Source organism: Balaenoptera physalus, assembly GCF_965194825.1.
Source record: "Balaenoptera physalus genome assembly, chromosome: 9".
NCBI classification, from domain to species: Eukaryota; Metazoa; Chordata; class Mammalia; order Artiodactyla; family Balaenopteridae; genus Balaenoptera; species Balaenoptera physalus.
The window spans coordinates 4076423-4148511 of record NC_138888.1 but is presented as its reverse complement, the minus strand read 5'-3'; the positions used below and the strand labels follow the sequence as shown (position 1 = coordinate 4148511).

General features: G+C 35.9%; 1 long non-coding RNA gene across 1 annotated transcript; it reads right to left on the bottom strand.

Annotated features, from left to right (window-relative positions):
• Positions 1-33283: 33283 nt before the first annotated feature.
• On the bottom strand, positions 33284-53901 carry LOC309667323. The gene is made up of 2 exons (XR_014267706.1): positions 47244-53901; positions 33284-44677 (listed from the first exon to the last, which is right to left on the bottom strand). It is a non-coding gene; the product is annotated as an uncharacterized lncRNA (long non-coding RNA).
• Between the last annotated feature and the right edge of the window lie 18188 nt (positions 53902-72089).

The following is a 72089-nucleotide window of genomic DNA, read 5'->3' as shown; positions in this document are numbered from 1 at the left end:
CAACTATATCAGTTTTGCAAATATCTTTATTTAGTTGAAGAATTTTCCTCTTTTCTTATTTTTCTAAGGGCTTTTATCATGAGTGGGTGATTGCAGATTTGTCTTTTTTTTTTTTTGCAGTACAATCGATTTTTGCTTTACATATTTTGCAGCTACGTTGTCTGGTGCATACATGTTTAGGATTACTGTATATTCTTGGTTGATTGACTCTTTCAGCATTATATAACATGTATCCCCATATTTTGGGTTTAATGTGTTCTTTTTCCTTCATGATGTTCTAAGTATTTTTTAAATCATTTACCTATATTTAGGAATTTCTTTTAGCTATCCTTTTATGTCAGGTCTTCTGACAAAAAAAAAAATTCTCTTTATGTTCTTTCATCTGACAATGTCGTCATTTCCCCTTCATTCCTTAAGGACATTTTTACTAAGTGTAGAGTTCTGGATTAATAGTTCTTTTCTCTCAGCATTTGAAAAATATTATGCTGATTTCTTTTGGTCTTTATTGTTTCTGGTGAGAAGTCCACTGTCATTTGATTTGTTTCCCCTGTAGATAAAGTGTTGTTTCTCACTCATTGATTTCAAGATGTTTTCCTTTGTCTTCAGTTTCAGATATTTGACTATAATAAACATCAGTGTGGATTTCTTTGAGTTTGTCCTGTTTGGGTTTCACTTAGCTTCTTGAATCTGAATCTGAATCTGAATCTGTTTTATGTTTTTCACTATATTTGAGAAGTTTTCTGCCATTATTTTTTAAAGTATTTTTCAGCCCCTCCCACTTTCTCTTCTATTTCTGTAATTTTGATGACATGTATGTATGTTTTGTTATAGCCCTATGGGTCCTTGATGTGGTGTTCCTTTTTTTAGCTATTTTTCTCTCAGCTGCTCAGACTGGATAATTTCTAATGTTCTATCTTCAAGCTCATCAGTTCTTTCCTCTCTCCCCTTGTTGCAGTTTGTATGCCCCTGTGTGCCCCTTCAAAATTCTCATGTTAAAACCTTGACCTCCATGTGTTGTATTTGGAGATGGGGTCTTTAAGGAAGTAATTAAAGTTTCATGAGGTCATAAGGATGGGGTCCTGATCCAAAGGGATTGGGGTCCTTATAAGCAGTGACACCAAAGAGCACTCTCTCCCCCCCTTCTCTCTCACCTTCTCTCTTCTCCCTATCCTTATGCTTATGCACAGAGGACAGGCCATGTGAGAACTTGGCGAGAAGACAGCTTTCTGCAAGCTGAGGAGAAAGGCCTTACCAGATAGGAACTCAACCGAAATCTTGATCTTGGACTTCCAACCTCCAGAACTGTGAGAAATAAGTTTCTGTTGTCTAAACCACCCAGTATATTGTATTTTGTTTTGACAGCCTGAGCAGACTAAGATACCCCTTTATTCTGCTGTTGAAACTACTGTTGAGTGTTTTATTTCAGTTGGTGGCACTGGACATGGTTATTGATGAAGAATAAGCACTCACTGAAGTAGTGAGGAAAACAATTCACAAGTAATGCAGACTCATCATGTAAATATCAGCTATTATGCAACAGGCTTTATCTAAGACAAAAAAAAAAAAAAAAAAAAAAAATCCTGGGGCCTAAGACTTGAGTTTGAGGTCCCTGGAAATTATCTAAACTTTTTCAGTAAAAGGCATGACACAAATATGATTGATTAGCCAATTATTTGAGGGGCTATCATTGTTATTCAGTATTCTCTCTTAAATACCTATTATTTTAATAAGTTTCTGAACTGTCTGTATGTATTCAATAAATAAGTATATATCGAGGTCACCTTATTTCCCTGAAACCAAGGGGAGTATGGAAATTAGAGGAAAAAAACTATAACATACTTAATAGGCTTTTGGACTGTGTTACCTTAGTAATCTTATTATAATGATTTCTGAATTATGCCCAGAAACGGAAAGTCTTTTGTTTTTAGCATGGCTGCTGGCCCTGTGCCTAAGTTTGTTTAATATCTGTCTTCTCTACTTTTAGTAGGACCTGTTTCTTGCTCTTGTTTATGACTGTGAAGGAAATAAAGAGCATTAAATGCATGCAGTGTAAGTCTTCTCTTTGCCTCTGTCTTTGTGTAGAATTTATCCTGAAAACTAACAGAGTCTCAGAGGGTTTCCTGATCCCCATGGGTGGTCCGAGGCTTCGTTGTGGCAGCTGGTAAGCCTAGCACACTGCTGTGGGGCAGCAGGGGAACCACTAGAAAGAGCCAGTTACAAGGATTAATTTTCTGTTTATTTTTTACCCTAAATCAACTGAAAAAAAAAAACTGTATAATATTTAGTCTGATAAGCAGAAAAAGGAAAATGCAAGATTTAAATTATTGATTCATAAAATAAGGCAACAGACAATTCAGTTCATTATTTCATGGATTTGTCATAGTCAACTAGCAGGCAGAAGTGCTATGCATACAGATACTAAAATAACAGGAAAGAACAGCTGTCTGCGAAACCAGTTCCCCTGCCCCCATTATTTTCATAATAGTCTCTATCTACTACCTTCACAGATAATCCATAAACAGAGTGCACCACCAACTCCAGATTTTCATTGCATTTGTTTTTATTTTTGTGGTAGATAAAGTTTTCAACCATGTTGAGATGAAAGTTTAAAGTATTATATTGTCTCTGCATTTATAGGCTTGTCACAGTATCGGGTAATTAGGCATGTTGGCAGTCTAATATCCAAATTAGATGCATTATGCTTTGGTAAAGAACTGAACCAAGGAGTGGTAAAGATACAGTGAAATTCCTGAATCTCAAAAGCTTTTAAATATTTGAATATATATATGCATATATATGTGCAGTGTAATATAGGAAAAATAGCCAAAAGGGGCCAGTTCTCAAAATCCAGAGTCCTCGTGAGACACAGAAGCAGACTTCAGATTTTGAGGGCCTCACCCATCCAAAGATTTAGCTAGTACCGTGGGGTCATTTATTGATTCATTTAACAAATATCTATTTACAGCTTACAGCAAGCCGGGGCCTGTTTTGGTGTTAAGGGTCAATGAATTTCAGGCCTAAATCTGCAGGAATAACTTGTCCCTAAGGAGCAACTAAAATATGAGAAACCAGCGATCCTTAGGCACAGTCGTCTTGGCCCTGCTGACACACTGCCTTCCCTCTTCTAGACTTTCAAATCTTATTAAAGATAGGATTGCTTTTCCCTAGAGTTTTTGGTCACAGAAGCCATCTAAGACACACTTTCTTCCTTAGGTCAGGAAGAGGGCTTGAAAACGGCCATCAGTGGTCGTGTTTTAGGGACAGAGAAATGTAAAGTGTCCAAGAAAAGCATGAATAGGGAGACTAGCTGAGGAATCAACATATACATGTGAAAGCAGACAGCCATGGTGTACTGTTGCCTGCTGCTAAATGAGAAACCACCCTGAAACCTATTGCTCAAACAAGAATGAGCTTTCTGCTGGTCTTGCTGGGCTCACTTACAGGGCTGTATCCTCTGGTAGCTCAGCTGTGATTGCGGTACTATGGCAGCCTCACATGCCTGCTGTTGGAGCTGGCTGTTGCCTGGATCTCTCTTTCTCTCTCTCTGCTATTTTTCAGCAGTGAAGCCCGGGCTTCTCCACGTGGCAGCAGGAGCATTCTAAGAGATTGAAGACAGAAGCTGCGAGCGCTCTTGAGTCCTAGGCTCTGAAACTTCCAAAACTTAACTTCTGCCACATTCTGTTCATCAAAGTAAATCACAAGGCCCGGCCAGATCTAAAGGACAGTGACGGACCCTACTTCTTAAAGGGAGTGGCGCAAAACACTGTGGCCTTATTTGATCTACAATATCAATTAAGGACTACATATCCTATTATATCATGATATATTTTATATGTATTTATATATATATATATATAACTTTCAAAATAATCCCCGTTGCATAAGAGGTCCCTGGAAATGCATCATTTTTAAACAGATAAAGGAAGAAATGAAAAGCAGGAGGGTGAAGAAAAGGCTTTTTGTTGTGTTGAAATAATTTAAAACTTATAGAAAATTTGCAAGAATGGTTTAAAGAGCTTCCATATGCCGTTCATTTAAATTCTCCAATTGCAAATTTTTTCTATATTTGCTTCCTCACTGGGATAGCAGAAAAGTGATTAGTTGCTGCTTAGCCTGTCGAGGGAGAAAAGGGAATGGGGAATGACTGCTAATGAGTAAGGGTTTACTCGTGGGGGGGACAAAAATGTACTAGAACTAACATATTGTCATGGTTGCACAACTCTGCTAATACACTTTAAAAAAACAACAACAGAAACAAAAAAACCACTGAATTCTACAGTGAGTGAATTTTATGATATGTGAATTATGCCACAATAAAATTGTTAAATACGGGCTTCCCTGGTGGCGCAGTGGTTGAGAATCTGCCTGCCAATGCAGGGGACACGGGTTCGAGCCCTGGTCTGGGAGGATCCCACATGCCGCGGAGCAACTGGGCCCGTGAGCCACAACTACTGAGCCTGCGCGTCTGGAGCCTGTGCTCCGCAACAAGAGAGGCCACGATAGTGAGAGGCCCGCACACCGCGATGAAGAGTTGCCCCCGCTCGCTGCCACTAGAGAAAGCCCTCGCACAGAAATGAAGACCCAACACAGCCAAAAATAAATAATAAATAAATAAATAATTTTTTTTAAAACAAAATTGTTAAATACAATCTAAAAGCATTAAAAGAATGGATTTCATTTTTCATGGTATTGAATCAAAGGTTGTGGGCCTTTATTTGTGCTAGGACATTGCTGAAAACTTCTCTAAAAATAAATAGAGAATCTAAACAGTCAAATTAAATGGGGAATATCTGTGAATTCTATGATGTGATTTGGGAATTGACAACGTGATAGAGTCAGGTATTTCACAGGCCCAGAGTATTATGCAGGACTCAGTGGACTTAGAGAAATCAAATGACCCACCAGTGTCCACTGGCAGTGCTGGGTAGGAGGGTACATGGGCCTGACCCCAGCCTACCTCACTCAGAGTTAATTTAAGTGACCAGAGATCTGATAAGACAGCTTTGATTTGATGACTCACACAATAAAAATATGGCATAATTGCAGATTTATAAATATGTATAAAAAACAGAAATACTGAATATTGTTCAAAGAAGAAGAAAACTGAAACTATTTCATTTCATGTAAGCAATTGCTCCAAATTTGGTTCTTCAGAGCACTCTTTGTACCAGTAACTTTCAGAAGTATCTGGTTTTCCTTCATTTAAAATTTGCTCCCACTTTTTTGGTGTGTGTAGTTGGTATTAAATTTTACATTTTAACCCATGTTTATGTATCATCATATCCAGAAAATTATTAGTAAGAAATTACCTTAACAACTAAATAATAACAGATGCCTTTTGGAAAGCTTTAAATTATTTTTGGATAACGTCTCGATTGCCACTATAGCCAAAATTGTGTTTTGTGAAAAATACACATTATATTATTGTCAAGGTAAGACGCTGAGATAAGTTATAGTTAATTTCCATTCTTTACTACCATTTCTATGGTTATATAAAAAACATATATTACTTCAGAACATGTTACCATGGTTATTTCAGGTAATTCCAGGTTATTAATGCTTTTAAAATGAAAATAAATTTTTTGGCAGTGGTTGAATACAATTGTTCAAGTTGAATAGAAAGAAATACCCTTTCTTGTTAACGTAGAGTATTTCACTTAGTGCCGCTGATGGGAGGTGGGAGGGAGTCACGGCGGGGATGCCATTCTGTCCTCACTCCTCTCCCACCTTTACTAATATCAGGAGAACTGGGTAGAATCTCATGCATCTGCCGATAAGCTGTTGTACATGAGACAGAAGCAGCAACAGATGGAAAATAAGCTCTAAAACTTAGCAGTCCCTCGGCTTCTGGATATAAAAAGAGTGACAGAAAAAACGAATGACTGCAAAGCTCCGAAACAGGAAATGCTGACCAGATGCTTGTTTGTTCCATGTTGCTGCCTTTATTACTGTTTATTTGTTTATTTTTCTCACTTTCTCCACTGATGGACGCGCAGGCTGACATAAACTTGAAGAGCAGGTTAGTGTTTGGGAATAGACATCTGAAATAATATTTTAGGAGTTGATTCTGGGCCGGGACAATGTCTTTAGTGCACGCTGGATGTCCAAAGCCTGCCAGGGATAGGAGGCGGTGTGGACACCCAAAGTGCTGGCTGGATTCTGATCACTTCGAAACAGGATGGGCTTTCTGCTGACCACACGTGAGCGTTTAGCCAATGAGCCCAATTTATCAGGCATCTGATCTTCATATTACTTGGTGATAGTCCATAAATATCTGAAACCAAATTTCTGCCCCCCTCCCCCAAAAGCCTGGAGCAGGGCAGACAAAGGTCTTGAACAGCTTAAATTTTCTGTGACTTTGTCTTTCCTTTTTTTTTTTTTTTATTTTATTTTACATTGGACTATAGTTGATTTACAATGTTGTGTTAGTTTCTGGTGTACAGAGAAGTGATTCAGTTACACATATACATGTATCTATTCTTTTTCAAACTCTTTTCCTGTTCAGGTTATTACAGAGTATTGAGCAGAGTTCCCTGTGCTATACGGTAGGTCCTTGTTGATTATCTATTAATCTTCCTTCCACGGTTCCTTAGTCCTGCTTTCTTGCTCTCTCCATCCATGTGATTTAAATTTTATAACATTGTGTTGTGTCATATGTATTTACATAAGCAGAAGTGAACACCTTATGAAGCAGGTTGTGGTAAGGATTCATAAAAATAATAGAAATCAGGAAATATTATTGCAGTGACAGCACAAAAGTGAAATAAATACCACATGTACCACACAAATACACAAATGTACACAATTGCACAACACTACCTTAGTTATCTATCTGCATCTGTAAGTATTTACTATAGAGCAGGTGCATGTCATTTGAGGATTTGTAAATTAATGAAAAGAATATATATATATGTATAACTGAATCACTCTTCTGTACAGCAGAAATTAACACAACATTGTAAATCAACTATACAATGAAATAATTTTTTTTAAAAAGGAGAAAAAATTAATTATTGCTAAAAGCTTAAAACTATCATATCCACAAATATTTACATACATAAATTTTACTCAATTTATATAAGTACCAGGGTTTTCCAGGAAAACTTCACAATCTAACACAATATCTTGTTGAAGAACCCTAAAACTACTTCTACCTTTGTCGTAATGCTGACATTGTTGGAGTGTATATTTGAGCAGATATAAATAATGTGGTCTCTACCCTGTAGCAAGTGTGTCTTACTGAATGTCCAGGCAAGCTTATGGGTGGATAGTGCCTTGTTTCCTTTATTTTTTTCTCCCTATGGAGACAGAGAGGAATCCTAATAAAGAAAGAAACAATACTCCGAAAAAAAAGACCTGGTTCAATTCAACATGTGGACGAATTAGGGCAATTTAACAGAATTTTCTGCCTGTTTCCTCAAGTGCAAATAGTTCTTGTCCAAAGACCCTCCAAGGACTGCTGTGAAGTTCAAAGCAACAAAGTAGCTTGTCATAACCTGTAAGTGCTCTACTAACATAAACCACCAAATTAATAATGAAAAAGACAATTCAAAGTTCATCTTTTTCCTTACCAAATAAACTTAAAACACTCACAGAAAACCAATTTCCATTTCACAAAAGTATTTGGACAGACTATGTTTGAATTATTTATCAGGAAATCCTCTTCACAACTCTCTCTCTCTCTCTCTTTCTCTCTCTCTTCTTTTTTTTATTTTTCTTCTTCTTTTTTTTTGGTTTACCTTGGATACTTTTCTGTTTTAGACCTGTTATTTTTACAGGATGCTTACTGGACAAACTCTATCTTTGAACATGCTATTGAGTCAGCCTGTTTCAAAGAATGTTGCACAGAGTATATCAAGGGAAACACAATTTCAGCTCAATTTTAATAACGTTGTGTTTTATTTTAATTATAACATACATTCAATGGCAGTTTCAAAATTAAATGAAAAATTGAACAAGACATTTTAGCAGCCATTGGATAATTGAAAAGGAATGTTGGCTGAGTGGATTAGGTTATGAAAGCTAAGATGTCAAAAGAGTTTCGGTAAAAAAAAAAATCTATATTGATGTCTGGAAACAAAAGGCAGAAGAATCATAGATCTGGAAAACTAGGAATATTAAAGACTTACCTGGCACAGCCTTCCAGTATAGAAGAATTTTTTTTAAAAGAGGAGCCTTTTAAAAACGCTTCAAATTTTTAGAGACTATCACCAAGTAAAATGAAAATTAGATGCCTGATTAATTTCCTACTTGAACCTGAAGAGGATATTCTTGCATTTAGTCAGAATATTGAGTAAAGTTCTCTTCAAATCAAGGTAAAAACATGATACTCAGTTACATAATTATTGCTTTATTGCTCAAGGCATTTAAGTGTATTTGTTATATGACATTTTATATGAGAATCCTTTTGTCCTCCATAATACCTGCAGCATTTTGACTATGATATTTATATTAGTAACATGGTATTAGACATTGAATGTAGTCACTTGACCAGGAATTTTGGTTAAAGAAAAACTACATTGGATTTCCATATTACCAATAGAGTAAACCTACTGAGACTTCCTTCTACGGATACCAAAATGTTTTGATTAAGGCAATCAATTCAAATTGAAATAAAATAGCATATTCTTAGTGCTCATTTTAAGATTAGAAATCAAGAGTTTAACCTCTTCCTCTCTTTATCTTTCTTTCCCTCTCTTTCTCTCTCTCTCTGTATTTTCATGATTCTTATTTTAACAAATATTATTTCAGACATATAAAGTAAAATGAATTTTAAATATTTTCTAATCTTAAAACAATTAATTATTATTAAAGACACAAAATGAGGGCTTTTGATATGCCAAGGTCAAATATGTTTCTTCATCTCATCATCACGACAAACCAACAAAATAGATATGATTGCTTTTCACACATAAAAGGTAAGAAAACAGTTACAGAGAAGTTAACTTTCCCTGCTCACAACTATGGAAGTTGCAAAGCCCGGGCAGTTTACAGTTTGTTTGTGTTTTTACTAAATATCTTATGTTGTTACTACCTGTTTCATTAGTTCTCAATAATTCTGATCTCTGGAACAGTGTTATTAAAATGTATTGAGTCCACTAAGAACTTCCATTTATGTAAGAAATATCAATTGACTTTATCATTTCAAAATTTAAAACTGAAAAAAATTAAATATGTATTTAGTCTTTTAAAAATAACAATAGATCCATTGTACATTAACAAAAATAATGTTTTCTGACACCTAATTGTTTCCAAAAACAAAATATTACTGAGAAGGGGGCATTGTTTTACATTTTTGAAAATTTCTTTAATTTCTCTCTTAAAAGAAGACAGCTGGGTTCTCATAGCTGCTTCTGCATTCAGTATATTGTAATATACTGCTTGGGTTAACATACATATTAAATAAAATCTTGCCTCACACAGATATGTTTTGGGAAAAGGGAGGAATATTTTAGTTTCCTCCCCAAATAACTGTGATATGGATACATAACCTAAAGTCAATAGTAGTTTCAATAAACTTTGTACACTGTACACTAACAAGAAAATGAGAGAGAAAAGAAAAATATGTTAATATTATTATGAAAATAATTTGCCTGTCTTTCTATTGGATTGTTCATCTTGTCCTAATTTATTTGTAACAATTCTTTATGTATGCTAGTAATGAGTCCCTTGTTGCTTGTATATATTGAAAATATTTTCTCCCGCGTAATGGATGCCTTTTCAATATCTTAATCTCTTTTGATAATTTTTCAGTATATCTCAGTTTATTTTTTCCCTTTTATGGTAAGTGCTTTTCATATTCCTTTAAGAAATCTGCCTCAGTTCCAAGGTCATGATGATGTTCTCTTATGTTTTCTGCTAAAATATTATTTTATTTTAAATATCACATTTAAATTTGAATTAAATAATGTACTGTTTGAGATAGGATTCCAAATACTTTTTTTTCATAAAAGAGTACAGTTAAAAAGCAACACCCTTTACCCACTGTACGGTATTAATCATATAGCTTTATGATAGGTCTTGATTTTGGAGTGTTATGTTTTCCAGATTTATTCTTCAAGACCATCCTTGCTAATATATTGCTTTTCCATCTCTGTAGCAATTTTAGTATCATCATGTCAATTTCTTTAAAAAATTTTGCTTCAATTTTGGTTGAGACTAAAGGAACTTATAGATCAATTATGGTGATATATATTACTCCTGGTATCCAAAAAAAGCAAAAAACACTAATTCAAAAAGATAAGTGTACCCCAATGTTCATAGCAGCACTATTTACAATAGCCAAGACATGGAAGCAACCCAAGTGCCCATCAACAGACAAATGGGTAAAGAAGATGTGGTATACATATACACGTGTGCATATATATATAAAATGGACTATTACTCAGCCATAAAAAGAGAATGAAATTCTGCCATTTGAAGCAATGTGTATGGACATAGAGAGTATTATGCTTAGTGAAATAAGTCAGAAAGAGAAAGACAAATACTGTATGATACCACTTATATGTGGAATCTAAAAAAATAATGCAAATGAACATATATAGCAAAATGGAAACAGACTAACAGACATAGAAAACAAACTAGTGGTTACCAGTGAGAAGGGGGAAGGGGGGAGGAGCATGTTAGGAGTATGGGATTAAGAGATACAAAGTAATATGTATAAAATAGGTAAGGATCATACACCATGATCAAGTGGGTTTTACCCCAGGAATGCAAGGATTCTTCAATAAAGGCAAATCAATCAATGTGATAAACCATATTAACAAATTGAAGCAGAACAACCATATGATCATCTCAATAGATGCAGAAAAAGCTTTTGACAAAATTCAACACTCATTTATGATAAAAGCACTCCAGAAAGTAGGCATAGAGGGAACCTTCCTCAACATAATAAAGGCCATATATGGCAAACCCACAGCCAACATCATTCTCAATGATGAAACACTGAAAACATTTTCTCTAAGATCAGGAACACGACAAGGTTGCCCACTCTTACCACTATTATTCAACATAGTTTTGGAAGTTTTAGCCACAGCTATCAGAGAAGAAAAAGAAATAAAAGGAATCCAAATCAGAAAAGAAGAAGTAAAACTGTCACCGTTTGCAGATGACATGATACTATACAGGGAGAATTCTAAAGATGCTACCAGAAAACTACTAGAGCTAATCAATGAATTTGGTAAAGTAGCAGGATACAAAATTAATGCACGGAAATCTCTTGCATTCCTATACACTAATGATGAAAAATCTGAAAGAGAAATTAAGGAAACACTCCCATTTACCATTGCAACGAAAAGAATAAAATACCTAGGAATAAACCTACCTTAGGAGACAAAAGACCTGTATGCAGAAAACTACAAGATACTGATGAAAGAAATCAAAGATGATACAAACAGATGGAGAGATATACCATGTTCTTGGATTGGAAGAATCAACATTGTGCAAATGACTATACTATCCAAAGCAATCTACAGATTCAATGCAATCCCTATCAAATTACCACTGGCATTTTTCACAGAACTAGAACAAAAAATTTCACAATTTGTATGGAAACACAAAAGACCCTGAACAACCAAAGCAATCTTGAGAAAGAAAAATGGAGCTGTAGGAATCAGGCTCCCAGACTTCAGACTATACTACAAAGCTACAGTAATCAAGAGAGTATGGTACTTGCACAAAAACAGAAATGTAGATCAATGGAACAGGATAGAAAGCCCAGAGATAAACCCATGTTCCTATGGTCACCTTATCTTTGATAAAGGAGGCAAGAATATACTACGGAGAAAAGACAGCCTCTTCAATAAGTGGTGCTGAGAAAACTGGACAACTACATGTAAAAGAACGAAATTAGAACACTCCCTAACACCATACACAAAAATAAACTCAAAATGGATTAAAGACCTAAATGTAGGATCAGACACTATAAAATTCTTAGAGGAAAACATAGGCAGAACACTCCATGACATACATCACAGCAAGATCCTTTTTGACCACCTCCTAGAGAAATGTAATTAAAAACAAAAATAAACAAATGGGACCTAATGAAACTTAAAAGCTTTTGCACAGCAAAGGAAACCATAAACAAGACAAAAGACAACCCTCAGAATGGGAGAAAATATTTGCAAATGAAGCAACTGACAAAGGATTAATCTCCAAAATGTACAAGCAGCTCATGCAGCTCAATATCAAAAAAAAAAAAAACAACCCAATCCAAAAATGGGCAGAAGCTCTAAATAGACATTTCTCCAAAGAAGATATACAGATTGCCAACAAACACATGAAAGGATGCTCAACATCACTAATCATTAAAGAAATGCAAATCAAAACTAGAATGAGGTATCTCCTCAAACCAGTCAGAATGGCCATCATCAAAAAATATACAAACAGTAAATGCTGGATAGGGTGTGGAGAAAAGGGAACCCTCTTGCCCTGTTGCTGGGAATGTAAAGTGATACAGCCACTATGAAGAACAGTATGGAGGTTCCTTAAAAAACTAAAAGTAGAACTACCATATGACCCTGCAGTCCCACTACTGGGCATATACCCTGAGAAAACCATAATTCAAAAAGAGCATGTACCACAATGTTCATTGCAGCTCTATTTACAATAGCCAGGACATGAAAGCAACCTAAGTGTCAATCGACAGATGAATGGATAAAGAAGATGTGGCACATATATACAATGGAATATTACTCAGCCATAAAAAGAAATGAAATTGAGTTATTTGTAGCACGGTGGATGGACCTAGAGACTGTCATACAAAGTGAAGTAAGTCAGAAAGAGAAAAGCAAATACTGTATGCTAACACATATATATGTAATCAAAAAAAAATGGTTCTGAAGAACCTAGGGGCAGGACAAGAATAAAGAGGCAGACATTGAGAATGAACTTGAGGGCACGGGGAGGGGGAAGGGTAAGCTGGGACGAAGTGAGAGAGTGGCATGGACATATATGCACTACCAAATGTAAAATAGATAGCTAGTAGGAAGCAGCCACATAGTACAGGGAGATCAGCTCGGTGCTTTGTGTCCACCTAGAGGGGTGGGATAGGGAGGGTGGGAGGGAGACACAAGAGGGAGGAGATATGGGGATGTATGTATATGTATAGCTGATTCACTTTGTTATACAGCAGAAACTAACACACCATTGTAAAGCAATTATACTCTAATAATGATATTTTAAAAAATAAAGTAAAATAGATAAGAAACAAAGTAATATTGCATAGCACAAGAAATTTTAACCATTATCTTATAATATCTTTTAATGGAGTATAAACCATAAAAATACTGAATCACAAGCATACATTTACTTTTTTACTGAATCACTATGAAGTACACCTGAAACTAACAAAATATTGTAAATCAACTATACTTCAATTTAAAAAATTATGGTTGAGATTAAAATGAATTTATAGATCATTTTGGGGAAAATTGACATATTTCCAATATTGATTCTTCTAATAAATGAACATGTGATTAGGAAATATTACACATCTTTCACTAGATTCAGTCCTAATATTTGATATTGTTGATGCAATACTAATGGTATCTTTTAGAAATAGGTATTTTCCAATTGTATGTTGTTAATATATATAATACAACTGACATTTTTAGTGACCTTGTGTCCACCAGCTTTGTTCATTCTGCATATTAACTTAAATAGTTTGTAGATTTTTTTGGACCATCTAGATAAATATGTTACCTGCGAATAATGACAAGTTTGTTTCCATTTTCAAATTCATATAGATTAAAAAAAATTTTTTTTGTGCCTCATAACATAGCCCAGGTACTTAGTAAGTACCTTGTTGAATAAGAAGAATAACAAGCATACATTTACTTTTCTTGATAACAAGGGTGGAAAAGATCACTATTTATCCATTGAGAGTAATGATTTTTTAGTACCTGTTCTTTTCCAAATAGCAAAGTCTTCTCAAATTCCTGGTTAAATAATATTTTTTAAATCAAGAGAAGGTAATTATTTTTAAAATATTTTCTTTGTATTTATCTAGATGAGAACATGATTTTTTTCCCTATTTTTTATGTTTAATGTGGTAAAAGAAACACTATTCAATGTTATCCAGTTTTAAAGACTTAGAATAAACCCTGTATAGTTGTGATGAATTACCTTTTATACGTATTATGGGTTTTGATTTTCCAATATTTGTTAATTTTTGAGAGAAATTGGTTTGGAGTTTTATTGTCTTATGTGGTGCTTGTCGTACTTTAGAATAAATGTTATGCAAGGGTCATAAAAAAGATATGAAACTATCACCACTATTTTTGCAGTAGTTCAGAGTAAATAAAAATTAGATCTAATTGCTCAATCATGTTATTTGCTTTTCTGTACCCATACTGATTTTTTCTAGGCATAAACCAAAAATGTAGTCTTTAACACATAGTCTAAGACAATTAAATAGAGAACATAAAATGAAAGTGATTTTAAAAATCTAGACGATATAGTCAGTACAACAGATCTTATGTTATAAAGTGTACTCTGAATCTAAATAATATAAAGAAAAACTTATGTGTCAGATGATCAAGTAATATAGACTATAGCTTTGGCCATCAAAAAAAAAAAAAAAAAACCTCAATAATAAAATAAATAAAATTCTAACCCCAAGTAAATGAAGCTAAAAGTAATGAATGCAAAATGCACACTTCTATCTGGAAAATTTATTACATAATTTAAGCCAATTTTTGATTTATGGGAAATATGGACAGAATTTATTAAAAATAATAAATTTATTTAAAATAAGCCTATTTAAAACAACTAAATGTTTAGGATACAACTAAACTAGCTACCACAGGAAAGTTTATAGCTTTAAATACTTCTGTTAACAAAAGTATATAAATAAATAGATGTAGTATAATAAAAATTAGATAGTCTGTATCCCTAGTTTCTGCACTTAGCTTCGAAAACCAGTGGAATCTCTGGAGTGAGAAGAGTGTCTTTTATGTGTTAATAAGATGATTGGTGGCTGGGGACCCTGGATAGCTTCAGGGTGGGAGCTGGTCACCAGAAAGGTCAAGGCATGATTAGAGGGTTTGAAATTTCAGCCCCACCTCCAACCTGCAGGGAGGGGAAGGGGCCTGGAGGTTGCATTCAATCACCAATGGCCAATAATGTAATCAATCGCACCTATGTAATTAAACCTCCATAAAAACCCGTAAACCACTGGATTCGGAGAGCTTCTGGGTTGGTGCACACATCAAAGTGCTGGTAAAGGGCTCTGCACCCCTCCTGACATACCCTGTCCTGCACATCTCTTCCATTTGACTATTCCTGGATTATATTCTTTATAATGAACAGAGAGCAGCAAATAAAATGTTTTCCAGAGTTCTGTGAATTTTTCTAGCAAATTATCCAGCCTGAGGAGGGGGGTTACGGAAACCTCTAACTTTGTAGGCAACTTGGACAGAAGTGTTCATAACCTGGGAACTCATACTTGAGACTGGCCTTTTGTGGGACTGAGCCCTTAACCTGTGGAGTCAGACACTAAATCTGAGAAGTTAGTGTCAGATTGAATTGACTTGTAGGACACCCAGCTGGTATCCACAGCACTGGAGAACTGGTTGGTGCCAGGAGGAAAAAAATGCCTCTCAAAATCTAACTCTAAAATCTACAAAAAACGCAACAGAAATAAACATAGTGAATACAAATACAAACTAGTTAATCAGAGAACAAAAGATGCAAAATTCCAAAAGTTATTTTTAGCTCAACAAAACATATAAACTTTAATGCAACTAATAAAAAGGTGTGGAAGCACAAATACCAAATATAAGAAATGACAAAGGGCAAATGACTACCAAATGAAGACAATTTTTAAATATCATAAGAGACTTCTTTATATAACAATGTGCAAGTAAATTGTTTGAAAACCTACAGGAAGTGAATGGTTTCCTATGTAAATGTTAATTTATCCATATTCGTCCAAATAGAAAGAGAAAATCCAAACTGAATAATTACAAAAGAAACAGAAAAAGTAGTTAAAGACTGTCACTGAGGCTTAAAACAACAGCCACAACAACAGTGCTATCACTTTTTGATCAATTTTTGCTGCATGTGCTTTGAAGCTCTGCATGCATATGTACATTGTTATATATTATTTGTTGACATGTTTATCATTATTTGATGTCTTTACCCCTGGCACTATGTTTTTTTGTTACAAATCTACTTTGTCTAATACTAATATAGCCACTCTAGCTTTCTTTGATTGGTGTTTGTATGGAATATCTTTCTCCATTCTTTTATTCTGAATCTATAATTAAATGGATATTTATTTACTTATTCATTTAAGGCAGATTTCTTATAAAAAACATACAGTTGTGTCTTACTTTATAGAAAATCTGATTTCTTTCTTTTTATTTAGTATGTTTAGATAATTTATATTTAATGTGAGTATTGGCATGCTTGGATTAAAATCTATCATGTTGCTAGGTAATATTTTCTACTGGTTCTTTTCTTCTTTCATACTTCCTTTTGGATTATATAATTTTTAAAAATGATTCCATTTTATCGTCACTGTAGCTTATTTCTTACACTGCTCTTAAAAAATTTTAGTGATTATATTAGGGTTTATAATACAGATCTGTAAGTAATCACAATCTGACTTCAAGTAACACTATACTGCTTCCTATATAGTGTATGAAAATAAGAATGTAATTCCAACTTCTCAAGCATCATGCTATTATGTCCATACATTTTATTTTGTATAAAACCAACAATATGTTAATACTATTTTTGTTCTATAGTCATTTATTATTTAGATTGATTAATAACAATAGAAAGTGAGTTTTATAATTACAGCTGACCCTTGAACACGAGGGTTAGGGGCTCCAAACCTTCACAGAGTCAAAAGTCCATGTACAACTTTACAGTTGGCCTTCCATCTTCAAGGTCTCACATTCACAGATTCAACCAATGATAGACTGTATAGTGCTGTAGTGCATATTTATTGAAGACAATTCCACCTACGAGTGGACCCATGCAGTTCAAATCCGTGTTGTTCAAGGGTCAACTGTACTTGTATTTTTCAGCTCATTCTTATTGCAATTCATGTGTTTGTCTGATACAGTCCTTTGACCTAAAGAACTTCCTTTAACAATTCTTCTAGTAAAAGTTCACTAGTATTAATTATCTCTGATTTTGATTTTTTGAATTTTTAATTCTCCCTTCGTTTCTAAAACATGTTTTTCCTGGATATAGAATTCTGGATTGAAAGTTTTTTCTTTCAGCATTTAAAAAAAGATACTTCATGTTCCCTGGCTTATATAGTTTCTAATTAGAAGTCTGCTGTAATTCCCATCTTTTAACTCTATATATAATGTGTCTTTTCACTGGCTGCCTTTAAGATTTTACACATGTGAATATTTTATTTTATTTTCCTGCTTGTGTTATGTGAGATTCTTGGGTGTGTGGTTTGATATCTTTCATTTTGATAAAACTTCTCAGCAATTATTTCTTCACATATTTCTTCTGCTTCATTCTCTCTGGGATTTCTCCTTCTAGAATTTCTCCTTCTGGGATTTCTCTTCTGCATCATTCCACACATCTTCTATACGCTTCTCTATTTTTAATTTTTAGTTTATTTTTTCTTTGTCTTTTAAATTATGTAATTTCTATCACCTTATCTTCTAATTACTAATTATTTGCTAAACTTATCAAGTTTAATACTAAGCAAAGCAATGCATTTTTTAATGTATGTTACTGTGTTCTATCAGGTTATTTATTATAGTTTGCATCTCTGTTTTTGTTGCAAATTAGCATCTGTTCATGTTTTCCTTCTTTTCCACTTGAGTAGGGGCTGGCAAACCACAGCCACTTTTCATAGATAAAGTTTTATCAGAACACAGCCATTTGTCATAGATAAAATTTTATCAGAAGACAGACATGTTCATTTATTTACATACTATTTCTGGCTGCTTTTGAGCTACAATGAGAGAGTTGAATAATTTCCATAGATTGTATGGTCCTCAAAACATAAAATATTTACTGCCCCTTGGAGATAAATGTTGCCAACCCTTGCACTAGATAAAATTGCCATACATGTGAGTAAGACCATTTTGGGCCAATTAGTCCCTAGCTGAGCTGCCTACTATAACTTCCAGCCTATACTTGCCATGCAGTATTATTACTTAAATGTTATATTGATTTTGTTATGTAGCAAAATCTGACTGATATACCTGTGAGTAATTTCAGATCATCAAAAGCAGGAAAGTCAAACATTTGTAATGCAATACAAAGTAAAAAACACCAATTTTTTTGTGTTTTGTGTGCAACATTAAGAGAACTATTATCCAAACTCAGTGAGTAAACTTACTTGGATCCTGATCAAATGAAACAACTATAAAATTATATTTTGAGACAATTGGGTAGTTTTACGTGGTAGATTCTGATAAAAGGGAATTTAAATTTGTTAGATATGATAACAATTTTGAGTTTTTTAAAAATCTTAGCTATTAAATCTTGCCTATTAAAAATCTTACCTATTAGAGATGTATGCTATGGTATTCAAAAATGCAATTACATAGTTTGTAAATTTCTTTAAAATATTCTAGCAGAAAGAAATTTAGAGGGTAGTTTAAAAAAGAGAAGAGCAAAGTGTTGATAATTGTTGAATTTAAGTATTGGATACATATAAATTAATTACTTATCCTCTATTTTTATATATGGTTAACAATTTCCAAAATTAAAAAAAATTGCATACATAAACATATACACACATGCATAATTCTTACATATACATACACATGAAACAATAGGAAAAAATGAAAAAAAATATGGAAGAATACTTGTACATCATAACATTTTAATTTAGGATCCATCTACATAATACTACATACTGCATAAGAGAAATCTAATAAATGAGTAAGCCCTTACTGAGGGAATGGTAAAAGCACATGTCTTTTTAGAAAATTATCTAAATACACAATTAGATTATCAATGAAGACCTAAATTATAAAGGTCTCCAAAAATGATCATGCTCAAGAAAAACAAATGTTAGTGTTCTGCTCATGTGTGATTAAAAGGACATTGCTACACTGAATGACCTGTAAATAGAACAACCTGTAATGAGGGCACATAAAATTAATATTTTAAGCCTGTAATACAACATTTGGCAAATGCAGATTATTTATTATGATATGAGTAGTATATTGTAAGACATGCTTCATTATTTCCCATGAATAAATTTTAAAAGGATTAAAAAGTTTCAGTGGTTTACTTTCTAAATCATACAATATTTAGTTCACTTATATTTTCTTCTTGAAGTTGAGTGTGGTTTATCTGTTTCATAAGGTTACGCATGGGTAAGTCACTGAAATTTTTCAACCCAGTAATGTCCAATGGAATTGTATAAGGATAGAAATATCTCTCTCCCTGCCTTCTTAGAAACTATGATTATGTTTATTTGTTTAATCCATAATCCTTGTTTGAACGTGGGTTATAGGGTAAGGAACAAATTTTAAATAACCAAGAAAGGCTAGATTGGTTTACATTTTAAAGGCCCCGAATCAGCCTTCAATCTAATGGCAGTCACAGAGACCATGTCTGAAAGGCAAAAATGAGAGTATGGGTTTGCTTGGGCCGAGTGGACTGCAGCTTTTTCTGAGGATGAAAGTCTTGAACAGCTTTTGTCAGGATTCAGAGAGATTCAGTTGAAGAAGGATGATTTTTAGGTCATTTTGTTGTAAGTCATGAATGACAATTTTGTTTTGTCCATTCTTTGTAGAGCAGCAATAAATGGTTAAGTTGCTGTTTAATTCTTTTACTGTGTATGCAACTATTGTGTGTCTACTGATTTTGTTTTGAATATGCTGCTGTTTTGCGGCAGGTTACAAGATAGCCTAGCTTTATTCAGGTTACAGGAAGTTCCCCTTAGATTCTGATTACAGGTTATGGTTGGTCTATGTTTTCAGTGTTCCGAGTTCCCATTTTGTTTTGTATCTTCATCCACATTTTCATGAGAACTGAGGAGAGGCTATTTTAGGGATTGCTGCTTTCCAAACACAATTTTAAAATATATTAACTTGTTCTTCTCTCACCTAAATTTTTCTTACTATTTAAACCATAATCACAGAAATCACAGCTCAAAGTCCTTTGGCAAACATTGTTTATTAATTTTCTAGTTACAGAACCAAAATATTAAAGCTATATTAAACAGAGATTTTGATCACTGTTTTCTCAAAGCAACTAAAATAAATCTCACTGAGGTCTGACTGATTGTATTTTGGGGATATCCCCTTTACAAATCACTGAGATTTGTAATACTTACTGAAATCCAACATATGACCTTTCTGCTATATATAACATGACAACAAAAGGATTCTCCAAAGAGAAGAATATTCTCATTAAACGCTATTTCCTATTACAGTATTTGATTTTGCAAATCAGTGAACTCTCACTTCAACAAGTGGTTAATGCTTGAAAATAGTAAAAATGACCTTTTCGGGCCTCCATTAATCTCCATGCAAAGGACAAACGAGTGTTTTATCATAAACCAATCCTAGAATATAAGCATTATTTAAAAAATACTAACAATTAGGTAATAATTTAGAGGTTTTGATTTTAACTACCCTGTGTGGAGCAGATTAAGAGAATATTGCCTATGTATTCCAGGAGAAAACCAATTAAGCCAACCTTATAAAGAGCAATGATGTTCTCTGACAGCTGCCAGCAAAACCAATCAACTTAAACTATTGTAGACTGGTATCTTTCTATTCACTATTCTATATGGATACTTGAAAACAACAAATCCTGTGTGCGTTGCATACTCTTGGTGATATATTTGTGAAGTGACAGTTCTCAGAACCAGAGTTCTTTCTAAATCACAATGTCAATTGCCAACACTTTAGATCTTGGGTCAAGCAAGAAAAAGAACATTTTTAATATTCTGCATGCTATACTTTCTGGATATCTATCCTCATTTTACATTCCCCAAATTATCTTTCAGTCAATCTGAGCAAATGTTATAACTTTAGAAAATCTAAATCGAGCCTTGTTGATATTCCTTGGGTTCTTTATTTTTCAAATGTTAAGATTTTTTTTTTCTCAAAATTAAGAATGAAAGTGTCAATGGTTTGTCAAATGCTTTTCATGTAATTCAACTACTGATAATATTTATACAATCTTGGGCTTATTTTCGCTTAAATATTCAAAATTATTTATGGAAGAAATTGCCATCTCTCAGTGATTTTTTTTTGGTAAATTTGGAGGGAGGTATGAGAACTGTATTTATAACCCAAATCATGATTCACAAGGAAGAGTCATTATTCTATCTTTGGGAACCAAAAATACATAAATCAGGGATATTTATAATTAATGTTTTAGTTCCCCAGGGCCAGATGGGAAGATGAGAAATGAAGTATATAGCATTCAGCCTTAAAGAGTTTTATTCACTAGTACTTAGGGCTCCCTAGTATCTTAAGCAAACACATAGTTTTCCAACAACCCCAATAAGGCAAATAAGGGCAAATTAAAATTAGCGATCTTGTTTTTATACTTTCAACAAATATTTCTTGAGTGCCTTCTGTATTCTCAGCACAATTCCAAAATAACAGATAAATGTGCTATGTAATTAATAGGTTTCTGTAGCAACTGTTTCACTTGCTGTATGATTTTGGTTCAGTCCCTTAATCTAAGCCTCAGTTTACCAGACAAACAATAGAGTTTTCACAAGAAGCATGCTTGTGTGTGTGTGTGTGTGTGTGTGTGTGTGTATGTGTGTGAAGAGAGAGCCTGAAACATAACAGGTGTATAAATCTACAGTCAATCATGGTAAAGATACATGTGCATCTTGGTCCTGATCCTATTATAAACTTTAATTTATATTAGCACTTTCTAATCACCTGATGTGTTATATCAAATTGGATTTAACAGAATTGTTCTTATATTTACCTATTTCACATTTTGACATGATGGAACTATTACTTTTAAAGATATTACTATTAATTCATTATTTATTATTATTATATTCATATTTAAACATATTTATATCTATTAATCTTTTTATACATCTCATCTCTTACATATGTATCACGTCTAATTTTACCTATCCAAACTTTAATTAACATTTTATTTACAAAAATGGTTATTAGTATTTATATGTCAGACTTGTTAATTATATCTGCCCATTCCATTAATATTCAAATATATAAAACATAACACACATGCTCCATTAGGACAATGCTTCTTCCTGTCACAGTAATTCTATGCAACCTAAAGAAAGCATCAAGTAAGTTTACATGAATGAAATGATCATTGTTGTGGGATTTTTTTCAGTGAATTGGAGAGTATCCCAATAATTGCCAATCAAATAAAAGCTGAGAGCATTAAAAGTAGGTAAAATTTCAAATAGCTACTTGGATTAAGAAAACTTTGTAACTGACTGAGAAAAATAGCCAACATTAAATAGTGTTTAATAGTATCCAAGACTCCTCTGTGAAGATAATCTCATTCTTTTTCCAAACACTTGCACAAAATTAATTTATAAGAAAAATATGTTGATCAAAACATTATTTTGAATATTACTATTATTACTATTCATATGAGCTACATTTCATTGCCTAAATTCTTATAGGAAGGCACTTTGTATGCGATACCTAGTTCATTAGTGAAAATGATATGTTGAGGACATGCTAGATTTTGATAGAGTTCTAAAATCGATGGAATATTAAATAACCTTCTAAATTTATAAATAATAAAAGCCCATTGCAGACAGCTTGGAAACATTTTTTTCGCATAGGTGTTCATTATTAACATGTTTCCGTACCATATTCTTCTACAACATTTTCAGTAGCTGCTTAATGTTTCAAAAAATATCATGATTGAATGCCAACATTGTTTTCATTTCAAATAATGCTGCAGTAAGCATCCCTAGTATAGGCATCTTTGCACACGTTTATATTTTCCTGAGGAAATATATTTAAAAGAATAATTGCAGGGCCAGATTTCTTTGGTGCATCACCACACTATATATGCTGCTTTACACATCACTGTTTTCAAGCATCTTTCCATGCTCACATACTAATAATCTTATTGTTTTTAGATGACATATCCTCAATTATCCCTGTGATGGAGATTCTTTCTACATTCATTGACTATCTATGTTTCTTTTTCTATGAACTACCTGTTCAAGTTTTCTTATGGTTTTATTTATTAATTAACTTGCAAGCAACCTTTATAAATGAATACTACCAATAATTTATCATATATATTGTCCAATAAATAATATTGTGTGACCACTTGTTACATTTTCAAAATAAAAAGTGAGCAGAATTTGAAGCTATGTTGCCTATATTTAAGATGTTATTTAACTACAATCTTCCTAAAACATCATCTAAATTTTGAGAATTAAGAACAATTCTATGCTACATATTTTGGTTAATATTTATCATAGTTATGTTATTGCCTGATTTACAACATTTTAATATGCTGTGTATATATATTTTCAACACTGAAACTTGTTATAATATTGCCATAACTCATACTTGTATAATATAACATAGAGATAGTATTTTAAGCTGTAAACCATCTTTGTATATGACAATTGTATCAGTCCTGTTGCATGTTTCATTGTCACCATGTCCTTAGCAATATAACTAATGAACAAAGTTCTATTACACAATTCTCATGGGCAGGAAAATTGGATCACAACAGTCTAATTATGATCATTTTTGGTCTCACCCTTCATAGCTTGAAGACTGTCTATAACGTTACGCTTGGTAGATACAGGAGCAGCAGCATCGGTACTGAATAGAATGGAAAGAAAAGGACTGCAGACAACATTTCTTCATGAGGATGAAGGAAGTAAAGGAAAAAGACAAGGAGGAAAAGAGGCAGATGGAGGGAAACTGGCCAGAGTAGAAGAAAATCTAAGGAACACAGTGGGCAAGATGGCTGTAAAGAGGAATGGTCAGCTGTGGCATATGCGAAAGAGAGAGCAGATGAAGTGGAGACTAAAGAGAATGCTTGGAATTGGTAATAAAGACGTTCTTAAGCCACATGGGATGGTTCAGTGATGGGAAGAAGCTAAAGACACGTCATGAGAGGTCGTGCTTCTTGGAGCAGCATCCCAAAGAAAAGTAGGTGATAGAGGACCAAGGAGACATCGGAAGAGGGTAGGTGATTCTAGACCACAGGCATGGAAAAAGGGTAGCCGTGTGTGGATGTGGCTTAAGTTATGTTTCTCGGGCCCTGAGAAGTTGAAGGTGTTCACATGGAGTGGCCCTGACTTTCTCAGTGAGGTAGTTTAGTGGTACCTAGCAGGTGTCTCCTGTCTGTCAGTCACTGGCTGGCATTATCTCACATGTCCTCAGTGTTTTACTCAGGGTCTTTGTGTTTTTTCCATGTTCTCAAATGTCTATTTTCATAAAACATTCAAGAACTTTAACATAAGGACAGCAACAGAAAAGCTCAAAAATATTAAATCAATGTCTTACTCCATTTGGGCTGCTCTAACCAAACACCATAGACTGGGTATCTTACAAGCCACAGAAATTTATTTTTCAAAGTTCTGGGGGCTGGAAGTCTAAGGCCAGGGCACCTGCAGATCTGTTGTCTGGTGAGGGCCTGCTTTCTGGTTCATAGGTGGCCATTTTCTCTCCATGGCTTCACAAGGCTGAAGGGGTGAGGAAGCTGTGCAGGGTCTCTTTATAAGGGCACTAATCCCATTCATGAGGGCTCCACCTGCATGACCTAAGCACCTCCCACAGGCCCCACCTCCAAGTATCATCACATTGGGGGTTATATTTTAACATATGAATTTGGGGGAACACAAACTTCCCATCCGTAACAGTCAAGGACATTGGAAGGAAAACAACTTAAATGAAGTTATAAATTACACAGGTAAAATAGTGGATGGTACATGAAATCTTAACCAACTTCAGTCTAAACCTATAAATTTTTTTTCTGTGCAGTGCTCCGTCTTCTTAGCCAGTCTTGGTCAAATTATCACAATATTGGCTATATTGAGTCTGGATGCAGAAACCAGGACCTGGGTCCTAAGAATCTCACCATAGAACGTGCATGAGATGCATCTAGTACCACCAGTACCATTTCGGCAAACCTGTATCCTCGTGACTAGCCATCAAACAGAAGTTAATGTGTCAGTACAATTGTCAGTATTCAAAGGAAATATGGAGAAATTTCAAACTGCTACATTCTTAAGCCATTAGCCCAGCTTTTAAAAGTACATAAGGCCACTTTTCTTTCCAGTTCCTCAGTCACTGCTTTGACAGAAACGCGGTGTCATTTTCCTTTAATGTGGACGCTGAATGAAAGCTGAAAATGAACTAGAGCCTGGACATGTTATTTTGTTAAGATCCATACACCAGAGAGCCCTCAAGCCGTGTCTGATTGAACTGGTAATGCACCCTCTCGCTGCGGGAAGCAACAGCGTCTGCAGCAGCCAATGGCCCCGCATTACTCTTCCCCATCCAATCACCTCTGAGGCTGATTCCATTTGATGGAGACAGCCCTATGCTTCTTAGAGCTAAAGAACTAAACTTTCCTTGTACAACATCCTCTCTTACTTAGACGCTGAATGTAAACTGTCAGTGCTAGGAAATGTGGTAACAGAAAACCCAAGAATCACACACCAGATGCCTCTGTACTTCTCTGAATGTTCTTCTTCTCTTGTTTTTTTTCTCTCTCCCATTCCTTGTTTTTAACTGGAACTCTTCTTCTAAACTATTTTCTGTCAGACCTACTTAACTTTCACTTTGTTTTACTGAAATGTGGACTGGTGAATAGGGTCTTTTCAATCTGTTCTATGTGTCTCTTCCTCTTTGCCAACATTAGAATTTGACAGAAATTTGGGAGCTGGCTTGACGCTGGCAGGACAGAGCAAGGCACACCATATTTCTTTGTTATTTGTGCTTAATATATTGTTGGCAGCCTCGTCTGTTTTAGCTTCTTGGCAGTATTTGGTCTCTCTTCCCTTTGGCACTATTCCCTCATTTGTGAATGCTCAGGGAAATTTATGTAGAGAGCTTTTAAATAGTCCATGTTTAGACCAACGGGTATAAAAATCACCAGCTGACCCTGTCCTGTCAAGCAGCCAAGAAGTGCAGTCTTTACTGTAATCAACAGGCACGGAAGTGACTATGCAAATAGATGATGAATCTGAGAAACCCAATATATATTAGCAATTTTCATAACATATTAGTAAAAACCTTCAGAAGGCACTTCTGTGAGTGTGCAGAATCTCACCGTGAAATAGTTGGCTCTGATGAAGCAAAATGCATTTAACAAAATGCAAAATGCATTGAAACAAAGATCTTAGCAACAGGTAACCATGACAGTGAACTCTATTGTTTGTTTAATTCGGTTTTAGCTCACGAAAAAGAAACTAGACAAGGCTTCTCCCTTACAGTCTAAGCATGATCGTAACTGGGTGACCAGCCGCTTTGCTGGGAATTCTTCCTGTTGAGAGTATATTTCAGTTCACACAGAGCACAAGCTATGACATCTCACACTGGGAGTATTTAATTTAACCAATACTGTTATGCTTCATAAAAAGAGATTTCACCCTGCACACTGGTGTCTGCTCACTAGTTTGTCTGACCCACATCTTATTTGATTAACAGAAATTTAGAGAAAAAAAAATTAAAACTTGTGAAAAAATCAATTAAAATGCGAAGAAAATCACTGGTACATTACAGGGTAGGCCCACCTTACTGGATCTAAATTGCAGTACCTTCTAAGCTGTACTTAGACCATTCTCCCAGTTATTACAAACATCGAAACCCTCAGGTACCCTCACTGTCAAAAGAATCTATATTAGCATTTAAGATACGAACTAGAAAGCTTCTAAAGAAATATAACACATTGTTAAGGATATTTATCTCTGAGTTGTGAATTTGTTTCCTTTTTTATTCTTTTGTTTGTAATCCTTTTATAATTTGAAAAACACTAGGTAATTTTAAGAAAGTAGAGAAATGTTCATGTCATTTCTTCTGAGTATAGGTGGAATGAACAATCATAAAAATTAGAATCAATTACGTGTGCAAGCATTTTCCTAACACTTGAGCAATATTTGAACTAAATCCTAAAGTTTCATGACTGAAGGTACTCTTTGCAAGTCTCTTGGTGTGCATGTCCCAAAACTGCTACACTGTATCAGCACACAGTCTCCACATTAGAGGCTGGAGAACTATGGCCTGTGTGCCCAGTTTAGCTGACCTCTTTTTTTTAGGACTCAAGAGTGAAATACGCCTTTTACATTTTCAAATGGTTATATTTTAAATGTTAAATAAGCACCTACACCATAGTCTCAATTTTTTTTTTTCCGCAGCAAAACCTAAAACATTTATTTTCCAGTCCTGTAAGGAAAGCATTCACTCGTCCCTGATTAAAAAAAAAAAAAAACAAACAAGTGGTCAAGATTCAAATATGTAGAACAATGTAGGTTAAAACTGAAAAGGTTTGTTTCATGCAACCTTAACACTTTAATGCCCTGTTAGTATTACAACTAAAAGGAAACTGTAACTTTATAAATATTTAGCCTCTCCAAACTATTTGACCATGGAAAAATTACTTTCTGGCATAACTTTCGATACCTTCCAGGTCTTGGCTACACAGAAAACTATTTGCTATAAAGTGTGATGCATATGTTATTCAACTAGAAGTTTTCTCTGTACCTAGTGGGACTCCATGAAGATTATTTCCTATGTTCAAGGCCTGCATACAGCTATTGGTAGAAAATTAAGTCGTGCAAAATGTTGTTTCTGCCTGCTAGTTGTTTAAAATCATTTCGAAAAATATGAGTATTGTTGTTTGGGTAAATGAAGAATGGCATCCTCTCAAAGAGTTATCTAATGGTAAGAGAGGTCGAGAACTAAATGCGGATTTATTATTTTTTGCTAGCACACAGTCTGTGGGATGGGGGAGAAGGCGGAGGAGAAGCCGTGCCCTTCCTTACAGGGCGAGGAAACAGGCATCTTGTTTTTAAGAATTAAGAATGGCTTGTCTTCATCCACAGAATGATTAATGGACTTTTTTCTTTAAGATTTTTTTTGATGTGGACCATTTTATTTTTTAAAGTCTTTATTGAATTTGTTACAGTATCGTTCCAGTTTTCTGTTTCGGGACTTTTGGCCACGAGGCACGTGGGATCTTAGCTCCCTGACCAGGGGCTGAACCGGCACCCCTTGCATTGGGAGGCGAAGTCATAAGCACTGGACCTCCAGGGAAGTCCCTAAAGGAACATTTTAATGTGTTGAACATGTTGCTAACAATCGTAGTACTCTCCTTGTATCTTTTGCGTGTCAGGGCTTTACAAGGGATGGAGAAGGCAGAAAAATTGAAGAGGAGGAGACGGGGGAGAGAGAGTGCTGCGAGCTGGTAATGAGCCCAGCGCGCCACCCAGCGTGCTCCGGGGCTGTGAATGGCCAGGTGGGTGGGCCTGAGGCCACAGGTGGGCTCAGCCAATGAGGAGCGTGTGGGAGTCCGGGTGGGGGGGGGCTGGCCACCTCACACCCACATCATGGCTGAGGAACAAGGCTCTCCGGCAATGGGTGTGGGACTAGTGCTTGGCCTGTTCTTTGGAACTCCTTTGACCAACTGTGTCCATCACACGAATGGAATCAATATCCTGAACATGCCTGAGAACGGAAGGGAACCCGAAGACAGCCCAAGCCCAGGACCATTTAGAGGTTTCAAAGATCTGAACGCTGTGAGGCAGGTGTTATTATTCCCAACTACCAGAAATAAAAGTGATATTTTAAAAAATGTATTGCCTTGACCTAGAACATAAGCAAACCTTCTGACTCCAGATATTCAATGTTTAGCTTTCCTTAAGCTTTATGTCCCTCATAGGGCAGCTGAGTCCTGGCTGGTGGCATCCCGCAGATTCCTGGGCTGCCCTGTTCAGGAATCCAAAAAGGCTTGGTTTTCACCTTTAGATAGTTCCCAAGCAGGGAAATCACTCCCATTTCCTAAGCATTAATAATATATATCAGGTTATAAAATTGGTTAGACATTCGGATAACGGAACATGTCAGGTGGCCAAATGAGACACACAAGAACTGGAAATCTTAAGCGGTGCAGACGTCCCTATAAATCAAAGGATGGAAACAGCCTTGAGATACCCTGAAGCACAGCCTCTCAGCAGCTCCCAGGTCAGGCCTTGCTGCATCAGGACGTTCCTGACCAACACTGAACACATGAGATCTCTAAATGATGTTAGATGGGATGTCACCTATACAAAGGTGCTCTTTTGGGCATAAAGCATCTCCATTTTCTGCCCTCATAAATACATACTGTCATTGATATTTTAGGTGGGCCATGCCTCATAAATTCATAAATTCCATCCATAATCCATAACATTGGTTTACTATAGGAAACCAATATAGGTAGGCTTGATATAACCTGCCAAAAGCATTCTATAGATGAGGACTCTTCCTTTTCTGTCGCTAGTATGTACTATCAGGAATTCAGATTAGCATGTTTAAAAAGAGATCTCCTAGTCACTTTCTTTTGCCTTCTCACCCTGTTTGTTCCCTGACAGAAAGGATGGGTTTCAGACCAGCTTCTAACCCTTCCTTCCCCACTCTTCATTTTAAAATATCATTTCGTAAGCACTTTATTATGGTAGCTTTTGAAATTAAAAAACTGAGACAGGAATTGGCAAATGCAAGCAAGTCCCAATGTGAGACAGTAGCGTGGAAATAAACCTCAGGATCAGAAAAAGAAGTGGGTTTGACTCCTGACTGCCTGCATTCTGTGACCTGAAAGCTTCTCTCTGTATAATGGGGGTTGTCTCAGGGCAGTACACTGGCTCTTGGATTTATTAAGGGCTAAGGAAGATAATGTACCCAGAGTGGTCAACACAGTGCCAAGTTCTTAGTAAAACCAGAATAAAAGCTAACATTATTTGTTATGGTGTTGAAGGCCATGGGGCATGGCTGTTGGTGAACTTGAGAGATGGAGCAACTCAGATGAGTAGCAAAGAAAGTAGGCAACTACTGATTACCCACATCAAGTAGCCTCATCACCTGGGTAGATGGATGCTTAGGTGCACCTGACTGGCCCTGGTAGATGAGAAGTGTCCTGCGTCCCTCCCAGCTGCATATTTCTACTAACCGCTGTGCCCTCTCCAGGTGGGTCTTCCCATGGGGCAGTGATCGTAGAAGCGCTTACTGCCATGGGGGAGCCTATCAGTAAGTCCTAATTGTAGCAGCCTCGAATATCAAGCTAACACATGGTGTCAACTGCCTTGGAGATTTACACAGACCTAGAGCAGACTATCTCTGGGAGAGAAAACTCTCTTTCTGTGGTTAATTCACTGAGATTGTTTATTTCAGAATAACGTAGACTATATGGACTCATCGAACTTGTATCTAGATAAAATTCAGCAACTCGTTATAATTAAGGTAAAATTGTTTGGATTTATGCACATGCATTCTACTGCCATTTACATTTCATGCTTCCTAAAGTACAACACAGCATTTAATGTATTGAAGAAAATGGATATACATGCATTCAGGAGAAAGCACAGGCTCTTCTTGCATTTTGCGTTTTCTATACAAAGGTATAAATGCTGCAGTGTACGTGGCGCATCAAGTAGTGGATTTTGCAGGCTGTTTCTCACAGTATGCCGCTCAGAATGCCTACTGACAAATGCCTGATTCTTCCCAGTCCTGATGAATAGACCAGGTTGTCACAACAAATTGCTATCTTCTAGAACAGATTTTGAGAGAAAAAAAGCCAATAGCCAGAATGTCAACGATTCTTGGGCTTTTCACCTTACAATAGGTGGCGATCAATACCATTTATTTAAATGGCCTTGTATTACACCTGCTATAATTCTTTCTACATTCATGTCAGCTTGGCACTTCCCTAGAAATTTTTCTACAGGAAGAGCAGCAACAATGTAAGCTTTGTGTGTGTGTGTGTGTGTGTGTGTGTGTGTCCTATGAATCTTTAGGCAAGGTGTTTCTATAGAAAGACATCAATAGTCAGTGATACAAATAAAAATTTGAATAAAGAGAAAGTAATTTCTTGTTAATGAATTACATTCTGTTATATTCCAGATGAAGAACCTGATTAGAATATTTATTACAATAGGTAAATTGTCTGAGGTCATTTCAATATCTTACATGGAAAATACATATTTTTCTTTAGTTCAATAGAATTGTATAATTAACTGGCAAAGCTTGTAGAAAATGCTAGCTGATTTTATTTATTATTTAAATATATTCCATCATTTCTAAAACCAAACATATATATTAATTTTTCTTTCAATATCTTTGTTATTTATGGTTCTTATTAAACTCACAATTTAATGGCTGTGGCTCTGTAACCAGTACATTTCAAAGTTGTCCTGGAACTTTTTCTCAAAAAAACTGCAACTACATTTCTGAGTGCAGTTACCTGCCCAGCTCATGTAATGAGTGCTGCAATTTCCCCATGTTCCATGGTTTTGCCATAATGTGAAGCTGTGTTTTGTTGACTCTAAAAAGCCCTTCCATTTCTCTCTCATTATCTTCTCACTTCTGATCAAGAAAAACAAAAGGTTTATCTTTTTCATGTGTACTTTGAGGAGTCACAAGATTCTAAAGGATCACCTATAGGCTTTGTGCTGGGGGGGTCACCTCTCATGGTTCTGAATGTTTCATAAATCTATTGTAACCTCAATTTCAAGATGACATAGTGTCCAAAAGACGTGTGAATGGAAAGACGTGTGAATCACATGGCTTTGGAGCATGTCACTTAGAGGAATGGCTCTGTGGGAACATGAGTCTGGAGAAGGTCCTTCCTGAACAGAGAGCTGCCTTGCAACTGGATGGAAGTGAGCAGGGGTTAATTCAGGGGGTCCTTGCGGAGAGAACAAGTATGTGCTCCAGGCTTTCATCCCCTTGGATAAACCAGAGGAAAAAAACAAAAACAAAACATTGGCCAGGAAAGGGCTCAGAAACAACCTAAAGATATGGTCAAAGTCACCCCTCCATCATGCACTGATTAATGTTACATTGACTCTTCAAAAGCCAAGAGAGAGCTCACAAAAGGGGTTGAGTCTTCTGTTCCCTAGAGACTGGGGCCAGAGAACAAAACAGCTTCTCTGAATCCTCAGCATTCAACTGGCCTTCTCTCAGCTCCCTGCCATAGTTACGAAGAGGATGGGAGAGGCGGCGTAACCTTCCAGCTCCCTGCAAAACAAATAACCCACATAACCATCTAGGGTAGGCTGAGTGGCCAAATATCTAGAGCGAGGGAGACCTGGCAGAAAACAGGATACTGGCCTGGCAGAGGACACAGATGAGACTCACAAAATTGCGAGAGAGAGAGAATGTTAGGGGTTTGAAATGTACATGTACCCCTCACAAACACGCAAGTCTTTCTGGAGTAATATAGAAGGCACAAGCTTTTCTACTATAAAATGCATTAGGTGCACTGAAGAAAAACATAGTCGCTATTGAGATCATGGTCCACAAAAGCAAGTACAGGAACTTTCAAAACATAGTGCAAAAATGGAAGAGAATGGACATCCTGAAGGAAATATAAGAACAGTGGAGGGTAGATTAGGATGCATAAAATGTTCATAATAGGAACTTCAGAGGGAGACTATAGACAAAGTATTCTCAGTAATAATTAATTGATTCTCAATAATAGTTAATTAGACAAACGATGATGAGAAGGGAAGGTGTTATAGAAAGGATGGGCTGAGCCTGCAGGTTGGAATGGAACACCGAATCTTCCAGAGAAGATTGAAAAAGGGAGCTGCAGATCAAACCAAGGAGGGGTAAAATTCTTTAATTTTGAGGATACAGGGAAAATCTTAAAAGGTTTTAACTGAAAGTCTAGTTTCCTACGGGATTAAAAAAAAATTCAAACTTTTCCTTTGCAACACTGGAAGCAAAGAGAAAAAAACAGACATGCACAAATGATCACATGTGCAATTGTCAGAATAGAAAGACAAAAACTAACTTAAGGGTATGCAAAACTTTAGAGTATATTGCTCACAGAAAACTGCTTGAAAGAAGATGCTAGCCAAAAAAAGCAAAAACAAAAATAAAAACAAAACAACGGAGCAAAAATAACAATGGTTTGTGAACCCAGAAGAGGAAACGTCAAGAGGAATGGCAGTAACATTTCCATACACTGATAAGGTTTAACTGTGACACACAAAATAATGCATTTTGCTGTTGTTGACTGAGCAGTTACAGAAATGTCAATTCGGATAAGGTGGCCCTTCAGATCTACTATATTCCGAATTATTTCTCTTTCTTTTTTTTTTTTTAAAGATTTTTTGGATGTGGACCATTTTTAAAGTCTTTATTGAATCTGTTACAATATTGCTTCTTTTTTTTTTTTTTTTTATGTTTTGGTTTTTTGGCCATGAGGCATGTGGGATCTTAGCTCCCCAACCAGGGATTGAACCCGTGCCCCGTGATTTGGAAGGTGAAGTCTTAACCACTGGACCACCAAGGAAGTCCCTATTTCTCTTTAATTATCCAATAAGTTACAGACAAAGGTGCATTAATATCTCCAACAATATTTGTTAATATTTCCAACTATGCCTGTGGATTTGTCTATATCTCCCTTAATTCTGTCAGTTTTTGCTATAATAATTATACTTATGCCTATTGATCATTATTTATCATTTTGAGCTCTCTTTTTCTCCTCTTTTTTCTTCTAGTAATACTCCTGTCTTGAAGTTTATTTTGCCTTTTATTATTGTAGTCTCTCCTCCTTTCTCACATCATTTGTTTTCTGGGTATATTTTTCTAATGTTATATTTTAAAACTATTTATGTTTGTGTGTTTTAAGTGTTTCTCTTGTAGAATAGAATTAGCTTTTTTTTCCAGACAGCCTGATAATCTCTGTCTTGATTGGATTATTCAGTCTATTTATATTTAACACTGTTATTAATATGGTTGCATTTAAGTATGCCATTTTACTAATTGTTGACTATTTTCCTCTTTTGTTTCATTATTTCCCTCCTTTCCTTCATTCTTTTTTGTCAAATAAATGTTTTTATGATTCAGTTTTATTCCCTCTACTGACTTTTTAGCTATATTTCTTGAATTATTTTTGAATTAACTTTAGTAGTTTCTCTAGGGATTACAATATACATCTTTAATTTATCACAGTAGACCTAGAATTATTATTTAATTACTTAAGGAAACTTCTGTCCAGTGTATTTTTATTTAACACTCCAGCCTTAAGTGCTTATTGTCATATTTGCTATACCTGTATACATTATAAACTGAACAAAAAAGTGTTACCATTTTTGCTTTATATATCTTCTAATGAGATAGATAAAACACTAATGGCTTCAGTTAGATGGTGTTCGATTTTGTTTGCTGAAGAAGACTCAGGGGACCCCAGATGACAAAGTCTAGGAATCAAGTTCACTTCAGGAAAAGGATACAATATAGCAATTGCACTAAAGTAAGGATATTTACAGGTTGCCTCACTGCCTACAGAGACCAGTGTAAGCCCCACTAGTCCTCTTTCTTCAGGACCTCACAAAGAGATGTGTTTTTTTTCAAATCCAGAATCACTAACAAGTGCATGGAATACCTCAAAACAGATCCGCAACCTGGGCATCTGATACCCTGCTCATCACACGGACAGAGTTTTCCTCTATAACCAGACCCCACAGCCGAGCTCTCTGGGCATCTGACCTGGATCAGTGTAAATCATGAATTCCACTTCACAAACTATCCCAAAGAACTCATTGTACCCACAAAGCAACACTCAATTAATCAGTACATTGAATGCTTCACTAGAGGTCAGTGCTGTGCAGATAATCACTTATTTCAATAAATCAGGTCAGGCCAAATGCAGAGCCACTGCTGTGATTAACACTCACAGTGCGTGTAGATGTGCCTGAGTGTGTGTACGTGAGTTTGTGTACGTGCACGTGTGCGTGGTACCCTGTGCATGTGTGTGTATGTGATATTCTTTCATGTTTGCTCATGTATTCACCATTCCCATTACTTTTCATCCTTCTTGTAGATCAGATTTGGCATCTTGGGTCATTTCCCTTCAAGTCTGAAGGACATTTTTAGCATTTCGTATAATGCAAGTCTGCTGGTGACAAATACTCTACATTTTTGTTTATCTGATACCAAAAATATATTTTCCCCCTCATTTTTTTTTCATGATACTTGAGTTGCAGGTAGAATTCTTAGTTGAGACTTTTGTTCTTGTTTTCTTCTTTCAACAGTTTGAACACTTTGTTCCAATATTTTCTGGCTTCCATTTTTTTCTAATGAGAACTCCGGACGGATTCTATTTTTGCTTCTCTTTATGTAATGCTTTTCTCTTTTTCTCTGGTTTTCACAGTTTCTCTTGATTTTTAACTTGCAATATTTCAGTTATGATGTGTCCAGGTAAAGTTTTCTTTTTACTTATTCTGCTTGGAGTTTTTTTGAGTTTCACAGGTCTGTATGTTAATGTTTTCAGTAAATGTGGGAAATTTTTAACCATTGTTTCTTCAAACACATCTTCTTCCCCTGTCTCTCTTTCTGAAACTCTAATTACAGACTGAAACATTGACATGGTGCCACAAGTCTCTGAGACCACTTACCATTACCAGAAGGCCTCAGCCTTCAGGTTTTTTTATTTTTTTGAAGTATAGTTGCTGTACAATATTATATAAGTTACAGGTGTACAATATAGTGATTCACACTTTTTAAAGGTTATATTCCATTTATAGTTATTATAAAATACTGGCTATAGTCCCCATGCTGTACAATATATCCTTGTAGCTTATTTTATACCTAATAATTTGTACCTCTTACTCCCCTCCCCCTATATTGCCCCTTCCTCCTTCGTCTCCCCACTGGTAACCACTAATTTGTTCTCTATATCTGTGAGTCAGCTTCTTTTTTGTTATATTCTCTAATTTGTTGTATTTTTCAGATCCCAGATATAAGTGATATCATACAGTATTTGTCTTTCTCTGTCTGACTTATTTCACTAAGCGTAATGCCCTCCAAGTGCATCCATGTTGCTGCAAATGGCAAAATTCCATCCTTTTTTATGGCTGAGTAGTATTCCATTGCATATATATATATACCACATCTTCTTTATCCATTCATCTGTTGATGACCACTTAGATTGCTTCCATATTTGGCAATTATAAAGAGTGCTGCTATGAGCATTGCATGCAACCTTCAGTTTTGATTGGTTTTGCTAGGCCTGGGGGACAGAAGAGAAAGACAAGAGCCCACCAAAAAGGGGATACCAATAGGAGATACCTTAGTAAAGATGGGGACTTAAATAGGTAGGTCCCCCTAACAAAGGTAAGTCCCACTTTATCCTTGCTCCTCCACTCTACTTCCTCTCCCAGATGACTACTAGGAAAGTAGTCTTATGCAGGGCAGAGCAAGAATTTTCAACCAAAATCCTGCCCTTGTACATCTTGTACACCTATATACATAGCATGGCTGGTACAAAACACCTGTAGCCATAAATTTAATTTAAAGTGGTCACAATTTAAATGTTCATAGGCACCAAGGAGAGATAAATTCAAATGTTTTTCAAATGATGACACCTTATCTTATGCCTTATCTAGTCCCCACAAATAATTATTTAAGGAAAATTAGCAGCTAACAATCAAAATTACCTAACCACACAAGGAATCAAGACATTATGATCAAGAATAAGAAAGAAAATAACTTGAAAAAATAGACTTAAATCACTTTACATATGGGGATTATTTGACATATATGATATAGCAACTATTTTACTCTGGTTAAAGAAATATAGATTAAATACTTTATATTAACTAATAAAATACAAATTAATAAAGTAAAATTAGTAAATAAAGTAAAAATCTGGGACTTACTAAAAATGACTTAGTAGACTTGCAAAAGAACCAAATAGAACTCCTACAAATGAAAAATGCTAAAAAATGAAATTAAAACACATGGAATATGCTTCAAAAATAGACACAGCAGAAGAAGACATTAGTAGATAAGATAATATATCAAAATAAGTTATACATAATGCAGCATAGAAGACAAAAAGGTAGAAATATGAAATAATAAATAAAATACATGGACGATAATATGGGAAGATCAAATATAGTATATTTTACTTTCTAAAAGGAGAGTTAAGGTAGATAACGTGGTGTGTCCAATAGGAGAGATAAGAACTGAGGATTTTTTTAACTGAGGAAAGACAGCAATCCACAGTATCACAGATACCAATGAAATCACTCTTGTGTTTTTACATAAGGTCAAACATCATAGTTATTCACAATTACTCCACTAATCCTCTTCTCTTCTTTTTTCCCAGCAATCTTGAAGAAACTTGGCCATGTGACTTGCTTTGGACAATGGAATATGAGCATATTATTAGGTTTAAATTAGTGTCATTTCTAGGCAGAAACACACGTGAATGCTTGGTCGTATCTCCCTTGTCTTTGCTGTGAAATAGTGGAAGTGTGTGTGAGTGAGGGCTGCTTCATCACGGATCTTGGAATAACTTCACTGGACATGCAGAATGAACAAGAGATATATGTTTTTTGGTTTAAAACATTGACATTTGGGGGATGTTTGTAGCTCACCATAAGCTAACTGATCATCACTGAAATGTGAAATTAGAAAAATAAATCACTGAAATAAAAGTAGGTATCAGAACATAGAAATAGGTGTTAGCACAATCCAATAAAAAAATCAATGGGTCATTTAATAAACGGTATTGCCACAGTTGACTCTCTATCTAGAAGACAAAAATAAGGGACTCTACACTCACACATATCTTGGACAACGAATTAAAATAAACTTTAGATGGCCAAGTGCTAATGCCAACAGAAAACCTAGCAGACTATAGATAAAATCCATATATTTTTAAATAAAAAATAGCATACTGGATTATAGAAAAGTTCAAAACTTTGTGTAGCAAAAGTTACCACGAAAAATGCCAGTAGACAAACATGTGAGTGGAAAAATTGTATTATGCAAATGGTCATGCATAACTGATTATAATATAAAATGAGATACTAAGTATTTGCAGGAGGGAACAAATAATGTAAAGAATATTAAATATAATAATTAACAGAGGTGCAACTTTAAAGACTATGAAACATATGAAGAAATCAAATTCACTAGTAGACCAATGTAAATAAAAGTAACAATAATGTCAGTTTATAGTACACTAACATCATGTAAGATACAAAGCCTGTTTCCAGAAGGTATGTGTGGTAAAGGATACTTTATAGCATTTCTGATGAAAATGGAAACTGATACTACCTATTTTTTAAGAAAATATGGCAACACCTATTAAAACATTAAAGAAGAATATTTACATATCTTTGGACAAAGAAATTTCTCTCTTCAATTTAACCCCTAGAAATCAAGTACTAGAAATACAGAGGTTCCTTCCAGCTTTAGTGGAAATGGGAAAAGGATAAGCAAACAAACAAAATTATACACACACACACACACACACACACACACACACACACACACACACACACGTATCCTGTAATGTGTACACACATCCTGAAGCAGGGAGGCAAGGAGGGAAGGAAAGGGTAAACATGAGAGAGATACATGCATATGCAATAACATTCTAGGAGGAATTTTCATAAAAAATAATAAATGAGAGAATCATGCTGCCAACATTTTCTGTAGCTCATATAGATTAAATACTTTATATACTTTAATAGTTTATATTAACTTTATATATAATACTTTATATTAACCATAGCTCATTTTTATAAAACAAACAACAACAACAAAATGCACAACCCCATGTATATACATCAGGCGGCTTACTGTAATCAGAGCCTGGGACAAGGACTTGGATGAACTTAGTTTTGTGGGATTTGGTGCCCAAGTAGGAGTGAGAAAAGAGAGTGTGAGGAACACCTGTGCACGGCTGTGATATGAAGAAGCCATAACTGCTGTCGGTAACAGCATATTTCTGCTGGGACCACTGAGAATCATAGAGCAGGTCTCTCAGAATTGCCAACCTAAAGAATGGGAGGCTCAAGAATTCCTCTAGCATCTCCAGCCCCAGGTGTTTGAGGGTCACCCTACACTTCCACATGGTGCTTGCTTATCTTTACAGTATTATATGATCCTGGTGTTGAGAGAAAGGAAAAGAGAGACTGATGCATTCTGGTTGTTAATATATGGTCACCATGTGCTAGTAAAGAGGAAGATAGAAGATGCCTGCATAATAAACAGAAAAGAACAATAAGAAGGAAAATAGACTTTACTAAGAAAGGAACACACATACATGCATACAATCACATTTATGTAATGCTGCAAAATTATTTTTGTGAGTGGGTATAAAAATGTGTGTAGTGTCCTAATAAATATTTCCTAAATTGGATAGAAGAGGACAGAGACACAGCTTATCCAAACATGATTTAGATCACTTTTTATTATAAAACCTGAGTTTTAATTTATAATAATTAATAGATATATGAAATTATAATAGTTATAGAACATTAAAATGATATAAGTAAGGAATAGATGAAAATGATTTAAAATATTTCTCCTGCTCAGATTAAATTTTAATTAAGAAACTTGTCTTATAAAGAAAGGGATATATATTTATTTTTAAATTATAGGAAACAAAAAAATAAAAGTAAAGAATCTATTATATGTGCGTAAAGTTTTTATGTGTGTATAGTTATCCCTTAAAATGGGACCTTGTTGTATATACTGCTTCCTAATCTGTTTTGCTCTATTGCATTAACCTGCTTTACTTTTATCAAAGCATTTATTACCTGAAATTATCTTGAACTCAGTAGAAGATAAATTCTGTGAGATTAAGGACTTTACCTGTCTAGTCATTGCTTTGCCATGGGTACCTAGAAAAGACCCTGACACAAAGCAGATGTTAAATGAGTATAAATTATGAAAGAATTCTATTTTTTTGTTCAACTTGATACGAGTGGTTTAGTGGATAAAGGATACACCATTATAAGGAAGCTGGAAGTTATTCAACTTCTGAGCTGGTGTTTTACATTTAATTTTGTTTCCAAAGTTGTCACTATTAGAAGAAATGCTGTTCATTCTTGTAGCTAATCTTGGCACACAGCTTTTGTTTGCCTTGATTTAAATTTCTGTCTAGAGATTGATGGATCAAAGAGTATGCATAATTTAAGCGTTATCATATACTTTGCCAAATTCAGATGTATGACCTTCTTTCTTTTCTATCAGCTTTGCCTGAGATTATCTTGAACCTTTGCCAACACTACGCATTACCATTTACCACTGCCAGTTTGAAAATGACTAGATAGTCAAGATAGAAAATGACTGCCCATTTTGTTTATATTTGCATTTCTTAGATAATTAACAAGTTTGATGTCCATCATAGTAATTTATGTATTACTTGTTCATATCTTTTGCCAGTTTTAATGGAGCCATTGTCTTTGTCTTACTGATTTTTGGGGGGTTTTCAAATAATAAAAATATTAATCATTTCCCTGTCATGTTATAAATATTCTTCCCAGTTTGTAATCTGCCTTTTATTCAAGCTGATAATTTTCTAATGATATTCAAACTTAGTTTTTTCAATTTCTGGCACCTCAGTCAGTTTATGCCAAGAAATCTCAAATAATATTTTTGTAAAGTCTTCCTTTCATTACCTAAATTTTTGTTGTGTTTCTTGTATATTCTTTTGAATTGACTTTCTTTCGAAAATGCACTTAGTATCTGTGGATTTATACACAGCATTTGAAAAAAAAAATCACTCATGGTACATAATTGTGAACTAAGAGACATTGATTGAATAATGTAGTTAGTTGGCACTGCAGTTTAAATCATACTTGGGCAGTGTTGATTTACAGATCAGACCAACTCAGAAGCAGGTATCTACTGACCTGCCATGTGGACTTTATCCCTGGCCATGCCATTTTCTTCAGCTCCAGTGAAACCACATATTCTTTTTTTCTCTCCAGGCCCCTCAGCAAGGAGTATGTCCTGCCAAAAAGTATGAAGAGGGAAGTCAGGGAAACCAGTGGAGAGGTGGATGTGTCTGCTGGTGTCTGGCTTCTAGCTGAGATGTGTGAAGGGGCACCCATGTGCCCTGAGGATGGAGCCGCATGAGTGCATGGAATGTTCCTGACCGTAGTGAAGCAACACATTTGTTAGCGCTTCCTGTTCACCAGGTGTGAGCCAAGTGAGTGAGAACTTCCCTTCCATTAACCTTCGACCTCGCCCAGGTGAAATGCTGGGAATGGAAAGATGATCCTAGGTGATGGGTGAACCACAGAAGGCTGAAGAACACAGAGACACAAGTTGTCTGCGTGAAGGACGCTGAAGGTGAGAGCTTCATAACCTGGGGAGGACAACTGAAAAACTCACTAATATGTTACAAGAATTTGAGTAGTTGATCGTATGTCAAATGTAGACAGAGACACCTTTGAGTAATAACCAAGTCCCTGGAGTTCTCAGGACGGTCCCAGCAAAGATAAAATATCCCCTGCCTGTTTACTGAGAAGAATCAGAAAACAGTCATAAATTGGGTGGGAAGGAAGGCCATGTCACCCCTTCCTTAACAGCAAGATTCCTACCTTCAAGCAAGCCCAAGCCAATAGATTTAACTTCCAATTAATTTGGAATGTTTCCTTTTTCCTCCTAAAATTAGATACTTTGAATATGGAAAATTATGGAACTGAGACCATTTGTGGAAGAATGAAAATGATTGGAAAACTTTTCATCACTAAAAAAGTTAATTGAAAGTTACTTTTTTACCTAGCCTAAATTTCATTCATGTGTAGGAGAAAAACTTTTCCCACGGAGTGGTTGGAATGCTCAATGGGGAGAAAAAAACAATTGTTTTCTGATCCACTGGAAATCCTGTTTCTACAACATGAGGAATAGAATTATAACCATGGACTCAAATCAAAAGACTACATTTCAGAAAGAAAGTTTTTAAAGCTGGTCAAAATTACACGGAAGTTGATCATGGTTCACGGGTGTGTCCATTTATGGATAATTATTGAACTGTATAATTATGATTTGTGTACCTTTCTGTTTACCTGATATTATTTAATTAAAGCACACACTTTAAAAAAAAAAGGTCTGGTTTGACGAGTTTATCTGAAAATGATTTTATGAATTTTCCCTTGGAAAGAGCAGCTAGATCTTGACTGATCACAAGGATATGTTGCTGGTAAAAGCTGACAGCTCTAGGCCCCCTGTAAACAGGATGGTCACTGAGATCAAGGGACAGCTAAGATCCCCGCTCTCGGACGGTCATTCCTAATGCCTGGAAATGTCCACAAGTCTCACAGTAGTTTTATACACTGAAAGTGGCTTTCTCTTCCAAAAAGAGTAAAATATCAATATATTACAGAGTCTGTAATTACGAATCTTATAGGCATCCTTTCCCAAATCATACCTGCTTCATCAGCATTAAAATGCCAGGAGAATCTGCAGCAGAGTTAAGATACCTTCTCTCTCATCTGGGTTGCTTCTCTTGCTTTTTCTCCTTCCCTCTCTGGGCAAATCAGCCCTCATTAAGTGAAGCAGCTGTCCAGCCTGCTGGAGCATGGTCTACGGCCAACAAACAATGCCCCAGGGAGATAGAAGGAAAAAGAAAAGGGGGAGAGAAGCCTGAGAGGAAATCTGCTGGAACTCGGCTCAGTCTGTGTCCCACTGCTTACGCTGAGCTGCTGGCTTCAGGCACCAGGAAGGCGACTTTGATGAGGGAACTTAGAACACCCAATTAAATGGGGGGTCCTGGGATTAGTTGAAAAGAACATTCCCGAAGTAAAGGGACAACTTCAAATGAGCTTCGGCTGGGTGCCGCCGTGAAGCAATGAGAGCTCGCCTTACCACACCTTGTGAATTTGCAAAGAGTCCGGAAGTCTGGATTTTTATATTCATTGATGTTTAAATATTGCCACCTAATTTAAAGGACTGTGTGGTCTAATGCATGTGGGTCAAACGAAACACGTCTGTGGGCTTAATTTGACTATGGATGACAGGTTTGTGATCTCAGAATGCTAAGACTTCATTCAGTGGATCCAAGAAAACCTGAACTCAGCTTGTGAAAGATGTTTGTGGTGTCAAAATATAACGTATGAATATATAAGATGTATCAACAGCATAGGTTCCGACTGAAGTCTACCAAACTATTTCTTAAACCAGTAATTCTCAAAATAGAGTCTATGGTCCCCTTAGAGTCCCTGAGGATTTTCATGGTGTATTAATTTCTGTTTCTGAATTTTATATTCATGTGGAACAAATACCACAAACTTACAGGCTTAAAACAGTGCACTTTTATTGTCTCACAATTTCCCTGGGTCATGCATCCAGACATGTGACTGGATTCTCTTCAGGTCTCACAAGGCCACCGGCAAGGTGTCAGCAGGTTCCTTCCTGGAGGTTCCGGGGGAAATCCACTTTCGGCCTGTTTAGGTGGTTGTCAGAATTGAGTTTCACACAGTTTTAGGACTGAAGTCTCATTTCCTTGCAGGCATTGTTCTCAGCTTCTAATTAGTTCTAGCAGCTTCTAGTTGCTGCCTGTATTCTGTGGCACATGGTCACCTCTTTCTTCCAAGCTGGAAACAGTGGGTCAAATCTTTCTTGTATAATACTTCTAAGCTCTTTAACTTCCAGTAGCCTCTTCTGCCAGGGAAAATTCTATGCTTTTAAGGGCTCCCACGATCAGACAAGCCACACCCAGATAATCTACCTTTTTTAAGGTCAACACAACACAGTCTGGGGAGAGATAGCTCACCACCTTCCTTCACAGATCCTGTGGAATTTTGGGAGCCATGCTCAGGGGCCCATGAGTTAAATCTACTTTTATAATAATACTAAGATGTTGCAGAAGCAGTCGTATGTAAATCTGCTGGCTCCTTAGAATCAAGACAGTGGCACCAAACTGGACTGAACAAGTCGGTAGATTCTCCATGGCCAAACACCCACAGTGAGAGGGAGAAAAAATAATCTAAATAATATTCTTGATAAAAAGGTAAAAATGTATGGGTTTATAAAAATCACAACCCTTGAGTTCACATCTTTTTAACATAGTTTAATGAAATGGGAAGTATTGATACGTATAAATGATTTCTGAGGCTATCTCTAGGAAAAACATGGAATAGTTTGAGTTGCAAGCTGAACCGGCTGCTTTTTCATGAAATGCCATTTTACTTTTCTATTTTTTAACATCACTTTAAAAAAAATTTTATTTTATAATGAAGTATAGTTGAGTAACAATTACTTGTTAGTTACAGGTGTACAGAAAAGTTATACCCGTACAAGTATCCATTCTTTTTCAAGTTCTTTTCCCATTGAGGTTATTATAGAATATTGAGCCAAGTTCCTTGTTCTATGCAGTAGGTCCCTGTTGGTTATCCGTTTTAAATATAGCAGTGTGTACATGTCAACCCCAAACTCCCAATCTATCCCTCCCTGCTCCCCGCCCTTTCCCCCTGGTAATGATAAGTTCGTTCTCTAAGTCTGTGAGTCTGTTTCTGTTTTGTAAATAAGTTCATTTGTATCATTTTTTTAGATTCCGCATATAAGCAATATCATATGATATTTGATTGACAATTTCTTGAAATTAGCATCAAAGCCCTTGCTTAAAATGACAGTAGTTATTGCCGACAATAAACTTTGAGAACGACGTTAGCAAGATGGCAAGATAAGAGATTCTACTGCTTTTCCCCTTACCGACACATCAGTTTGAACATCTACACAGGAAAATACCTTCACAAGAGCTAAGGATTCCAGGTGAGAGACTACAGCACCTGGGTGGGGCACAGAAATAAGAAAAGGCACAATGAAGAGGGTAGGCAGTTCAGTTTCACATTACCACTGCCACCCGTCCACCACGCATGGAAGGAGATACTCTCTCTGTCGGGGGAGAAGAGTGAAGTGAGCACACAAACTCACTGCTGCTCGTGCACAAGATGATGATGGCTAAAACTACTGTATTGACTATTGGAAATATGCTAAGACAGAAACGTGTGGATGCGTTCATCAAAAAAAAAAAAATGAGGAAATTTTAAAATATGAAATATTGTATACATTATATATTTTAAAACAGAAAATAATCTTTGAGCTTTCAAGTGAAATTTAGATTTTTGGAAAACAAGTATCCAGCAACATGAACTTAAAAACTTCCAAGTATCTGTAGAGTTTTCTGGTAAGATTTGTGGTGATATTAACAAATGTGATTTTTAAAAAAATATTATACACTAAAATGAGCCAATATTTGAAAGATATGCATAACTCAATAAAATAGTATTTTCTAGATGACCAAAATCACATTTGGTAAAAGATCCATTGAAAGTGCAATATAGACCAGTATAATATAAAATAATAAACCAAAACGTTATGGTTTGAGAGTCTACACTGCAACTAAATTTTGAGAAACTACCATTTGTTGAATTTGGGTGTAATGTCAAAGAGGAATATTCACTATTATCCAGAAACGCTACTAAAATACCCCTTCCTTTTTGAGTGACATATCTGTGTAAGACGAAATTTTACTTATAAACTTCAACTAAAACTACATATTGCAATGGATTGAGTACAGAAGCAGATGTAAATCCATCTGTCTTCTATTATGCCAGATATCAACAGTAAATTAATGCCACTCCTTAACTGCATTTTTTTGTTTTGAAAAATGTAGTAATTTGTATAAAATATGTTGTTTATGTTAAAAGACAATGAGTCAGTTATGCTTAAATTGATTAATAAATATATTTTAAATTTTCCGTTTTAATTTCTAATTCAGTAAATATTGACAAATTTAACCCACATAAACAGAAACTTCTTGATGTTCTCAATAATTTTTAAGAGTGTAAAGGAGTACTAAGACTAAAATATTTGAAAAGAATAATAATAACATCACATTTCTCAAGCCAACTGAAAATTAGTAAGTTAGTATCTCTTCCAGGACTTTTTATTAATCAATTCTTCTCAATTTTTTCTCAAATGGCCAACTATTTTGTGTTAGTCAAGACTCAGCTTTTACATCTTCTCTTGTAGAAAGTTTCCTAAGACTTATCTTCTCCCAAACAGTAAAAGGCATTTCTCTTATCTGGTTTTATATATCATTATTAATACATTAAATAATAGTATTTATAATGTATTTTAATTATTGCTGTTTTTGACCATCTGCTCCATAGGATGGAAAGATGCCACTGTCTCATTTTCCTTAGGGACAGGATTTTAGACATCTTCTATCATTACTTCATCAATACTTAGCTCAGTCCTTGTATATGACCTGTGCTTAAAAATATTTTATTAAAAGATGAATCTGATTTTGGTTGAATTTTCCAATAGTTTGAAAATGTTGATGGATATGTTATACTCAAAATGCTTTTCTCCCATCAAAGTCTTATTCCCAGGGGACTTTTTTTGTGTCATGATATATTTCCAGTGTTATATATGGTAGTAAAGATGTGTCAAAGAGGCCTTGAATTTGAAACCTTGTATGCACTGAAATGTTAACTATTTTCTATTATATTGTATAATAAGCGAAATTTTATTTTATCACATCTCCACAGTATTACTGGTCAACCTTATATCTTAAGGCCTATTCTGATCGTGAAGTGCATAGGCCTTTGTCTTTTGGCCTTGCTTATACTCATCTACAGTTTCATTTTCCTTTTCTTAATTTTTTACCCTACCACAGAACAACAGGAGCTAAGATACTGGAAGGGCAATTTAAGTTCCTTAATAAACAAATTATTCTTATCAAAGTTGTTGCACTGACATTGTGTCCATTGTATTGACAACTACCCAGAGCTGCCATCTCAAAGATTCGTCCTTCACTGAGTGCTTTAAAAAATGTCACTACTGACAGCATGCACAGCAGCTATTTAATAGAGCAGACATATATTCTTTGGAGCACAGCGGCAGCCTCAGCTGTGAGACCTGTCATTTTTTAGGGTTCTGTTTCTTAGATGACCACCTTTCTTGCCCAGAATGAATTATTCCATCTCATGTTGCTGCCTGGCACACCGATTCATGCCTGCTGCTACAACTCTGTCTGAAGACTTGATTCCATATGTCACTGTGCTTGCTTTCAACTCATGCTTCCTGAGGTGACCCTGCTTCATCTGAGATACTCAGGAGCTGCTCAAATGTCATGCTGTCATGTCATTCATCCTGAAGACATGCCTGTATCAGGATGCTTGGCTTCATTGCTTCAGGACCTCCTCATTATTGATCTCCTGTTGCCATTTGCTATTAAGCTTCATGTGTAAGTGACTCTGATAGAACTTCTCAAGAAACTGAAGGTCACATCCAGACATATGTCAAGTCTTGTAGTAAAAAAACAGAAAGGTTAAAAGGGACACTTACCTTTAGAAACTTGAGCTTGATAGGACCTTGAAGCCTGGTTTCTCAAGAATGTTAGTTGTTGGAGTTTCCTTGAAATATATTTTTCATTTCTTAGGTCATTTGTTAAACGTCTGCAAGAAAAAAAAAAAAGAAGCATAACTTTGTAGCTGCTTTAAAACCATAGCATCAAAAAACTTTATTACTGGGAGAATTATGTCATTGACTCCAATCTCCCATTCATACTGAGAGAGAGAGAGGAAGTATAGCATGGAAAATATGAACATAATAGCATCAAGATTCTCCATGAGATAATTTGATTTCTGATTTGCAATCTCAGAGAAAAATTTACAATTTTTACATTGCTTAAAAATATAATTCTGGTATATTTCAAAATTTGCGTGGTAAATTTCATGAGTTTTATGGGGATATTTATAGTGTTTCTTCCCATGACACTTTCGTATTTCTTCTTGGATATTTGGACACTATATTAAGATATTCTGAGTAACTTTCCCTTGTTTAATTCAGTCTGTACTGGATGTGCATATGTCATAAATAGCATAGTTGAAAATCTGAAGCTTGATTCCATTCTGTTCTATTTAACAGGTAGCTTATTAGCTCAACCAGTCTCAGTGTTTTCATATGCAAAGTTGAGCTACTAATACCATAACCCCTCTCTCCTGAAACTTTGGCATTGTCTTTTAAAAAATATTAACCTATTAAAATGTATACATTACTTTATATATTTCTATAAAATCATCCATAATAATGGCTATAACACATTTAAGAAATTAATACCAGCTCCAAATTTATGTCACAACATTTACCACTTGGCTCAAAAAGCACTCATACAATATGGTGTAAATACTGAGATCTTATATATTTTAATGTTGTTTCTAGCAAATTCTACTGTGTTATCAATAGAGAGACTCCGATGTAAGACCTAAATGTGCTCAAGTATTTATATGAAACTAACTAGCAGGACATAAAATTGCATTTTTATAACTCTAGGACTGATGATTCTGCCAATTTGTAAACCAGTGACTAATATTATATATAAGAAAGTCCAAGAGACAAGTGAAGTATGTTGTTTGGCTATATGCAAATCTAACAAGTATCAATTTCAAGTTCCTAATAAACTTCATTAACTGCAGAAATGTTCTCCAATAAAATATATGCAAAAATCATATTTAAGAGCCATATGTATATGCTGGTTATTAATTAAAATTTCAAAATTTACTTTGTTAAGCCATCTGAAACACCTCTTATAATTAGCTATCATCATAAAAGCTCATTAGTGCCCACAGTATGTTACTACCAAAAATGCAATTTAAATAACATCGTTCCATGAATATTTTAACAAAATTTCGTTCAACTTCCAGTTATTAGTGGGAAAACTGCTCATATGTTTGGTCATGACATTTTCTGCAAGAACCAACTGGCTCCAAACTTTTCTTCTCTGATGAGACCTGGGTAATAAACACCTCACCTCTATGCCCGCTCCAATCTTTGATCCTTTTAGCCTTTCTTGTACCTTGAAAAAATTGGAAAACAAACAAATGAAAAAAAAAAAAAAACTAAATAAACATGGAACACACTACGGTTGTGAATTCTGGAAGTAATCAGAATAGTTTGTGGTCAGCCTGGTTCTAATTGTTGTAGAGTCTCTTGGCTCTTTAGAAGCAGGCAAATACTTAAATTTCGCTCTTTCGTTCTGGACCTTGGAGGGATTTTGGTTTTAGCCAGAGTTAATGCGAGCAAAGGGAAAAATCCAGGAAATGTAGAATAGGGAGTGGACGAAGGGAGACAGCAAGACGATGAAGGTAACAGGGCTTTTCTGAGTCCAGAGACAAAGAAATACTTTTCATATTCCATTTCCTGAAGGCTTGATATCAAAGTTCACTTTCTAAGTCATTTGAACAAGCTACTGTGACTATCTATTGGGAGAAAGCAGTCACCTACTTGGACACCAGGGCTGGTCTATTATTCCCAGGTTTGACAGCACCTAGATTTAGGTGGCATTTATATGTAAGAATAATGCAGTGTTGAGGCATGTCTTTGGAACCTGAATCCAAACAATACAATACTGTTTGTTTTACCTAGAAGATATTTTGCCCCAGCCCAACAATCGTTCACTTGTAGTTCAAGGTCCATCAGGTCAAATGTCACCTGATTCGCTCCTTCACCGTCTCATTCACTCAGTCATTCATTCACTCACCCAGCAAGCGAGTGACTTAATTCAGCGTTGTCAGAATGGCCACAGCCTGAAGTAGTTGCTAGGAATTCAAACAAGAAAGAAAGACAGCCCTTTTCCTCAAGGACTAGCAAATAATTAAAACAGAGTAACATGACATTGTCTGCAAGAATCGGGTATTCATGGACGCAAGGAGGGCACACAGGCAAGATGGCCATATTGTGAAGTGTTGCAGCTTATCCTCTCCCAGCTACACTCCAACTCCAGCTCCTTGTTCCCTTGCATCCTATTCATGCCTCGGGGAGGCATTTGCCAGGCTGTGTTTTAATCATCCATAGAATCGCCTCCTTCACTGGACAATTAACTTCTGGAGAACACAAGCTAAGTTTGGTCATCTTTTTATCATCTCCACACTCAGCACAGCTCCTAAAATGTTTGCTAAATATTTGAAGAAAGCAAAGGTCATTAGCTGGCCTTGGCTGTCTTTGGTTCACCTCATATGCCTCTTTAAAGCACTATTCTTCTGATCTTCTCTTCTCAAAATGACTATACCTTTGACAAATGAGTAGCGCAATGTGTGATGCAAAACCCTTCTTCCTGTAGCCGAAGTTAATTTGCCTGGACATCATCTGTAATTTCCTCTCACCAGAGCACTGGAACTATTCCCAAGGAGGAACTTGTTTGATTATAGTCCCTATTGCCTCTAAATTGGGAGAGCTCAAATTATGATAGAATTCAACATATGAGGCAAACACATGCAGCCATGAAATATCTTTCTCTCTCACCACTAAGTCACTGCTGCTAAATTTATCAACCTGCTTCTCTGAGTCTGCCATCATGCAAAAAAAATAAAAGGCAACAGCAGCTATGTGACCCTTTATGAGTTTCCTGTTGCTGCTGTAATAAATTATTCTTCGTGACTGGTAAAAAAAAAAACACAGTATTATTATCATACTGTTCTAGGGGTCAGAAGACTGAAATGGCTCTCACTGGGCTAAAACCAAGGTCTCAGCAGGGCTCTATGCCTTTCTGGATGCTCTAGGAGTGAATCTACTTTCTAGCTTTTTCCAGCTTCTAGAGGCTGTCAGCATCCCGTGTGGCCCCCTTCCAACTTCCAAGCCTCCAGGGGCTGGTTGAGTCTCCCAATGCATCATCCTGACACACTTCCGCCTCCTTCCTTCACTTTTAAGGACCTATGAGATTACATCGGGTCTACCCAGATAATCCAGGATAATCTCCCCATTTCAATGTTAAGTTATTAGCAAATTAAATTTCATCTGCAATCTTAACTCACTTTACCATAGAACATAGCAAATTCACAGGTTCCAGGGACTCAGATGTGGACATTTTTGAGGGGGCCATTATTCTGCCTACCACACCCCCTTAATGTGCCTGCCTTAGAGCTCCCGCCTATGAAAGCCTGTCAGGGTATCCCTAATGTATAAATTCTCACCTGCTGCACCGTCATGCTGTCAAGAAGCAGAGAACAAGTTAGTTCTTATCTTATGCCTAAAAGAAAGTAGGTCTCTCATCAAAGAATTTGATACACATAGTCTTTTTAGATCAGAGTTGTTTATTCCAAAAGGGACAGATGAGTTTGCAAATGCTTGCATCGCATTCCCCACACTCTCCTTAGGAGAGAGATGGAGCAAGTTGTTTCCACTTTGTGCTTTGGCTGGTATCTCAGGTGTCACAGCTGGATTGCTGGCATGAGAGTTTTTTGGTCTTTCTCAGTCCCCACAGAGACATCCATCCTGCCCTTCTGGGACTCGGGGCCGTCAGCTGCCTTCTGTGCTCACCACCCCACTGCTGCTCTGTTAGATTTCCTCTCAGTGCTGCTATCAGAACAAATGTGTCAGCACTTGGTAACAGATGGTTGCCTTCAACAGTGAACACAGTCTCTTAATATACCACACAGGCTTCAAGAAATGCTGGGTGCACATCTCAGAGACAGGCTGGCTGCACCGCGAAGCACAGGCTGGGGAAAACAATTGCTGCCCTGGGAAACATGGGGCAGAATCCATGGAAGGTGGCAGCGAAGACCCAGAGCAAACTGCTGTGCTTTCCTTTGCTGCATTCAGCCAAGAACATGGCATATGTCCTCATGTGGTAAAGATCCACTCCATGTCAAGGGCTTAGATGGTTGAACTTGCAGCTGAATAGAGACCCATACTTCTACCCACTGGCTGTTTGACTTGGAACAAATCACTAAAACCTTTTAAGTTAAATTTATCTGAAGAGTAGAGATGGCTACCTTTTACAGTTTTTGAGAAGAAGAGTTAGAAAGTCCTTTGAAAGTGGAAGAGCAAACAAACATAAGGAACTATTATTTGATTGTTTCTATTAAATATAATATTGCCAGGCTTAATTAAAATAACCTGAAGTCTGGCGTAAGTTAGACATCAGCTTTCAACAGGATCCTCAGAATTATTTGGAAATATGTGAGTTGTTTCGTGTTGCCAAAAAGTGTAGCAATGCACTGAGTCTTAGTGGGTAAGACCCATATGGGTTAGATATACTAAAATTCATTGGACAGCCCTGGACACTAAAAAGTTGTTCAAAGTCCTTCCTACTTGACAATCAAGTACTCCACTAAGACCCCTTTAGGGTGATGAATGTCTGAGCCTAAAGCTAATACTCTTTTGAAACATAAAGTATTTCTGAGCTTTAATATCCATGGAGTTATCCAGAAACATTTATCATGTAAGATGAGGAAAGTTGTACTGTTTTGTTCAGACATTTTCCAAAAAGTTGTTTCCAACTCTAGAAAATCAACATACCAACAGCTACACCTCTTGTGGTATATGTCACCCATCCAACACATGTATCAATCTGTATTTGTAACTGTAATATGCACAATGAATTTATTATATGAGTCTTATTTTTGACTTATTTCAAAATGTCAAAAATAAAGAAAAAGGGTAACACTGATTAATTTTTGTGCTCTCTTGAATATAAATTTAAGTGGATGCAAGCATCCAACTATGTTATGATCTATTGTATTTGTCCTCCAATCATTTACATAATAAAATACATATAATTTTATTATAAATTACATTCTTTTCATTTTTTTCACTGATTTTAAAGATGGAATATTTGATTTTTGTTTACTCATGTGTGAATGTACATTATATTACCCATGTATTTTTTTAAGATGGTAGGCTGATTACGTTATTGCTTAACATAATCATTTTAGGGAAGGAACAGATTATAACACTGATTATTATAGCAAGAAATTTGGAATTAGGTAGACCTAAGATTAAATCTGATTTCCAAATCTTAGTAACAATCTGATATCAACAGGTATTGACCTACTGATTTTCTTTGCCTTAAGATTATTGTGGCAACTGTGGCAATGAGAAAAAAATTGCAATGTGTAGAAATTCTTGTTTTAATGTGGTTGGAATTATCAATATGTTTAGTTATGGTTTGCATTCATTAAGTCTTATTTAAGAAAGTCCATCCTGGAACTTCCCTGGTGGCGCAGTGGTTAAGAATCTGCCTGCCAATGCAAGGGACATGGATTCGATCCCTGTTCCGGGAAGATCCCACATGCTGTGGAGTAACTAAGCCCATGTGCCACAACTACTGAGCCCACGTGCCACAACTACTGAAGCCTGCACACCTACAGCCCATGTTCTGCAACAAGAGAAGCCACCGCAATGAGAAGCCTGACCACCGCAATAAAGAGTAGCCCTTGCTCGCCACAACTAGAGAAAGTCTGCGCACAGCAACGAAGGCCCAATGCAGCCATAAATAAATAAATAGATAGATAGATAAATAGATAAATAAGAAAGTACACCCCACCATAAAGATTTTCTCCTACATTGTTTTAAAAACTATTATGTTCTGTTATTCACATTTAAAGTCATGATTCCTATGGAATCCAGTTGTTTATTGACCATATATTATTTGTACTATTTTTTTAAATTTCTTATTTTGAAAGAATTTTAGGTTTATAGAACAGTTACAAAAATAGTACAGAAAACTCACTGCCTTTTTCCAGCTTCTTCTAATGTTACTGTCTTACATATCCATAGTATACTTAGAAACAGCAGGACATTGATGTCAATGCAAGCCTAATAACTAAAGTAAGCATTGTATTCAAATTTCACTAGTCACAGGGAATAAAGTGTTGTTTATCAATTAAAATAGAGATCTGTTTCTTGTTTCTCACGTGGATAACTGACTGCTTTCCCTGGACTATGTATTGATGATTTTCCCCATGGATAGGAAATGACAGCTCTGCTTTATTTCGGGTTTTCATATACACATGGATCTGTTTCTGGACTTTTTTCTTTTCTGTGGATCTACTTATCAATCCCTAAATCTGTACCATCCAAAAAATGTAATACAGCTTTACAACCAGTATATATAGTATACTTAATATATATAATATACTTAACATATAAGATAAATCCTGTCTTGTTCTTCTTCAGGGGTGTCTTGGTTATTGTTGCCCTTGATTCTTCCATATAATTTTGGAATGTGAGGTGGTGTATATAGAATGTAAAGAACATAGTAAGTACTCAATAATTTTCTAAATGAGATGTTGTAAATGAACTAAGTACAAGAATATCTTCAATATTTATTTTTCCCAGCAACTACAATCATTACAAAATTGATAGTAGATTTATACTGAAATATTACTTAAAATGTATTCTATCCTCCAGTGTGTATATTAAATTTAATTTGCCTCCAAGCTGTACAGTTATCTAGTTTTATTACATCCTTCTGGAGTTTTTCAGAATCTCTTAAATTCTTCACTAACAAAATATTATGTACCCATTTAACACATTCTTTATTTGTTTGACTAATTTTTAGGAGTCCTTTATATATTTTGGACACAAGTCCTTTGTTTCAAGAATACCTATTCAGATCCTTTCTGTATATCACCACTTTCAGAGCTACCACCTTGTTCTGACCTGGACTAATAAAATAATATCTTAACATCTTAACTGGTCTTACGTCTACTATAGTCATGTTTGTTTTTAATGAACCTCTTGATTGAAGTGTAATATACACAGGAAAATTTCCACAAATTACAGACTTAACAGCTGGATGCGTATATGTTATATTTGAATATGTCATATTTAATCATCTTACAGTTCAAAATATTTTCTCATTTCCTTTGTCACTTCTTTTTTGACTCATGAGTTATTTAAAAGTACACTAATTAGTTCTCTATGATTTGGAGACTTTCTACTTACCTACTTCTTATTGATTTCTAGATTAACCTCTCCATATTCACATAGCATACTCTGAATGATTTCCACTCTTAGGATGAAAGACAGGTTGTATAGTCCAGCAAATAATCACTTCTATGCCAATGCTATCTATATGCCAATTGGGTCAAATGAATTGATCCTGTTTGGATCTTTCACATCCTTACTGATTTTGTTTAATTTCTTTGTTCTATTGGATAACTAAGAAGGGTACATTAGAGGATTCCAATTTGGCTATGTTTTTCTTTTTTTCCCTTTCCTCTCAGTTCTGTTAATCATTATATCACATTTTAAAGCTATATTTTTAGGTCCATCCAAATTCATAATTGCTGTATTTTCTCATTAAGTTGATACATAACATTAGAAAATGTCCTTCTTTATCTTCTATTAATTCGTACCTTAATGTCTACTTTGATATTGTTAAGCTATATAAGATTTCTTTGAGATAATGTTTGATTTGTTTATTTTTTCTTACTTCCAAGCTTTATGTAACGTGTATACTTAAGACTATCTCTTGTAAGCAATATTGATTAGGGTATTTTTAATAGAGTCTGATAATCTCCATTTTAACTGAAGTACTTAATCCATTTGCTTCTAAATTTACATTATTGACACTTCATTTAAATGTGTATCTTCTGTTTTTACATTCATTTTTCTCCTTCCTTGCTTTCTTTTGTATAATACAATATTTATTTTTATCATTCATTCTACCCTTTAATTTACTTCATTGGTTACCTTATTAGCATCCATCAGTTAGTAATATCTAATACGTATAAATTCTTTCAGGGCAGGAACTTAAAAAACTTTTAACTGTTTCCTGTTCTTTTAATTTTGTCTTTCATTCCATATATTTTAAATACAACCCAAAATTATGACTAATGTTTTATATAGCCAATATTCATTTATATTTGTTACCGCCAAAACGGCAATTTCCTGGGTCCCTGTCCCCCCGAAAGAATTCGATCAAGAAACATAGTAGCAAGAGTTTTATTAAGCAAAGCGAAAGTACACCCCCCGAGAGAGAGAAGGGGAGCGGGCTGTCTGGAAACCAGAAGCAGCCCCGCAATGGGGGTAGGGTTGGTTTTTCAAGGTGGTAGAAAGTCCCTTCCTGTGTCCTGTGTCATTTGATTGACAAGTTGATTGACAGCTTTAGGTTATATAACTTTTCTCCTAGTGTGCAGGCACTTACCCATAAGCACCCAAGGGAAACACACGGTGGGCGTGGGGGCGGCAAAAACCGCAATGCTAATTTATTACAAATACGGCATAATGAACCCCGAGTTACTCTGGGTCACCTTTTAGGTCTTCGTGCGCCTGCCTGTGCTGGCGGGTTGTATCTTGTTTGCTCCTGATAAGGCTGGAAACTTAGCGGTCCTTGACCACAAAAAGGGAGGATTTCTGGGCATGTTCTGATCACTAGTGTGTGTAGGGGTCAGGGTAGAGAGAAAGATGACCCCATCCAGGGTGGGGCGGGACCTGCTCACTTCTGACTAACTACCTAACAGAACTACCCCACGTATAACCTTTCCTTAGTTATTACTTTCTGCATTTTCAGGTTACATTTCTTCCTGAAGAATTTCTTTTATTATTTCTTTGGCTGCAACTTCTGCTAAACAAATTCTCTCAGTTTTCATTTATTTAGAAATTTCTAAGTTTTGCCTTTATTTTTTGTTTGTTGTTTTTTGGGTGCTTAATTGTTTTGTGTAAGTGCATACGTATGTGATTATAATGGAATGCCCAACGAAAATTTATGGACTTGAGAGCAGGTCTAATGTTTCTCTTTTTAATCTGGAGTTAGGAAAACTGCCAATAGTTTTCCATTTGTATAGGTTAATAGGTCTATTTATATTAAGGATGACTTTTTATTTTCCTGGAGATATCACTACAATGTTCCTTTTAATATCTAGATATAGAAAAGGTATCTACTTTCTGGTTTTGTAAGATAATCACCAAATATATATTTTTCTTTGACCAGAGGACCAAATTTTTATCTAGGAGGATCAAATAATGTGTTTCAGGCTTCTGGGGCCATATAGTGTCTGTCACAATTACTCAACTCTGTTGTTGGACAGTAAAACATCCATAGACAATATTTAAACCAAAGAATGAGGCTGTGTTCCAGTGAAACTTTAGTTACAAAAACAGGTGGTGGGTGAGCTTTGGCCTGCAGATTTGCTTTGCAACCCTTAGACTAAGGCTTGGTGTCTAAGAAGAAATTGGTTGGTGAAGACAGACGTGACTTCTAATAATTTGCATCTCTTTGCATTTATATGGAGGCCAAAGAACCACTTGGGGAGAAGGGAAGTGGGATCTTGACTCCTTATCATGGATGTTTGTACACATTTGCTGTACTTGGGTGGGGTGTGAACTAGTGACTGAGACTAAATCCCAGAGCATAAGGCTGAGAAAGTTGTTTATGGCAGATACTGAAACTTTTGAAGATGCAACAACAATGGCATGGTGGAAATGCCTTGGGGAAAATGTCCAATAGTTACGTAGGTTTGCTTGTGAAAAGTGGATGGAATGTCCATGCAGTTATTTTTCTTGTGTGCATATTTTGTGTGCATGCACGTGTGTGTGTGTATGCACGTGTGTGTGCGTGGGTGCATGTGAGTGTATTGAGTAGGTCATCTTCATTTCCGATGCACTTTCTTCATTCCTGAACGTTCGTCCAAGTTTCCATCAGTACTAATTCCCCAAAGAACTTCTTTTAGCTTTTCTTGTTGACCAATCTGCTGGTAATACATTCTATTAATTCTCCTTAATCTGAATTTTTCTCTTAATTTCTGCTGGATATGAAATTAGTGGCCTGACAATTCCTATTTTTCATTTGTTTGTTTGTTTGTTTTGAGGTGAGTTTTTTCCCCACTATCTTCTAGTCTCTAAACTTCCTGTTGAGAAATCTGCAGCCTTCAAATCATTGTCCTTCTGTGTGACATATATCATTTCTCTAACTGCTTTCAAGATAATTTTTCTTTATCTTTGCTTCTCAGCAGTTTGGTTACGATATGCCTAAAGGGGGCTTCTTTGAATTTAACCTGCTCAGGGCTTAGTTACTTAAATTTATGTTTTTAACAAATTTGGTAAATTTTTGGCCATTGAGAATTTTACTCTTATTTGGTCCACCCACTATCCCCTCTTTCTGGTACTGCAGATAGACATATCTTGGAACTTTTGATGAATGCCTGGGATTTTGCTCATTTTATTCTTTTTATTCTATTCATTTTCTGCTCTCGCAAATGAACAATTCCTACTGAAATACCTTTAGTTCACTGACTCTCCTTTCTCCACCATCTTTATTCTGATATTGGGCTCCTTTCTATTTGGCTCATTTTTATAGATGTCATTTCTCTGCTGGGATTTTCTTTACTTTTATTCATTTCAAGTGTGTTTTCTTTTCACTCATGGGGCATAGCTAAAATAGGTACCTGTATTTGTCAGCTCAGGCTGCCATAACAAATTACCATAGACTAGGCAGCTTAAACAACAAAAAATGTATTCCTCACAGTTGTGAAGGCCAGAAGTCCCACGTCAGTATTACTCAAGGTTGGTCTCTGGTGAGGGATGGCTTTCTTCCTGGCTTGAATATGACTGTGATTTCACTCTGTCCTCACATGGCCCTTTCTTGGTGCATGTGCTTAAAGAGAGAAAGAGATTTCTTTTTCTCCCTCTTCTTACAAGGCCACCAATCTTATAAGTTTAAGACCTTTTCCTTATGACCTCGTTTAACCTTAATTACACCCTAAAAGCCTCATCTCCAAATAGAGTCATATTGGGGCTCAGGGCTTCAACAAATGAATCTGAAGGGGACACAGTTCAGTCTGTAGTGGAACTTTAACCTCTTGCTTTGCTAATTCCAATATCTTGAGCACTTAAAACTTGGAAAATAGAATCCACATGTCATTATCTTTAAGCAATTGCTCTTGCTAAATAACACTGAAGAATGACACTGAAATCCAACTCACATTCTTCCTGAAAAAGTAATGCAATGTGGAAAATACATTTTTTAAAAAACTATCATAACAGCATCCTACTAATATCCTTTATCTGGATCAGCCAGGGCTAAAGGGTAGACAAGGCTATGAGGATAGTCATATAAAAAGACTCCATCAGATAAAGAGCTTCATAATCAAATATATCAGGAGGTCTTAGGGCACCATACAGAAATTTTGTGGCAGGAGTGTGCCTCATGTGTATCCTTCTTGATGCTGATCTGGAGAAGTTATTTCCTGGCATAGGGGAAGAGGAGCAGAAGAATGAATCTAATCACATCTTTAATGCAACCAGTGTCCACATTTCTACTGCATCCAGACTCTACCATGGTGAGAACACCAGGCTTCACTGCCTCTGAAGCATTAGAGGCTTGTAAGGGAGGTCGTGGGTACTATTAAAAATACAACACAGAAACCTAATTTGCACTGAGCGTGGGGCTTTGGCTAGGGAGCATATCTCTGAAGTGCTGAAACTTAAACTTTAAGACCGAAAGGAGGCGAAAAAGTCATCTAATAGACTGGGGGAGTGTGACCCAGGCAAATGGACCAGAATATCCAGGGTCTTTGCTTGGGAAGGTGTTTGGCATAGTTGGAATAGAAATGAAAGCCTGTCAAATTACTTGAGAGGAAAAATAGAATGATATTAAACACTTTTGGAAGCAGAGTCAAGGGCTAGATGATGGATCATTTGGCCATATTTTGCACTTTGTATTTTAAAGAGTGTACCATGTGCAGACCTTGGAATCTTTAAGGAAAGGACTGCCCTCAGTCAATATAAATGCGTAAAAATGACCTGGGTGTGGTATAGAGAATGGAGTGGATGGGGGCAGGAGTTAGTGTCAGGACATCAGGTGGAGTGACTCTACACTCTGTGAAGACAACATGGTGGATTTAACTAGGGTTTTTGCAATGAAGAAGGAGTGAAATGGATATTTTTTGGAAATATCATTGAAGTTGCATTGACAAGATTTTTAGTGGAGAAGGAAAGGTAAATGTCAGAAGTAATTCCCAGGTTTGGCTTGAGCAATTGGTTTAATGTAGGTGCCATTTTTTTGAGGTAAGACTAGGAGATAAACAATGGGGCAAGATCAAAGTATGTAAGGAAGCTGGACCTTGGCATAAAGGCCTCCCCAGATGGAGAGAAGATACTTTCCGCAGATACTTCACCAAAATCCAACTCCCTCACTCTTATCACTTATCTCATCCTCCAACATAAGATCCAGAGAAAAAAATCTAATAGCATCAAGTGAACTGTAAGGGAATATCCTCACACTCAACTTGAGAAAGTGCGAGCATCAATCACAAGGCTCTCTGCTCAATGATTAGCAAACAGGAAAACCAGTATGAGTCCTGCGAAATTATTTTTGCAATATAAGAAGAATCAAACTATCACTAGATAAAAAATAAAAATTAGATTTTTAAAAATTTTAATTGAAAGAAAATCAATTTTGGACAAAATCTGTTTTAAACTAGCTCAAAAATTAATTAAAACAAGATATAAACACGAGAAAAATTTTAATGCCACATTTAAAAAAATAAGTGAGGGGCTTCCCTGATGGTGCAGTGGTTAAGAATCCCCCCCCACCCAATGCAGGGGACACGGGTTTGATTCCTGGTCTGGGAAGATCCCACATGCCGCAGAGCAACTAAGCCCGTGTGCCACAACTACTGAAGCCCATGCACCTAGAGCCCGTGCTCTGCAACAAGAGAAGCCATCGCAATGAGAAGCCCGTGCACCACAAAGAAGAGTAGCCCACGCACTCCACAACTAGAGAAAGCCCGCACACAGCAGCGAAGACCCAACGCAGCCAAAAATAAATAAATAAATTTTAAAAAAATAAAAAATAAAAATAAATAAAATTAAAAAAAAATAAGTGAACTAACAAGTCATGCCACAACAACTTGCAGTTGACACAGAATAAGTAAACAGGCCATTTATTAATGCAGAAAAATAAATCAGAGGTGAAGTTATCAGGTATGCCTGGAAATCAAAGGTGAAGAGGAAATGTAGACAAAGATGATAGGTATAAAGAATAATGGGGAAAAATAAAAATAACTCAGCCTACCATAGAAAGGAAAAATGGTAAGAATTTCCAGACAATGATAGTCTACCTACAATATTCAGAAGAATCAACTGAAAAACTACGGTTCAAAAAGGCCTACATGAGATCAAAATATAAATATTTTATACACAAGCAAACACCAATTACAAAATACCGGAGTAAAAATGTAAAAAATAACATAAAATAAAATACCTAGGAAATAACATTACAAATTAGAAGATATTTATGAAGACGTAAAGATGGTCTGAATTACTAGGGGTATTGTGTCCATGGCATAGAATCAATATGGCAAAGACATTAATTCTTCAAAATTAATCCATAAATACAGTATGATTACAGGCAAAGTTTTAACAGGATTTTTCATAGACCCTGAAAAATGATGCTAAAACATATATAATATAATATGTGCACATGAAGAGCCGAGATCATTGTGGAAAATAACAAATGTAGAGTTTTTCCTTCAAAATATCAAAAGAGATTTTTACATTTCAAGTTTCTAAAACTGTGTAGGATTTGTATTAAATGAATGGAATGGAAGAGAACTGAAAGTATAAAGATGAAGATTTATATTCATTCATGAAGTTGAAAGAGCACTTATGATGAGATCAGTGCCTTTATAAGAGACCCCACGAAGCTCCCCTGACCTTCCACCATGTGAGAATGAGAAGTCTGCAACCCAGAAGAGGGTCTTCGTCAGAACCTCATCATGCACCATCATCTGGGACGTCCAGCTTGCAGAACTGTGAGAAATAAATTCTTGTTGTTCTTAAGCCACCCAGTCTTGGTTTTCTGTTATAGCAGCCTGAGCTAAGGCAGAGAGGAAAGGGGTCATAGAGGAAACCCTAAACCAAAGCCTAGCAAACATTGATAGACGTGCTTCAGCAAAAGGACATAATTCTATATGTACTTAAAAGAAAAGTTAAGGGATAAAGACCTGCAGAAAATATTTTCTGCGTATATAACAAAGGAAGAATATGGTAAAAAATAATTAAAAATTAATTTCAAAAATTACAATGTCCCTAAATAAAAAAAGAACTTGGGATTAACATATACACACTACTATATATAAAGTAGATAACCAACAAGGACCTACTGTAGAGCACAGGGAACTCTATTCAATATTCTGTAATAACCTATATGAGAAAAGAATCTGAAAAGGAATGGACATATGTATATGTATAAATGAACCACTTTTCTGTATACCTGAAACTAACACAACATTGTAAATCAACTATAATATAAAATAAAAATTTAAAAAACACATTGTTAAACTTTTCCTTAAAAGAAGGAATATAACAATAATTAAATAAAATACTTGATAATATAGGCATACCTTGTTTTATTGTGCTTTACTTTTTTGTGCTTCATAGATAGTGTGTTTTTTACAAATTAAAATTTTGTGGCAACCCTGTGTTGTCAGATGACGGTTAGCATTTTTAGAAATAAAGTATTTTTAATTAAAGTATGAACATTTTTTAAGACACAATGTTATTGCACACTTAATAGAGAACAGTGGAGTGTAAACATAACTTTTATATGCACTGGGAAACCAAAAAAATCGTGTGACTCCCTTTGTTGTGATATTCACTTTATAATTTGGAATCGAACCTACAATATCTCCAAGGTATGCTGTAATAAAGAAAAGTTATTGAACTTGACTAGTATTGCAGAATATACAAACTAAACCAGAGCTAATATTTCCACTGGTGAGACGGGTAAAATTTATAGTTTATACCATCGCTGCCAAGTGTGAGGAAATGTATATCCCTGTGCCCTCATGGTTGACTGTCATTTCAGGTAGTCCTTGAAAAGGAAAAAAAAAAAAGAAAAACCCTGCCAATCTAGAATTCCGCACTTTGAGCCTTCATTAAGTCAGAGAGGCCTACTTAGATGTGTTACAAAAAACAAAGATAAGAACTGAATAATATTAGAGTGTTAGCACAGATTATATTTGTTGCAATTTGTTTGAATTATCTAAATACAAGTTGAAACTACCCAATTCAAGTTGAAGTCAATTCTTTTTGGTCTTAAATGTGATGTGGTTGCCATAGAAACTGTTTTTCTTTTTCCCAAGAAATTCTTTAAAAGAACACCTGTGTCAATAAGCATACATCTGAAATATGTAAACTCTTACAACTCAATGTGCTTTAATTTCTTCTACATTATTTCCTGTATTTCCCCTAAAGAATAAAGATGAATAATGAGTCTCGTAACTATCACTGTAGGTCAAAATGTCTCCATTTGTTCACAGTTACATTTTTTCTGATTTCCTGGGAAAACAAAACAAAAATTCAGCACAAATACTTTTGAAATGATGGGATTTTTTGATCTGAATAGAAGGGAAGGAAAAGGAAAATGACGGTGGATTTTGAGGAAGAAGGGATACTGGAATGCAGCCTTGATAAGTAAAAGTATTTTAAAGAAATTTAAAATCCACCTGGCACTCAGATATAAAAAGCAATGAAGATTGAGCTGCAGCACTGACATTTCCTTCTGGATGCAGAGGACTGTAATGACTCATTCTTCATGCTATGCCGGTCTATCTTCCAGCACAAGGCTTCATTAAGGTTAAAACAAATGTAAAAAGCAAAATGCAAGGCTAGTGTCAGCGTGGTACTGGCAAGTCTCAGTGACCTGTCACGGTGACATAAGCCCTGATGTGTCCAACTGGAAGCTCCACTAGCAAATGTGTCTAATGACAGGGACCTCGGGACAACTCTATATAGAAATGAAATTGGGAGTCACTCTAATGCCACATGACAGCATGGAGACTGACCTTCACAGGCACTAATGTGACATAAATGATGCCTGAGTAACCAGGCTCAGAGAAGAATAATTGGCAAAGAAAGAGATTTTAACAGTGTGTATAAAAATGTGGGTGGGGGCAGATAGGAACTGTCGCTTCTATATAAGTTACTAGTAATGGTAATTGTATGTGTGTTAAATGAAAACATGGGTGAGTCCAACTCAGCCTTCATAGAGCAGCAGCAATATTAAATATAAAACGATCATAAAATACTATTTGTGTGTGCTTTGAAGTAAATTTTTCACATGTGAAGGTTGTCAGGTTGCAAGTCAAGATTTATCCTAAGGGCTGGAATAGACTGAGGTTCCCTGGAAATATTGATATATTCCTAGTTCTTCTATATGGTGATATCACACTGTTCTCTGCACAAGGTGTATTGTGTGTGTGCACACATTTATGTGCATTGAGAGGGGAAGGGATGGATGGATGAAGAGTGAAAACCAGGGATATTGTGACACGTTTTCCATATTGCTCATCAGTGGCTCCTAAATTCCTAAATAAAGGGATCCTGGTGGAGGATTCCCTGTTGGTAGAACTTTTCTTGAAGCTGCATAGCGTCTATTTCTTAGATTGTGTGTTTATTTAGGATGGCTTGGGGAGGTAAGTGAGATTTCACGTTAGCTAAGCCCTCCAGAACTCTCCTCTGCATCCTCACTCCTGCCGATGTAACCACATCCCTCAACACTTAACCCTAATGTGCTGTACATGACCATGAGGTCACGATGACCATGGCAGGACAGTTTGATCTTAAATTGCTCTTCTGGTCTCAACACTCTTCTCTTTCCACTTTAGAATCTCTAAACCTTCCATTTTCCCACCCCAGTCGAAAACAACGAACATGACCGTCACAGATTCATATTGCCCTATATGACTGTGTGCAAGATATAACTGGAAAGATAACAGTGTCTAGATTATCTAGTCTGCAAGCCACTGTCAGTAGGTGGAAATCTTATTTTGCAGGGTTTCGTGAGTTTTGATTTTCTCCCCACAGGTGCCTTGCAAATGGCATGAACTGTGTCTAGCGTCGTCTCCGAATGCATGGTAGAGTCACTGGTTCCACTACTTGCTGCTTCCATGACCCTAGACTAGTTACTTAATATACTTGTACCTCCATTGCCTAATCTGTAAATCAGGACACTAGTAAGACGTCACTTATAGGATTATTGTAAACATTAATTGAGAATATACTGGTGACATATGTCAAAGAGTTCCTGGTGAAAAATAAGCACTCAATAAATGTCAGCTATTATTATTCATATGACAGAATAATGGCTTAAAAAGTTGACCAGAGCTATACATACATAGCATGACAAACGGTCACGCTAGTGGTTAAGGAATCCCCTCGGGAGGCTCGAAACTTACCAAGTGAGATGTTGCTCCAATGAGACATGATTAAAGCCCTTTGAATTCTTCATTTTGAACAGCTTTCAAAACCTACAGATTTTGAACATTCTGAAGTCATGATTCCTGATTTCATTTTTATTCCTCAAAAAATGACAAATGGAGTATACTAAATGGCACACACAATGGGAGATATATTGATGAGTAATGAACTATCCCAGCCTGCCCTCATGGAGATTATAAATTAGATTCCAAATTGATAAATAAGATGATTAAGTTGCCCCTTTTCTGATAAAACTCCAAACTTGTATTTTATGGCTTACACTACTTAAAAAACATCTTTACCTAAGTCAGTATTGCAAAGATTTGGTACTATTTTTTTTTTCTTCTTCTTCTTCTAAAATTCTTATGCTTTAAGTTTTACATTTAGGTCGATAATCTATTTTGAGTTAATTTTTGTAGATGGTGTAAGGTGGTGGTTATTCTTTAGTAAGGATGCCCAATTGCTTCAGCATTCGTTTTTGTAAAATCTGACTGCTTGCACATAATTATCAATACATCTATATCTACCATCTTATTAGTTACTTCTCCCTGTTCCATTCTTTTATTATTTCTCTTTTTCTGATTGCTTTTGGTTCAGTTGAATAGTTTTTATTTCCATTGCATCTTAATAATCTGTTTATAAGTTATGCCTCGTTTTCTAATATTATTTGTGTTACCATAACGTTTTAAAATATATTTTATTTTATCATGGTTTATATCCATAAAACGTTATCCAATTTATATAGTTTAAGAAACTTATAGCAGTATACTTATCTTTTCTCATTTATGCTATTTTTGTCATACATTTTGCCTTTATACATGCTAGTAAGTCCAAAGTTTATTGTTAATATTTTTGCTGTAGACAATCAATTATTTAAGCATTTAAAATAAGAAAAAATCTTTATATTTACTTTCATATTTATCATTTCAAGGTCTTCATTTATTTTTGCATATACCCCCTTCCTGACTGGTATTGTATTTCTTCTGCCACAAGAACTTCCTTTCACAGTTCTTTGAGTAAATGGGGTTCCTCACTTTTCATTTATCTGAAAATGTCTTTCCTTCACTTTTATTTTTGAAAAAAATTTGTTTAGTTTATCTGAAATTTTTTTTTTTTTTTGGCTGCGTTGGGTCTTCGTTGCTGTGCGTGGGCTTTCTCTACTTGCAGCAAGCAGGGGCTACTCTTCATTGCAGTGCGCAGGCTTCTCATTGCGGTGGCTTCTCTTGTTGCAGAGCACGGGCTCTAGGTGTGCAGGCTTCAGTAGTTGTGGCTCATGGGCTTTAGAGCTCAAGCTCAGTAGCAGTGGCACACGGGCTTAGTTGCTCTGCAGCATGTAGGACCTTCCCGGACCAGGGATCGAAACTGTGTTCCCTGCATTGACAGGCAGATTCTTAACCACTGCACCACTAGGGAAGTCCCTGAAAATTTTTTATTTCATATTTATTTCTGAAAACAATCGTTCAGTATAGAATTAGGGGCTATGAGTGTTTTGTTGTCTTTTTTTTTTTTTCCTTTTACCTCTTTAATGATAATTGTCATATGGTCTGCACAGTTTTTGATGAGACATGGGAAAGTCTTTATCTTTGCTCTTTTGTGTGCACAATCTTCCCTTGGAATCCACAGAGAATTAGTTCCAGGAACTCCCATGGATACCAAATCCACACATACTCAAGTCCCTTATAGAAAATGGTGCAGTACAGCTGGCCTTCATATCTATGGGTTCTACATTTCAATCCACAGTTGGTTGAATCTATGGCTGTGGAACCCACACAAACAAAGGGCTTTCCATAATGTTTTATTCCCCCACCCTGGCTGCATTCAAGATTCTTTTCTTTTTAATTAGTTTTCTGTGTTTTGAATATGTTTATTTTCATTGGTATTTATCCTATTTGGAGATAAGTGAGTTTGTTAGATTTCCATTTTTTGTTATCTTTCATTATTTTTCAAAAATTACAGCCATTATCTCTTCAAAAATTTCCTTTGTTTCATACACTTTCTCTTCTTTTTCTAGGATTCCAATTACATATGTGTTAGACCATTTGATATTGTTCTACAGTCCTTGGATATTCTGCATTGTTCTATTTTCACTTTATTCTTTTATTCAAGACGTGTTTCAATTTATGTAATTTCTTTTGATCTCTCTTCACATTCACTGAATTTTTGCTTAGCTGTGTTGTGTCGACTGATGAATCCATCTAAGACATTCTTCATCTCTCTAACTGTATTGTTTTTAATCTCTGATTTTTTTACCTCTTTCTTGTAGTTTCTTTCTGTCTGCTTAAATCTCCATCTGTTCTTACAGGCTGGCCACGTTTTATCCTAAACCCATTCACAAATCGATTATAGTTATGTTAAAATCCACATTGGGCAGTGGTAGAGGTGGTTGTGTGAAATAATCTACTCTCATGCCTCTCGTCAATAGGTCCTTTGTACCTGGGCTTTGTGGGTGTGTCTTTCTCAGCCTTCTAGACCTTTCTCTTCATGTGAGCCAAGCTATGCCTTGTATCTGTGTGTCTCATATATTCATAAGCTGCCCTTGGTGATGCTGTCATCTCAGCTGGTGAAGCAATGAAAAAACAAGGATAAACTGACTGGTAAAGCTAATGCAACAAAACAACTATTGGAAATTTATTATGTTATTTTAGACAGAAATTGCACAAAACCTGGTGTACTGTTGATCTCTTTAAGGTAGGATCTTGTCATTTGTCTTTAGAGATTTCCCAATGCCTTGTTATATATGTATTGTTAGGTAGCCAATTAACGTCTGTTGAGCTCTGAGTCCAAAGCCTCTTGCCTCTTTATAAAGCAGGAGGGCAGATGGTTTCTGTGTAGAGGCAAACAAGGAGAGATTCAAAAGTGGGTGTTTTTACTACTATATATAAAATAGATAACCAACACAGACCTACCGTAGAGCACAGGGAAATCTACTCAATACTCTGTAATGGCCTGCGTGGGAAAACAATCTAAAAAAGAGTGGACATATGTATACATAGAACTGATTCACTTTGCTGTACACCTGAAACTAACATAACATTGTAAATCAGTTATACTCCAATAAAGAAAGTAAAATAAAATAAATTAATAAAGAGTGGGTGCTTGCAGACATAGCAGGGCCTAAGATATTTTGTTATCTGATTCCTCATGGGGTCCTTTTAACAACAACACAACTACCACTGCAACAACAATAACAAAAGAATGAACATTTTTTTCCATTAGTTTGAAGGGAGAAATCTTCCCCAAATCTTTGTGAGGAATTCAGAAGAAAGTTTCCATTATATTGCCCATAACTTCCTATTTTGTACCCTACTAAGATTCATCTGTAGCATTTCTAATAATTGTGGGTACTCAGATTGGGCTAATCAAAGCCAAATAATATGAGAGATGCAATGAAATAGATTCCCCTTCCTAGTAAGTCCTATTTCCCTTGACAGTCATCTAATAACCTATGCCCTCTGTGAAAATATAGGCAAATGATGGAGGGTAGTGAAGCCCACAGTAACACGATTGTTCACCTGTTATGCTTAATGAGGCTTCTGTTCTATTCCTTCAGATTCTGCAGGGTGTAAAGCTAGCTGATTCATTTAATCAGGACCCTGATACATAACACTGCTCTTTTCTCCTGGTAACTGCCAGCCATGGATTTACCTTGATGAACTTCAATGCCTCTAAACAATGAATAAAAGGGACAAGGAACCAGTGAAATGATGGTACCTTGAGTGTTCTTTATGAGTTCGTTCACAGTCATTACAAGGGTGCATCCATAATGTATGGTAACCATTTGCGATCCTATAGCACTTTATCTTTCCAGCTGTTCTCTCTCCTATGAGGAGAGTTGCACCAGTTAAGCTTGTTCTTAATTTACTGCTCAAAATCATTTTTATACAATTCATTAAAGAGTAACTCAAAACAAGTAACTTGTTTAGCTAGTTTTCTTTTGTTTACTGAGATTCAAAGGATCAGAAGAATTCCTTAATTCAAACTTGATGCTTGCAATGTGGTTTGTACAAAAGTTTTACAATTGCATCACCACACAGATAACCACGACTCTGAGAGTGGATGAGTGCTCGTTTGTAAACAGCCTGGAATGTCTCTTGTCAACAGGAACTGATTATTTCTGTCCTATACAAATGTGAAGGAGCCTAAACCATGTAATTTAGCTCCAAGTTCGTCCCCTCATCCCCCCAGTAAGACTGAGTCTTTGCACATTATTTGTACTCTTGCACTTTATACACCTTGAATTGAAGTAAAATTCACCCCCCATATCCTCATGCCTTCTTCCAGACTTATCAAGATCAGTTATACCGTAAATAAATACAGTAAAATGAAAACAAAATCACTTCTGCTTTCTCTTCTATCTTTCAGTGCTAACTCTTCCCAACCCACCCACATTGTTTAGGAAAGAACATCTCTTGTAAATAAAACCCATTTGGTGTCTTCTAGTTTAGTATCAATGGAGAGTGATGGCAGGACTGAAGCCAGGATATTAACCAGGATGAACTTCATACTTTTTCATACACTGTCCCACCAAGGCTTTTGACGCATTAGGATCTCAATATAAATTAGACCCTGGAGTTAAACAAATAAGTGATTTATAAGAACTTGGCATCTTTCCTCAACGTCCTTATTCATGACTTCTTATACTATGCTTTAAAGCTTTTTGCATCAATAAAGAGTGTGTAAAAAAAGGTGTGTGTGCTCTTTTCCCTTAGACATTTGCCACTAAATTAGCGAACATTATTTCTACTTCAGTGAATGATTATTTGGAATATTCTTTACTTGTAGATATAAATTTCGAGTCACCACTTAAGTGGTATAAAAATGAAATGTACTGCCTTCTATGAGTCAAATTACCATATGATATCCAAAAAACTAAGAAAAAGATAAATAATACAGTAAGGCTAATACATAAATACACACATAACAATAATTATCACTTTCACACACAATGTGGCTTATCAAAGTATTTTCATAATTGAATTCAGTTGTCTTGCTAAGAGATATTCTGGTATCAGTTAAGATAACTTAATTTGCATGCCATACGTGGGTGAAGACATCCTGGCTTAGATGGCAACCTCTTCTGCCATCATATTTACATTTTACTTCCTCTGTGGCTCAGCCCAGGCTTCATCTTGACCTCTGGTCCCTTATTCTTTCTACCGTCCCCCTGCTTACCATCCTTCCCTCCCCAGGTGGCTTGGAATCACCAATCATACTTTCACTTCTATCGCCAACTACTTTGTCCCATTATTTTACCATATGATTCACCTGGAAAAATTCATTTGTAGAACAACCGTAGGGTGACCAACCATTCTGGTTCCCCTGGAACTAAGAAAGTGCCAGGCAAATCAAGATGGTTAGTCACCGAAAATCAAATGTCCAGCCACCCACTCTCTATGTTCTTCGTGCATTTCCTCTGCTGTTCAGCTCATTCCAGGGATTCTTTCTACTCTTCATTCTCCATGGCAAATCTGATGGGCACTTTTGATTATGGCCTTTCTTGGTACTACAAATCCTCCACAGGCCTTATCCTGATATACTTTGGAGGCCCAAGCATTGCTTTACACTTCTCAACACTATAATTTATTTTAAAATTTAATAGGTTCCTGATTTACTTGCCTCCAGTCAGCTACATGTGCCAGTAATCACATTTTTTCCCCAACTAGATATAACTTTCAAGCCTGACTTTTTTTCCCTTGCTCCCAAGACTTTCTCTCTCAATGTGCTATCAATTGTCATGAGACTATCTGAAAATTAGGTGTAAAACAGGGGAAGACTCTCAGGGATGGATCTCTATGAATAAGTTATAAATCTTAATGAACATTTGTTGTCCCCAATTTTTTTTCTTTCAGTTTTGTCTCTTCTCATAGGTATCAGGAAGCAGCTGAATTTTCAAACCCTTCAAAATCTCAATATTTTGGGTTAACTTTATTTTACTTATTCTCTCAAGCAATTTTTGCCTAAGCTCAGCTCTTTCTTTTGATGTCTTGCTAAAAGCAGAAAGTAAAATTAAATTTTACCATATATTGACTCTAGCCAATCACTCCCCTAGTCTACACTACAGTAGGCATGTAGGTTGCTTTTCAAGTTTTTATAGGCAACATTTTACTATGTTTTGCCACAGTATATAAAAGGTCCCCTCTTTCCAGACCATATGGGTTTCCTCACGGTCTTCCTTCTGACAACTAAGATCATTTCTATTATGCAGCATTTGACGTCAAAGTACACCTTTTTGCACTCTTTAGTATAATTAAAGAGTTAATTGGGACTTCCCTGGTGGCGCAGTGGTTAAGAATCTGCCTGCCAGTGCAGGGGACACGGGTTCAATCCCTGGTCCAGGAAGATCCCACATGCCACAGAGCCAATAAGCCCGTGCGCCACAACTACTGAGCCTGCACTCTAGAGCCCACAAGCCACAACTACTGAGCCCGTGTGCCACAACTCCTGAAGCCCGTGCTCCTAGAGCCCGTGTTCCACAACAAGAGAAGCCACCGCCATGAGAAGCCCATCGAAAGCCCACGCGCAGCAATGAAGACCCAACGCAGCCAAAAATAAATAAATTAAATTAAAAAAAAAAGAAGTAACAACGCTTTGTCACATATATTGAAAGAGAAGTATTGTCCCTGCTTTTTTTAAAGACCAAGTCCTCCTAACTTTGATTTGAACCCCATTCACTGTCTCTTTATTCATGAATTTGCATCTAAAGTTATTACTATTCCTTCTTTTATCATCGATTTCACATTCTTTCTCAGATCATGTCCTTTGGCCAAAAAGCATGCTGTAGTATATTAACATAAGAAATCTGCTCTTAAGTTCACTTCTCTCTAAAGAAATCTCTCCACTGCTCTACCCGCTTTACCGAAAAGAAAGATGAAAAGAGCCTGTAGTTGTCGACTTTACACCTTCCATTCACTCTTGTAACACTTGAATCTTCCTCCCATTCCTACCACTCCACTAAAACTGCTCTTGCCAAGGTTAAAAATCACCTCCATGTTGCAAAATTCAGTGTCACTTTTCATCTCACTCAACCTCTTTTAACACATTTCTTTGGGATTCACTAACAACATTTACTTCAGATGCTGCTCCTGCATCCTGAAGATACCTTTGTTGCATCTTCTTCTCCCTGCCTCTCACTGTTGGAGCACCTCTCAGCTCCATCTTGGCCATTTTCCTCTGTTTTTTTATATTAATGATTAAAATTCTCAGCAA